At 50.0% G+C, this 70,180-nt stretch overlaps 2 protein-coding genes across 4 annotated transcripts in view; one reads left to right on the top strand and one right to left on the bottom strand.

Moving 5' to 3' along the window:
- Positions 1 to 16,781: 16,781 nt before the first annotated feature.
- Positions 16,782 to 47,515, top strand: CHST13 (carbohydrate sulfotransferase 13). The gene is made up of 3 exons (XM_086619080.1): positions 16,782 to 16,875; positions 43,494 to 43,576; positions 46,664 to 47,515. Exons 1-3 carry the CDS (start codon positions 16,782 to 16,784, stop codon positions 47,507 to 47,509), a joined length of 1,023 nt encoding a protein of 340 aa, XP_086475206.1. The 3' UTR covers positions 47,510 to 47,515.
- Positions 47,516 to 57,007: 9,492 nt separating this feature from the next.
- Positions 57,008 to 70,180, bottom strand: part of SLC41A3 (solute carrier family 41 member 3) — a 24,122-nt gene continuing 10,949 nt past the window's right edge. For 2 of the 3 annotated variants that reach the window (XM_009987357.2, XM_009987359.2), the window contains exons 3-10: positions 69,341 to 69,412; positions 68,401 to 68,545; positions 66,137 to 66,283; positions 63,345 to 63,489; positions 62,557 to 62,636; positions 60,578 to 60,712; positions 59,626 to 59,774; positions 57,008 to 57,193 (exon numbers count right to left, since the gene is read on the bottom strand). In XM_009987357.2, the coding sequence (XP_009985659.1) occupies positions 57,008 to 57,193; positions 59,626 to 59,774; positions 60,578 to 60,712; positions 62,557 to 62,636; positions 63,345 to 63,489; positions 66,137 to 66,283; positions 68,401 to 68,545; positions 69,341 to 69,412 (1,059 nt within the window). Of the gene's footprint in view, positions 57,194 to 59,625; positions 59,775 to 60,577; positions 60,713 to 62,556; positions 62,637 to 63,344; positions 63,490 to 65,401; positions 65,405 to 66,136; positions 66,284 to 68,400; positions 68,546 to 69,340; positions 69,413 to 70,180 lie in introns of all 3 variants that reach the window. The other variant, XM_009987358.2, reaches the window with a different exon arrangement.

Below are 70,180 nucleotides of genomic sequence, written 5' to 3'. Positions count from 1 at the left end.
TCATCAGTGTCCCATATGCCAGACAGGGGCCAAGCAGCGTTAGCATGTGGTTGTGCTGGGCAGACATGCCCTGTCCAGATGTTGGCACCCTTCCACGCCGAGAGAGCCTGGAATGGAGAGCAGGGAGTTGACTCCCACCCCTGCGTTCGTGCACGGAGGGCTCCGATCACTCACGCAGCCCAATGGCTTCTGGCCCAGAGCCGGCTCGCATCCGGACAGCTTAAAACTCTGCCCGAGGAACTTATATCCATCTGCACCCGTGGCCTGTTACTGCTCAGGGTGCAGTTTGAGGTTAAAGCTAAAACAATCCTTTTTCTAGGAACAGTGCCCTGGGCAAGGCCTGTCTGATCCAGAAGATTTGATGTTCTCAAGAAAAAAAACCCAAAACAACAACAAACAACCAACTTTCTTTACTTCAAAGCCAGGACTTTCCCCCACTTATAGGGGTGATAACAAAAAGGTCCTGTGATCTGACATGGTCTATCCTAGCCCGAAGGCTGTGCAATAGCCCGCTCTGTCAGTGAACTCCTTGTAACAAGTCCAGAGAGTGGGGGGGGGAACCAGCCAAAAAGCGAAATGCCAACAGAAAGTGTAGGGTCAGCTTGAATAACGGATATACTTGAGAATACCACGGTCTGCCTGTAAGGATCGCTCAAGATGAAATGGAGGATCTGTGCATCAAATTGGTCTCTGCCAGGGAGCAGGGAGGAGATGACTGAAACAAGGACAGTGCACACTTCCTAAGATTCAGAAGAGCATTGTGAAACAAATACTAGAAATGTTTAAGTTGTGTAAATGTTCAGTTGGGTCAAAAGCCAATGGAAAGCACTCTACAAGAGCCAGACCCGTCCATCCGACGTGGCTGGCAGTCAGCAGGCTTTGTAATCAGCAGATTAATGACCTTCAGAGAAACGTCCCCCTACTGACAATTTACGGCCGGCACATGTTACGCAGGACATTTAGGGGAATTCGTTATAGCCACGGCACTGATGAGGGGACGGCTGGGAGAGGCTTCCGGCAGAGCGGCACTGCTCGGGGGGTAAACGCTTTTCCCTCCAAGGGGTGGGTGCTTGGCCATAGCTGCCTTACACCTCTTTGGATGCTTTTTTATTTTAAATTTCTTTCAGCCTGGGTTTGTAATTCTTCAGGGTAACTAGTTTGCTTTTTTTTCTTCTAGGACTCAGTAATTGCTTGGCTCCTTTCCAGCTGATGCTCCCTGTGCACAAAGAGGGAAGTGTGCTCTTCTGTGTTAGGGCTTTCATATATATTCCTTCCCTTAAATGAAATGAAGAGAGGGTTTGTCTGCTCTCTGTTTTGGAGAGGTGGCAGGGGAGGAGCTTATAAAGCTCACGAGGTTCAAGGGTGAATTTAGAGAAAATTACAGGCACACGCAGGGGATGTTTTTGGGAGTATGTGGTGCTTTTGTGGATCTGAGCAGACTTGGCAGCTTAGTGTGGCATCAGTAGAGCTGCCGGGAACTCCATCCCTCCGGACGCACACTGGCGCCCTGTGGGAGAGGCTCCCGCTGTTCACGGGCAGCTGGGGGGATCGGAGAACGCGCTCTGCTCTTGGCTGCTCTTTAAAGAGCAGCACAACCTCTCTGCAGATAGAGGTTGTCTTTGTACTAGAAGTGGCATTATTCCCTATGTCCGTCAGCAATGTCCTGAGCAGGTTTGCACATAAACACCCTGATATAATAGCCTGAGCTTGATCTGCATGGGACCCGGTCTCCTGCTGCAGTGGGCATCCTTGGGAAAGTGCAGCTTTTGGGGTTAAGGCATTCTCGGCGTGGGAAGAAAGCTGGGTGCATCTCTGCAAAATGCTCCTGCTCTCATGGTGGAAGTGTGCTCCCCAGGAAGAATGCCTCATTTTTCTGAAATTCAGCCAGTTTCTCTGCAACATTTCATTTCTAATGTCCAAATGCATATCCAGGCAGGCTGGCCGGTGTGCTACAATAGGGAATGAAACCACCGTGAGAGCAGGTTTGGATTGAATTGTACACATGCACAAGGGAGAATCTACTAAAATGATAAAAACCCAGGCTGTATACCCATGCTCATGTTTTGCTGCACTGATACTATTTCCTGGGGCAAGTTGAAGTAAAGTGACAGATTTACCCTTTACTCTGGAAGTGAACTCAAAGTGAACTTACTCTCTGAGATATGTAAGTAGAAGAACTTGAATGGAACAAAAAAAATTGGATTAGTAGTTAAAGATATCTTGCAGGAAATAAGCTGGCAGGAGTCTAGCTGATTTAACATTAACACCCAGAAGGCAAAAGAGGTTGTAAGTTAACCATGAGAGATCATTAACTTCCATCTCCTTTCACCTATGGAAAATTATTTTCTTATCATTCTTCTGTTTTCTGGCCTCTTTGAACGTAACCAAATGTAACTCAGCTTTTCCATTCATTGAAACCTTTTAATCCTGCCTGTGAATAAAACACTTCATACCATAGTGTGGCGCTTCATAGTAAATTAAATTAACTCTTCTGTATACTCCTGAGCTGTGAGAGACTCTCAATAAATAAAATAAATTGGCAAATAAAGAGAACTTAGTAGAAGGCTGAATGTTTTCCATTCACCTCAGAGACATAGAGATCAGTGTTACCTTCACATGCCTGTGTAGGTGTCTGCTTAGGTTCAGCCAGATGCTTGACTTCTCTGCAACTCTTTTTCTCTCCTTTTCCTTCAGAGCAAAACCTGCTGTTTTCTGAAAACATCCTGGAGACAGCAAATGCATCTTGCCTGGCTGCTGCAGGCAGTCCCGCATCCTTTCCCATCCATGCATTGTGCTCCAGGTGGACTTCTCACACTTTCCAGGAAATTTTGCAGGTCAGTAAAACAGACAGAAAAACCCTCCATGTCCATGATACTCACATGGGATGGGTTTTCAGCACAAGCCAAGAGCAGGCTGCTTTTGATGGCAGTGTGCAAGCTTGCAGCACAGGGGTTTCCCCATGGGTTTCATTTTGGAGGAATCCTCTGTCACAACACAGGGTGCTTTTTGGAGTGTGTGTTTGAAACCATTTGTTTTCCTGCTACAAATGACCACTGCTGCCCTAGCAGGGTTCAGGACAGGCAGGGATCACCTGCCCGCACCAACGTCCTCAAAAAAGTGGTATCTGCTCACTCTGAGAGACTGACCTTCAGGACAGGGCACACGGCTCTGCTGCACCACTAGACTTCCAGGGAAGTGGGAGAGGGAGACTGGTTTGATGATGAACCTGAATGTCCCACAGAGAAGGTTCTCTAGATGAGGATTAGGAGGAAGCACAGATTAGCATTTTAGAGTAAACTGCTAGGAATCAAGTAAACCTCGATCCTCTGTTTTGCTCTGCCACTGACTCATTCTTCCATCACGGGCAAATCACTTCACCTTGATGCAAGGATGAGTGAGAACATGCCTCCAGGAGAAAAGCCTGCCTCACGTCTTGCTAGTAATGGCTCTGTTTACTTTCTACTTTGTCCATGTTCAGCTGCTGTGGAGTTATGGCTTTCATGTTTGGAAGAGGATAGTGTGGATTAGAAGTCCATGTTACAAGAGCCAAATGTGCACCTGAGGGTTTAAAATGGTAGTGAATGTGTAAATGATTAAAGAGTGAGTTGAGTGGAAAGGAACCTGTGGCTACTGGTAGGGCACAGAGCTCCATGTTCTCACCTCATCAGCACACAGAAGGTTTATGGGGCTCTTGCAAAGCTTTCAAGATTTGTTGTACACTTGGCTGCGTACTTTTTGCCATGAAGAGCCATAAATGAGAGCCATCATGTTCCCCATGGCATTAACTTGTCTGGCAACATAGCCTTTTCTAAATCAAGCATTTTTATAGTGGCATCACTAAAACCCTTTTGGAGCTTGCCATGACACATTGCGTACCCCCTTTCCAAAGCAGAAGTGTGGGGGAAACTGCTGACACTCCTGGGCCAGTGGGCTTTCCCCCTGCCTGTGCTGAACGCATGAGCAGAGCTCTGCATCCACAGCTGCTTCCCTTTTGGTGTTACATAGGACTCGTGCAGTATGGTGAACTGGGAGCAGAGCTTGTCAGTGAGCGTGGCTTTGGGGGACTGCTGTTACTCTGATGAAATGCTTGGGAGGACTCTCTTTTGCACATCTTTTTGATATGCTTGAATACAAGTCTGATCCCAAAGGGTACCGCCCTGCAAACTTCCATCCCCGTGAGTCTTCAGGGTTCTTCATGTTTGAAGTCACTTTGACAACTCACCTGTCTTGCTTAGGCAACAGCTATAGTATTCCCCTAGAAGCTGGTTGAAGAATTTAAATTCAAAACCCAAGATGCTGTCATTATACTAATCTCTCTTTACGCAACTGTCAATCCAACTTGTAGGCTGGCGCACCCACTGTGTTCTCCTTCTGCGCTCCACTGCTTTCCATCATCTCCTACACAGCTCTGCCAACATCTTTATACAAACTATACCCACGCCTTCATCCTCAAGCTTCTAATGCAGGGAAGCCACAGTACCAGTCTACCGACCCAGTGGTGTCCCCTGATGTTTCCACTCCTGGCCTCTGTGTTGCAACGGGTAATAAAAATGCTGCTCATTTCATCTTTATTAGGCTTTTCAAAAAGACTTGGAAAATGAGATGCTGTCTATCTGGGGGGGTCTCAAAATTCATAGGCTTAGTTAACCGCATGGATTAGAAACTACCTGGAGGGCTTTTTTTTTGATCTGAGAAAATTTAAATTCAGCAACCAGTGTTCCCTCTGCAAGAGAGGGTGAAATTACACCTCTCAACTCCAAGAAGAAAGCTGCTTTCCCTGACTTCCTTACAATGCTTTAGGTGTTAGTGATTAGCAGTTATCAACCTTCATTTCAGTCTTTGTCGTTGCAATACTAGATTTTGTGCATACGGTAGGTGATGCGAGTACACCACCTGTTGTTAAAATAGACTGGCACTTCCAGCAAAAATAATTCATTTCAGCTGCTTACAGTTTCACCAAACTGCAGCTATTTGCGTTGAAACTTCCCAATCAGAGAGTGTCTGCTTCATGCTGATTAATTTGCTTTAAATTTCAGCAAAAAAGTTTCAGCTATTCTATGACCAAGATCAAGGAGAAGTGTTATTGAATGTTGTTCTTACTGCTTACTGGGTAATGGTAGAGGTTTTTCTCCTTTTTGTAAAAGAAATTCTACCACCCACATGTGTTTGGACCTGAAACTTGTCATGTCTTGGATGTGCTTTCTGGTGTCAGGCAGGGCTGTCCTGACAGCCAGTATGAAACAAATGGTAAAATCACAGCCTGTTGTGTTGCCTCCTGTTACAGTCTGTCTCCTGGATAACTAGCTTTCCCTGCTCCTTTCCTCTCTCCCACCATCCAAGCCGAGTAACTCGCTGCTGTCCCCTCTCTCCCTCTCTCCACCAAACCCATGTGGGGTCTCATTTCCCCATCCCCTCTGTGTGGCAGGGCTGAATCCTTGCAAACATGTCCTTGGCTCCTGAACTGGGGGATAGTGATACAAGAGCATCTCATCATGTAGTCAGATGTACCTCTTTGCCCTCCCTGATGTCAGCAAATGGGCTGATTTTTGCTGACTGTATGAGTCTGGACACTCACATTTTGAACGTTTCCCAGTGGCTGCAACCCCTGTGGAGTCAGCCACCAAAACTGGGAGACGACATTGCCTTTCCCACTTTCTCAATATCTTCCCTGGCTGCCAGGTTCATTCCTGTCTTGGAGTACCATTCTGGCACCTGCCTCTACCCAGGGGTGTGCAGAGGTTCTGGGAACCCAGATAATTCAGATGGTGATTTGGTACTAGCTCCTGTACTGTCAGAAATGGCACCTTCTGCATCTGGAGAGGATTTGGACACTGATCTCCTGGGAAATGCTCGTGCTAAGTGGGTTTCTTCAGATTGATGATTGATTTTGCAGCCAATATTCTTGATGGCAGGTGGGTGAAATGGCTTTTCAGATAAGGAGAAAAACAGATCTCTGAAGCTAGGTAAGGAAAGATTCCCCCTCCTCTATTTCGCAGTTAATGTGATTTAAAGTTGGCAAAAAAGGCTTGATAGAGGAGAACAGAGGTATTCACATCTGTCACTGCAACTAAAGGGGCTTTCTCTGAGTGCAGCCCGGAAAGTCAGGTGCATTTGCTTTCGCTGCTGTTGGATCTTTCACCAAAGTACTGTTTTTAAAGCATTTGGTTCCCCAGCAGGATTTCCTGCTCTGGTTTCCATGAGATTAATTGTTTCAAAAGCTGGAGTGGATGGAAAGTTTTGTTGGCTATGTCTACAAAGAAATAACACCACTTCTCAGTGCAGGAAAAGCTGATACTTTCAGCACTACCATGTGTTCCTGCACAGTCTAATATTTCACTCAGCTGCTACATATTCTTACTTTATTCAGCCTTTATTTAACACATTAAGGAAGCACATGAAGTGGTTACATGTTGCTATTGATCGATACCTTTTCCTTGATAACCTTCTTGCAGTAATTTTTTAAGTTTCACTGTCACATTCACAAACGTCAACATGCAGTTGCAGCTCAGGCTTCTTTGAAGTCAGGGCAGGTATTTGAGACACTGTTCAAAATGAGGAGACGGTGCTTTTTGTCATTCATTGTCGTTCCTCGCCTTGGCCACAAAGGGTGGGATTTAGGATTAGGTTTCTCTTTACCGTTCACTTGTCCTGACTGATTGCAGAATACATTTTAGAGACTTCAGCTGAGGATGGTTTTCTTTTCTTGGCTTCTGCACAGTCCAATTAAGATTTCATTGGAAAATGTTAACTAGTAAAATATATCCCTTCTTCAGCGAAAGCTGTAGCAACCACATAACTATAAATTCCTGTGTAGTCAAACAGTGGCTCACGAGATCCATGGAGTCAAGCCCACTTTGTCAAGCTTTGGAAATCTTGAGAGGAGGTCCTGGAAAGCCAGCCTGCCTTGACTGCACGCTTGGCTGGTTTAGCACCGTGAATCTCTGCTGGGTTCTGCAGGAACCGTTTGGCTGGCTACAAACCAACCACCAGAGGGAATATAGCTAAGAGAGCAGAATAGGTGAGGACAGTAAAGCCATATATACTGCACTGCAGCGTGGATGAGAATTAACTGTCAGAATAACACAGCTTTATTACATTTTTTCCCCAATTCCTAATCTTTTCCTTGCATGGAGCCAGAGTTTATATTCTGGGCCAGCCATATTTCTAGATAATGTATACTCATGGTTCTTTCTCTTTGATTATCTTACTGCTCAGTTACAGCTGCTTTGCTGGGCAGCAGAAAGCTTTTCCATGTAGTCTGTGGATATCATTAAAATGATGACATTAAAAAGCGACATGAGCTGGATGCTTTCAGCCCAGAGGGATTTGATACCCCTTCAGCACAGGGCTGTTGCACAGCACCAGTCACTGGATCTCACCAGCTTCGCAGTGCAAAGGGGAGCTCTGAACAGAGGTCCTCAGCCTCCACACCCTACGCAAGCCTGGATGAGGGCCATGTCACAGTTCTGGGCTGATGTGTATTTCCTTCAGAGCGTGTCCTTCTCTGACACCCCTGCACTTTGAGCAGCACTTTTTTATTTCCTCATTAGTTATTAGGTATTCCTAGTCTTGCTTTGATAAAACCAGGAGGCTGGGGGTGGCTTTACTCCTCCATCTCATGTTTGGGAGAACCCTCTGGAGGACTCAGTACTGAATTGTTTGTCAGGGGCATTTCAGGGCATAAGCCACAGAGAGCCTGACTGAGGCACTTTGTTCAAGCTCCTCTACTCCGTCACCTTCAGGACACCAAATGGAAGGAAAACAGAGCAAGCTTCAGTGCAGTTCTCATCGCTTCAGGTTTTAAATGCTGCAACATACGCCTGAGCTATCTTGTACTGTGTCCAGCTGGTGTTTTCTGAACATGCCCCCATCGAAAGAGATAATCATGTTTTGTTCAAATTCACTTCTGAAGTTCGAAAACCAATTTCTTTCTAAGACTTCCCAGTTCACTGAACTGAACTTCTGCACAGTAGCATATTCAGTTTCTGCTGTAACCTGCTACTGCTGCTTTTAGCTGTAGCTTTAACCGCAGGAATAACAGCCAAAAAAAAAACCACACACCACTATTTCCTTCATTTTTTTTTCTAGTTTGTGTTTTTTTTTCAATGACACTGGCTGCACTGTTAGTTGGAAAGAAGGTTTGGGGAAGGCATATGACTGTGCTTTCTTCCTCAGATGAGAGAGGCATTTGAATTCTCTCTGGCTTTACTGAAATCACAGTATCGCTGAGAACATCTGTAGAAAAGAATTAGCTTTTTCTCTTCCCCCTCCTCACTGACAGCAAACTCCAGAGAAGGTCAGGCTCATGGGTGTTTCTGTGGATTATTTTAGCTACTCTGAAAAAGGTAGAACCCATCTCATTGCAACCAGCTGGAAATACAGCAACTGCTTAAAAAGTACAGGAGTTAGCTGCCAGCAATATATAGATTTGGTAGCAGTCAGGCTGTTCTTTAAGATTTTCAGCAGTGCTAACGTTACAAGCCAAGTGCTCTGAGAGGAAGTCTGGCCATGCCCTGAGCAGTGCAGAGCATGGGTAACTCAGCCAGCCAGACTACCTGCGCTTAAACAGGAGATCACCTTGTAGGTCATACTGGTACCTCCTCCAGGGTCACCCATGGCAGGGCAACAGGCATATTCTCACTGGGCTGCAACTAAAAGCATTTGGAAACTAAGGCTGGGACTCACAGGCTTAAGTTTCTGGGAGCAGATGGTGCCAAAACTCATCATCATCACTCCATGGTTAACATCTGCAAGAAGAGGCTAAGGCACTACCTGCAAACTTTCAATCTAAGAGTTGTCTGGGCTGCAGTCTGCAGGCCTGCTTGGGCTGTTTCTCCTGAACGAATTGTGGCAGTCATGGGAGCTCCAGCTGCAAATCCAGTGCTCTGTCCCCTTCTGTGTACGATGGACTGTGTAAACACAGGACCAAAGTCCTTGTTTGAAAGATTTTTTTATAAAAGAGAGGAGCCAGCCAGCTGGGCTTTCTCTGCAGTGGCTCAGAGACTTGGAATGTGCTTTCTCCACTCCATACTAAGCTGATTTGGTAACTTTCCATGACTAAACTTCTTGCAAAAGACACCTCTGGATACAGTTTCTGGAGGAGGCAGACACCATGCCTCCTAGATATGCCTCCTAGACGTTACGGGTAGGTGGCTGTCTGATTTTAGCAGCGTTGGAGTTTACTAATGCAGACATAATTCAATTAGGGCACCCAGAGGATTGGAGAAAAGCCTTTATTATTTTTAGTCTAAATAAAAATAGTATCTCAGGCTTCCTAGAATAGTGAAAACACAGACTGTCATGGGCAATTGCTGGACAAGGAATATTTATATGCCTGTTTAGCCAGGGTTTCCATGAAATAGAAGCTGTTTAGATTGGATTTGACCAGCCCTGTCATGTCTAGGCATATGCAATTAGTTCTCTATGCTTAAAATTGCAGTAATAAACCTGGGTTTGACTTTGTGGCAGCATGTGCAGGGTACAGCCTCACAAATGTTATTTAGATGAGGATGATTTTAATCATACCCCCTTCAGTAAACAAGAAACTCTGTTTTTAGTCATGAGGGAATGTTTCAGCAGTGCTAAAGGGATTTACGAACCTAAAGACTCATCTAAACACAGTCAGTAAGGGCAATACCTAAGTCACACAGGTTTCTTTCAAAACATTCCTCTATTTGTTGTCTTCTTTCATTCTCCTCTTCCTCCAGGGCCAGGCTGCTTCATTACAGGGAGTCTCAGCAATGTCAGTATTTCTGGATGGTCTGGTTATGCAGTCAGGATATGGGGTGCTGAGGGGAGAAGGGACAGACCTGCCCAAGCTTCCCTGATGCGAGAGGGACAAGAATATGCAGGACCTCTGTCCCTGCCTGTAACACAAACTTTTAAGAAGAAAGGGAAGTTTCTCAGCATGCTTGTTCTGTGGTTGAGGTGACCTTTATAGCACTGCTCTGACCACCGATGGCAATTTATGTTGTTATTTACAGGCTGGGTATTTTTTTTCCTTCCCTTTGTATTTGGACCCTCTTCAGATGGATGTGTGCATAATAGCAGCAAAGTGAACGCTGGAGGGATGAGAGCCCTCTCCAGCATGCAATGCCCTGCCAGGCTGAGGAGCTGCTTCGTTTGGCCGTGAGCACTTCTCGCCACAGCACATCCCCTCGCTCCACTCCAGGGACAAATCTGCCTTTGCTGAGACCTCGGGAGTTGGAGAATGATACGCCCCAGACGGCAATCTTGTGCTCATTGCTGCTGTGCGAAGAAAGGGAACTTTCCAGACGAGGTACTTAAATCAGGGTGTCTCTCTCTCGTGCTCTGCCTTGGCTGCTGGCTGGTTGGATATAGAAGATCACAAGACCAGATCATTTCGTCCTGAGGTTCTGGTCATGAACAAGTCAACGTAAATAGATCAAAGTCCAGGAAACAAGACTTTTCACAGAAATTTCTGAGCAGTCTTTGCTATCTGCTCCAGGCTTGTCTGTGCTATTGAGTCACACACTTCCAAGCAAATAAAACCCAGCTTAGAATAATCTGGTTTATACCTTTTGTGAAGGTATAAAAGCACACTGTTAACAAATTTCTTTCTATCAAATGTATGTATAGATTTCCTGGACGTGGTCCCTCGGGTGGGATAAAAATGAATACAGTCTCTGAGCAAATGCTTACAGCAGCCAAAGATCTGGCCTTTTCATTCCAGGCTTCAAACTGACAATTCTGGGCTTGCAAACACATCAGCAGAGGAGCCGTGCCTGTGTGGGCAAACATTCCCTCCCTCTTAGTTATCACCAGCTTCAGCCAAATGGTTTAAAGAGCACAGTGCTCAAATTGCCCTGAAATATGGGGAGATCGCCTGATGGCACCTCCTAGCCCCTGTTTCCCCATTTTGTGAATCTTTTGAATGCAAACTGTGCCCAGGCTCCAAGGAGAGAATTTCTTGTTCTGACATGCTGGGACCATGGTAGCAAGGTCAGCACATGGTGCTGGTCTTGTGCCCATCTCACCTGCCACTGCTGGAGAGGTCCAATAGAACCTGAATGCAGACAGAGGCTTAACAGATCAAGGACTGCAAGCACTGGCCTCCCAAATACCCGAGCAAGGTCATGACAAATTAGTGTGAGGTTTGGTATTACCCAGTAATGCAGATTCTCCACTGTGTTCCCCCCTAGTCGTAGATGGTAGGAAACCAAGATGCAGGTTAGTTTATCCTGTTCTACAAGAGCTTCAGGGGACCAGGTAATAAAACTCAACTCATTCGGTCTTGATGCTTTGCAAAGTATTTGAGAGTTGGCCACTACGCCAAATAAACCTAATTAAATATAAATGCCTGGTACAAAAGGCAAACATGGTCCCTGGTTGCCACTGCTGAATAAAATGGTTGATGGGAGTTTCCATTATACCAGTGGCATTTCCAGCAGATGCAAGCATTGCAGGCAGAGTAGTCCTCGGAGCCTGTAATTTGGTTTGCTCCCACCACCACTGGTGCTTTTAAAAGAAAACAGAAGCTGCTTTTTCTTTTTTCCCTTTTTTTTTTTTTAACTGTGGCAGCAAGAAAGGTAAATGAATGATTTCTTGAAATGTATTTTGACAGAAGCCAGTGTTTCAGAAGGAGAAGTGAGAGCCCAGTTTTTAGTTTCTCGGTCTCTAGAGGGATTTCCCAGGAGATCAGGAGATAATTGCAAAAGGATCTCTGGGAAGCGATTAGCATTTTGTTTGGGAACAGAAAGGTCTGCAAGCTATGGAATTAGCCATGCTGCAATATTAACTACTCAGGACCAGATGCTATTTGCACTATCCTGACTCTTAGTACTTTTATCCTGACATGATATATGAACCTGCTTAACTTTAGGCAGTGTATGGTGTCATACCCACCAAATCAGTGGGATTCCCCAGGGTGTGGAGTGTCTTCGGGATTGGCTGCTTACTCCCTGCCCTATCCTGCTGAGACCAAGGAGATTTCTTAAAGCATCAATGCTACTTTGTATGAACAAATGGCAAAATCTGGCCTTAGATTTAAAGATCCACCAAGTGTCCTGTTCTATTATATGTACTTTTAATTCTCTGGTTACCTCCCAGAGGTATTTAATGTAAATTCTACCTTTTATCTGGGCTGTTTCTCTTACATATAAAGCCTGCAAACATTTATTCCAGCACTTAATGGTGAAAAGTCCACTCCAGTGTGATTCTCTGCTGCTTTGAACTACGGCTGTTGTAAATCTGTGCAAAGTGGGCATAAACACTAGTGTTTTGATGAAGTAATATTTAAAAACCCACATTCTGCAGGTGAAAAGGACTACAGGAGATGGTGGAAAACCCATGTCCTGCTTGAGAAAGCAAGTATTCCAGCTTGGTGATATTAGCAGAATTGACCTTTCCTGGTTAATACAAAAATGTGACAGAACCAGGTGCCTTGCTTGTCTTTCAGACCAAAATGTATTTGATCCCAGTTATGACAAGGATGGTTCAGATAATGTAGTAGGAAAACCTTTTGAAGATTTGTAGAGCTAGAAGGGATTGCGTAGCAAGACCACAGGGTGTCCATCTCTGGGAAACTTTCAGAACAAGCTGCACCTACATCTGCTCGAGTAGGAGATGAGCTGGGGCTTTGCGATGTCCCTCCCTGCTCACACATTACAGTGATGCCATAAAACTTAAACCAAAGCATTATCAGGACACACTGGGCCTCGTAGACATCCTGGAGGCAGGGTGATGTCTAATGCAGTGCTTAGAAAACAGAGAGGAAGTTACTCACAGTCATTTCTGTAAGTAGCTCCTCAGAAGTTGGTTTCTGAAGCCTGTACTGCATCAGCGTGAGTCCCTACATATCTGCCCAAGATTCCTAGTTTCTTAAATCTGGGGGCTCCGGCAGCAAACTGTGCACTGGTGCCTGGCCACCAGCAGATGGAGGTCTCATCAGCATGAGGCCAGGGTAAACTATTTCGGTGGCATTCGGGCTCCAGAATTAAGTAACTGGGTGCAAAAGCAAAAAATCCCCTAGAAAGGCTCCTTTTCACAGCATCTGGAAAACCAGGTCTTGGGGAGAAGTTCAACAGATTCCTCGGTTTCCAGCTGAAACTAGCTGATGTTTAATTTCTATTCAACATGGTCATCAGACCAAAGCTTGGGGTTAATCTCACTCAGTGGCACCAAGGTCCTGGGAAACAGCAAGGCATTTGTGAGAAACCTGCTGAGAGGACAGTAACGAGCACTGCTAATGAGCAGGGAGGGAATCAAGCGTGCACTTCACCAAAGGCACAGCATCTTTCCGCAAGCAAAAAGCACTCCCTCCTCTGCTACAAGTCAGATGCAGTTCCAGGCCTCGGCAGTAGCAAATAATTTTCCTCCACAGTGTTATTAGTGCCTTTTGATGGTTATTCTTGGTTATCAATATGGCCTTTACAGTCATAAATAGCTCTAGCCATGGTCTGAACCCCATGGTGTGAGGCACCGTGCAGACAGGGAGCAGGGTGGCCCTTCCAAGGGGAGTTCACAGCCTGGCAGGGAAGGAGCCATTGCTGGTCTCTAGCAAATACTCCTTTCTCAATTCTTCCAATTAACCTGGCAAAGTGGCAGAATAAGAGACCCAGGCTCAGTGCTCGCCCACGGAAAACTGCCACACTCATTTCATATGTGCTGCTGAGTTGTATTTTCATGTGTGCTTCATGCCTCAGTTATTCTCCAGTCACCAGTGGGGCTAGGGGAGGGAGAGAGGGGGCTTCCCCTACGCAGATACCCTTAGAATTAGATTCGGGATAATAATTTGAGAGTCTGAGAGCTTGAGCTTAATCCTCTGCCCTTTTACACTTCTTGGGTGACCTCTCTTCTCAGGTAAGGACTGCATTATGGTCTGGAGTTTGTTCTTTTCTGTATGGCAGGGCTGGAGGAGAAGCGGGGGGATGGTATGAGACATCAGCACGTGGGACTAGGGAGGTTTCTCAGACACACAGCAACAGGAAACAGGAAAGCCCTGACCTCCCAGCAGCTGGTGTCATTGCCACCCAACAGCTTTTGCCCTGATGTACCTCTTTGCCCTTTAAAATACATTTGTCTTTCTATAAAGGGTGTTTTAGCATTGGAGCCGATCATATTTGCAGCTGAGCCAAAGAAGGAATCCCGTAAAATCTTCACGGCAAGTTTGCTGATGACACCAAGCTGTGTGGTGTGGTCAACATGCTGGAGCACTTCTCCTATGAAGACAGACTGAAAGAGTTGGGGTTGTTTGGCCTGGCGAAGAGAAGGCTCTGGGGAGACCTGCTAGCAGCCTTCCAGTACCTAAAGGGGGCCTACAAGAAAGCTGGAGAGGGACTTCTTACAAGTGATAGGACAAGGGTTAATGGCTTTAGACTGAAAGAGAGAAGATTTGGATTAGATAGAAGGAAGAAATCCTTCACTCCGAGGTTGGTGAGGCAGTAGAACAGGTTGCGAAGAGGAGTTGTGGATGCCCCATCCTTGGAAGTGTTCAAAGCCAGGTTGGATGAGGCTTTGAGCAACCTGATGTAGTGGAAGGTATCCATGCCCACGGCAGGGCAGTTGGAACAAGATGATCTTTAAGGTCCCTTCCAACCCAAACCATTCTGATTCTATGATTCCCCTTCTAGCCCTGCAGATCTGAAGAGCACGTTCACCTCAGACTGTTGGAAGACCAGCCTTGCATATCTGATGTGATCACAGATGGCCCTGGCCCTGCCCTCTGGGTATGAAACACAGACAGCAGTCAGCAGGACTCAACAGGTCAGTGTCTGAGTTTCAACTGGGATGTTTTGTTGTATTTTCTTTCAAAGGGATGTCCAACTGTGGGTGAAGTTTGTTCACTTGGCACTGTTTTTATTTCTTTTGCTGAACCCAGGGATGTTGGGCTAACGGGATGATTATTTTCCTTAGCTCCTCTGCAAGCCTTGGTGCAGATTTTCCAGTGTTTCTGTACTGAGAGATGCAAATAGTGAAAAACTGACCTACTGTCTAAGTACACCTTCCAGCTCCCGAAAAGCTACTGGAAGGGGGCTCCCACTGCACGCGCTGGATATGCCTCCAGTCCCTGAACCTCACTTTGTTCCCCTGAGAGGTTCAAGGACAGCAGAGCCAGACATCCCTTTTGCTGCAGTGGACACCAAGAGAACCGCCCTGGTCTCCTCTAATGCTGACAAAACCCCTATGTCTTTATTCCCCTCTGTGGTTGTTGGAAGCCTCTTCAGAAAGGAAAAATAAAGGGAGGTCTTGCTTTATAGTGCATCCCCAGTAGAAGGGTAATGCCTGTAAGCAGATACCAAAATGTATTCACACACATCGGTCCCTCCCCCCCACCTGGACTCATCCAATCCCTTTGTCCCTGGCATCTCTTGGCCCATCTTTGTATGTAAGGCAAATCCCAGCTCTATGCACACTTGCCAAGGTGGCCAAAATTGCTGCACCTCTTGCAACAAAGCAGCTGCAGAGCCATTGCCAGCCAGCAGCCAGCAGCTCTCCCCGAGCACTGTTTGCCTCGTTCCACGGTGGCAGGGCTTACAGTCCCTCCCCGCACACATCCCGCAGGTGCAGGGCCCCGGAGCTGAGCTTCTCCCCACCTGGTTACTGCAGACACTGGTGTGTCCTTGCAAGGAGGTGTAAGTGTATTAGGGTCACTGCTGTGGTCTCATTTCTATTGCCCCTCTCTAGAGGGACTTTAAAGAGCTGTGTAATTCCATGAGGATAGCTCAGCTGGGCCTGCAAGGCACTGCTTGGGTTCTTATTTCATTCCAGCTTCCTTCACTGCAATGAATTCCTTCTCCTGGTTTACTGTGCCCTAAGTGAGGGCAGAATGAAGCCCAGCGTGTGCACACACCCAGGCTTTCTTTGTCATTCTCCGCAATGCCTCCTTGAGTGGTCCTCTTTTTCTTAAAGCTAAGTATTTCGGGGATGAAGAGAGAAGCAGTGATTGACTGTTGTCAGTGGGAATCCAGCTCTCAGAGTGACTTTCTAATTTGGCAAGTGGCCTTTGAGTAGATCTTGCGTGTTCTACAGCGGTGGGTCAACAGCATTACTGCTATTTCAAAACTGGGGCAATAGAAGCTCAGAGCTTGTTTTGCCTGCAATTACAGAGCCTGGAGGGTAGAGGACATGTTAAGAGAGCTTTGTGCTCTTGCTTTCCAAAAACATGCAAGAGATTTAGTGGAAAATTATGTTCTCTTTCTATAGAACTTTGTTGCTTGAGTTAAAATCAGTCAGAAGCATTAGTGCTCTAAGTCCGCAGGGCCAGAGGGTTAGTGGAAAAAAAAAAAAAAAAAAGAGGTACATTTTAAGGCCAGGAAACTTTGCGATGCTTACGAAGTACTGAACGTGCTGAGAAGAGTCACTAGGAAACTCCCGAGCCCCGCCAGCACATCAGTAACTCTGTGCTGCCCTGCGAGGAGTTTTAAAGCCGTCACGGAGTTTGGTGGGGAAGCGCGTGCTCCCGAGCGCTGGCAGGGAGCGGGCGCGGCACCGGGCGAGGAAACCCCCCCCCGGCACCGGCTCCCCGTCCTGCTCCCACCGCCGCTCGGCGCGGCTGGATGGGGCGAGCCGCTCCACGGCCGCCGGGCGCCGAGCGCCAGCCCTGGCGCCGCGGGGCACTCGGGGGGCCGAGTTCCCCTTCCCGCGGCTGAGCCGCTCCGGTGTCACTTCCTGCCGGCGGCGGGGCGAGGCGAGGCGGCCGCGGCCGCGGAGCGGAGCGGGGCGGGGCGCGGAGCGGCGCCCGGGGCGGCGCGGGGCCGGCGGGCGCTCGGCGGGCCCTGGCCGCGGGGCGCTGCGCCGCCGCCGCCGAGCCGCGGCGGAGGATGCGGCGGAGCCGGGCGCCGCGGCTGGCGCTGGCCGCCTGCCTCGGGTCGGTCCTGCTGGTCGTCTTCTACTTCCAGAGCAGCCTCAACCCAGGTGGGTCCGCCGCGCCGCGGCCAGGGGCGCCTGCACGCCCGGCGGGACCCCCGGCGGGCCCGGGCGGCCCGCGGGGCGGACCGCGGGGCCGGGGTGCGGAGCGGGATGCGGGCATCGCGGTCAGCCCCGTGCCGGCTCCTGAAATCCCGTCGCTGTCGCTGAGAGCCGGAGTGGTCCAGCGGGGCCGTCCCGCGGGGGAGTTTAAGTTCGGGTCAGCCGGTGAACTCGCCCGGAGGTTGCACGTTTCTCGGCTGAGACCGCTGAACTTCGCTGTCGTGTTTGCTCGCGGCGTGTGACCGGCTGAGCGTCAGGGCGCTGCTGTTGTGCAGCGAGGTTCGTGTTTCAGATCTAAAGCAAGCTGCTTTTGGGTGACCGTCCCGTCCGGAGTCCCTGCCCGCCGTGGAAGCGGGGCATGAAATTGTGTCCAACTTCGTGCAGTCCCTCTGAGGCTGTGCTGGGTTGGGGCAGACAGAGGAGCTGCTCTGCTCCACGAGTGCCTGTTTCACAGCCAGGGTCACTAAAAGTCCTGGGGAATCTGCTTGGATTGCTCAAGGGACCTCTTTAGTGTGTGCTCTTAGAAATATCTTCCACATTGGGAAACAGTTCAGTAATAAAAGAACTGAAATATAAACAGTTTTGTGCTGGAGGGGTTATTTATTTCCCTGCCTGCTTTCTGCTCTTTTGGGGAAATTAGCTCCTCTTTCCTAAGAGACATTACTGGGTAATTCCTGTAGTTTTAACAATGTACTAATGTTTTCTGATTGCAGCAGCAATCCATCAATGGGGCCTTTAAAGTTATATCTTAAAATTCAGAAGACTGATTTGACTGAAATGTTAGTGGATTTTTATCAGTGTGGACTAAATGAAATGCGATTTTCCTTTTATAGGGGCTGCTCCATCACTTTAATGTGTTTTTTCCTAAAAATAAAAAAAGGCTTGACTTGTTGGCTGAGTAAGATTGAAGAGGAGTTAGGTTTCAGCAACCATTTGTTATTTCTAGAAGAGCACGTGAAGTTGGTCAAAGAATCTCATAATCCCAGAAGACCACAATCAGTATTGTATTCCTTATTAACTTTTTTTTTAAAAAGAAACAATATATGCATCTTATTTTAGTATTGGGACTGTTCAGTAAAAGGTGCAGCACTGAATCGGCTCTCATCTCCGGGGCTCTTAACAGAGAGAGGATTGCTTTTTACATTGGATTCACTTTCTAGTATTTGTCTGGAAAATGTGGCCCTTTTCAGGACTCTGGTTTTCAAAAGGAGACTTCTGCGTGTCTGAGTCAGCAAGAACTTTCCGTGCTTGCTTGACTTTAATCCCTTGCATGATCTCAACATAGTTTCACACAGAGTTCTTGTCAGGTCAGAGCAAACCAGGTGACGGTAATGGTGATGGCATCTCACGAGGGGTTTGGGGGATTTCAGGTCTGGAACGCTCCCTGGGGAGGTGCTGGCCAGGTGAAATGGGGAAATGCAACACCCTTAAAGGGTGCAGATCTGTTGCCTTCATATGGGGCTGGTGTGATTTTTTTGAAAGGTCTTGTAGATGGTGATAGGTCTAGGGTCAGGATCCTGACCTGGTGGAAAACAGCGGTGTTTGTAATTCAGTGGAAGCTCATTTGCGAGGGTGAGCACCCTCTGCAGATTTGACCCTTCAGGTTCACAAAAGAGGTGAATTAAATTGATATTCGTGTTCTCTAAAATTTGGTGATTTTCTGGCCATAGAGTTGTCTCTCTGGGTCCAGCCTTCATTTTTGTGCCATTTCTTTCCCTTTCAGTTTACAGTTTTTCCTTTCATCTTCAGTTCTGTGGAAAAACTCAGGCTAGCAGAGGAAAGGTCATTACCAAATACAGAAAAGCAGCAAGCTAAACATTGCTGCTTTTTTTTTTTTTTTTTTATCCCAAGGGAAAGCAAAGTGAGGCCAATTACTGGAATTTTAGAAGTTACGAGTTACAATAATAGGTAAACAATCTGCAGACAAAAATGTCATCTTTAAAGTGATGATTGCCTTGAGGTTATTTGGCGGTCTAGTTGTCTGGTGTCATTTAGTTTCTATATAATAATGAAGAAAAATGCTAGAAAAAGCAGCCATGCTATGAGTTTCCTGTGGAGCAGTCAGATCTTTTTCTCCATGTGTAGCAGGATTCAGCAGGTCGCCTCTCCTGGGCTACTCACGGTCCAGGCCGTGTAATGTGCTGAATGAATCCTCACGAACAGCACATAGAGATCAAACCATCGTGTGACCAGGACAAGGAATACAACATGGGAAGACTTTAAGTTTGAGAGTGCTGAGGGCTCACTCATCTCGGAGAGCAGGAATTAACTCCTCTGTTTGCATTTCCCACTTTTCACTCCATCCAGGCAGTCGTGCACTGGAGCAGTTTGCACCGAACTCCGTGGCTGTGCTGAAATAAGGCTTTTCTTATTCCGCCCGAGGAACACCCACGCACCAGCCTGTGCCGAAATAACTCTGCTCCTGAATGCCGCTGAGTTGGTTATTCTGGTGCTGGGCTGAATTCGTTTGCGCCGAAGTCGGCGGCAGGATCCCCTGTTGTACCTCCTGAAGGGAGCAGGGGGCTCGGGATGTTTGCCAGCCTCGCTGGTGATCAGGAGAGGTGACAAGTCTCAGTGCTCCCCAGGGTTTGAGCATGCGTTGACTTCATATCCCCAACAGCTTTGCTTTGGCTTTCCTTGCCTCTGGCTGCACCAGTGAGCGGCCACGGGGGCTGTAGTCCTTGTCCCTGGCCGTGGGGTGCAGCTGCAGCACATGGACTGTCCCCTGCTCACTTGGGGACAGTGATGACCTGCCTGTCCTGTTGGCCTTCACCTGTGTCACTCCAGACTCAGAGGTGTCCAGGGTCAGAATATCTGCATGGCAGGAAGGTATTAAAGTGGTGCTGAGCACACTGGCAGGTGGAGTTTGCAAAGACTGCTGCAGTGGGTAGTTACGGGGCGTGGCTGGAGCAGACATCTTTCAGCATCTCCAGGCCCTCCTGCATCTGAACTGGTGGTGTGGGCAGGTGCGCTCAGCTCCTGGGCAAACCTCACGCCATCTCAGCTTGGTGCTGGGAGTGACGCCGTCCATCAGGAGGACTTGGCTGTACTGGTGTCAACCCACAGCCATCCAGGAGGTCCTGCTTGCCCTCGGCATGATTGTCATCCATCTTCTGAGGTGCCCTTCCTCTACTGTCTCCTCCAGGGATGGCATGTGGTTAGTGGTGGCTATGCTGACTTCTGCACATCATACGTTTTCTGCGTAGAGAAGGTGGAAATAAGCAGTGGGGCTCTCAGACCGTTGTTTCATTTAACTCTGGTTGTAGCATGTCTAGACTGGCACAGCGGTAAATGGTGGAGGCTGCTGATCCGTGTCTACAGCAAAGCCTTGGTCACTGCTGTTCTCAGGGGAATGACGCTGATTTTACCAACAGTGGGGGAGCTGAGGGTGACTAGTGCAGATGTGGGGGTGGAGAGAAGGGAGAACATCTGACAGAGGCAGAGGGAGGTGAGTGGCAGGTGGTAAGGCCCTGCGTTCATCCGCATCTGCCGTTTCTGCAGACCTGAATTAAAAGTGTTGTGGGACCACCCCAATGGTAGGTCTTTTGGGGAAACCGTGAGTAGGCAAATTGTGCTGACATCCAGAGAGCTGGTGGTTTCCATGCTGTCAGTGAGGGAACAGAGGGATGTGTTCACGAACTTGCGGTCTCCGAAGCAGTTCATATCAGCGCCTCTGTCCCAAAAGAACGTATTTCCTAATGAGAGGCAATTGGGTGCTATACGAAGCGTTTTACATAACCTTCCTCCTCTCAAGGCTTCCTCCTCTCAAGGCTTCCGCCTCTGACCAGTGTTATTTGAGAAAAAGTCCCCTTGCAGTCCAGGGGACAATCCCAGAAGTGTTTGGAGGAAGAGGCACCTTTGGGAGCCTGCGGGAGGGTGAGATCATTTTGTCTGATCCCAAGAGACCCTTGCATCAGAGTGGGGCTGTTCAGTTCTTTCCCCATCCTTCCTGTATCAAGTCCAGTGATTTGGGCGTGCTGGAGGTGACCGAGGGGGACAAAAGCAGACCTTGCACCGAGGCAGCCAGCGGGACGGGGAGTGCTCAGCTTCCTGTTGTTTTGAGATTGTTCCAGCACTGAATCACCTTCTCCTATAAGAAAGAAGGAAAAACCCTCCATCTCAAAATGCAGCCTGATTTCTGTTCTGGTTCTGTCTGACTGCAGCATCCAGCTGTTGCTTCTTACGTCTCTTCAGCAGCACTTGCTTAATGCTGGCTTCTGCACTCTCCATGTTCTTTCATGACCTGCTATCAACATGAGTTGTTGGACTTCCATGGGGCTTTGTGGCTTAGACATACTCAGCCTTCAATCTTGGGTCTTTCACAACGAGAGATACCAGGGTCATACGAGCAACAAGGTTGTGATACCACTCCAGAAAGGTTTGTGAGCGGGGAAGCAGCAAGGTCCCTTTCTCCATCCTTATCTGCTGTTGCACCAAGAAGTTGGATCTCCTCTGGTCACTGACAGAGCAAAGCCCCCTGCAGCCACTCCTGGAGTGGAGGTACCATTTCACCAACCCAAAGGAGGGTGGGCAGCAATGCCAGAAGCCACACCACCAGCGTGCAGCACATATCACATGCAGGAAACTGTGCCTCATCATTCTGGTGTGGTTAGCAGCCCTCTGATATGCCATGGTGAGAATGGAAGATACCCATTGCCGCCACTCTCTGCCAGCTTTGGGATGGTTTCTGTTGCCCAGCCCAGCATCTCTCAGCACCAGCAGGTCCTGGAGAAGCTCTTACTTCTGATCTTTGCAAACCTGGCCTTTCGAGTTTTCTGAGCTACGCATCCAAAGTCAGCGGTTGCTCTTGTGAACTGTCAGTCAGCTCGGACCTTGTGCTTAAAGATTTTTCCCTTTGGGGGGATAAATTGTTATAGAGTGATAGAGATTATAGAACTTATAAGTGATTTGAGTGAGGTCCCACAGAGCACTACTCACTGAACCTACAACTGCACCTAGACCGAGCCTGAACGGAGCTACTTACGCACTTAGATATTAGCAGACCTTTACAAACCAGGAATATTTTTTTTCCAGAACAGGAAAGAGCCTATTTTAGACCTCAGTTCCTCCCCATTGTTTAAAGGTATTTTCAGACTGAAATTTAGGCACTGCCTTGGGACATGAGCGTGGTTCGGCCAGCAAAGGCTTTCTGAGACTGGGTCATGTTTGCAGCTGGCTGACACATGTCCTCAGCCTTCCAGATAGCGAGGGCTGCGCTGCCTCTGCCCCGGCCAACGAGCGCGGGCAGGGGCGTGAAATCTAAGATGCCCTCTGAGTTGGTGTTGGTTTTTTGGTTTTGTTTTGTTTGCTTTTGTCGCGGGGCAGTTTTGCCTGGCTCACATTCCCAGTCTTGGCGCTGTGAAGCCCGGGGTGCAGCTGCTGCCCTTTGAGGAGCCAGTGCTGCAAGTAGAATGATGTTTGTCAGCCGAGGCATTGGGCAGCTTGGGCTGGAAGGCCCTCAGGCCACCTTTGAAGAAGACGTGAAATGTCATAGCCGTGACCCGTCGTGGTAGAACAATCTGCCCGGTCCAGTGCTGAGAGCAGGGCAGTAATGAACCCCATCTTCTCCCGGGGCCAGGCTTTTCATGAGGAATGCTTTCTCTAGTCCTTCTTGGCTTTCTACGGTTTCCTGAGGATCTCTAATACGTGCGAGAGGTTTGGGAGGGGGAAGGAGAGGGCTCAGCGTGCCAGGAGTTAACTCTGTGCCTGCGGGAGAGATTTGTGTCTTGGTGGCTCTGCCGGGTGGATCCAGCCTTCGCTGGCCCTGCATCCCGCTGGCACCCCAGCCCCCCTGTTTCTCTCTAGCAGCACGTTGCACCTGCACTTTCTGCCTTGTCCCCACTCCCAAAACCCCAACACCCCTATTTATCCTGCAGAAAAAGGATAAATTTATTTATCCACAAAAACATCTTCTGGGAGCAGCAGGACTTTGCCTGTGTTGGTGCAGGTGATTATCAGTGGTCTGGGAGACGAGCGCTCACGTGGTGGCCAGGGCACTCCTGGGGATGCTGGAGTTTGTTCCGTGCTGGTTTATCTTTCTTGGTCCTTGCTTCCCGCAAGCATCTGAATGGAGGGCATGACAAACCCTCCATCTTAATCCCAGTGCAAACACAGCTGTGCTTCCCAGGACTCACTATCAGAAGCCAAGAATCTACAAAGGCATTAGGTGCTGAACTCCCATCACTCCCCCTTGGAGCGGAGTACCCAAAAAAGAGCTTAACTCCCCTAAATACCTCTGCGGGGCCAAGAGGGGGATGTTTCACATCGAAGCTTTGAGACACAGCTGAGCAAATACCCAAAACTTTCCTTGTTAAAAGGCAGTTAAAGGCTGTTAGTGGTCTGAGAGGGAGGGAACATCTCACAGAGGAGCTCTGGTGGCCTGGAAGTCCTGGGATGAAGGTCACCATGCCTAGGTCCTGCCTTCACTGCACAGCTTGCACTGATGTTGAGAATGGAGACAAATGGAGCTGCCCTAAGAGCTGGGAGTAGTTTTTTTCCCCCAGTAAAATCATCCATGAGTGGAGGGAAGGCCTGGTGTCAGTGGAGAGTTGCACCCCATATTCCCAGCCTCTGCTGTCCAGGTCACACCAGTCTGCTTTCTCCCATACATGTACCTGCATCTGCGGAGCTTTCACTGCTGTAAACTGGGACACCCTGCCTCTGTCTCTCCTGTCTAGATCTGCAGCTTTGGGACAGGTCTATGTTCAGCTGCAAGCCCTCTGCGATTTCTCCACTATTTTACATGGATCTTTTAATTTTTCCCTTCTTCAAACACAACTGTCCCTTTGGCAGTAAATCCTTCCAGCAGGTCCGGGTAATCGGAGATGTTCCTAAATGCACCCTACGCACACTGCTGCCCCGTGCGGATATCCTCCTTCCCTGGTGCTCATCTCCAGATGCCCAGGATCGTTTCTTCATTGCTGACTGCCAGTCCAGTTTTAACTCTGCTGCAGGTTTGAAGTAATTCCAGTAAATTATCCAGTAAAATCAGTTGTAGAGCTCTGATAAATAGGGATCAACCCCCAAACATCTTTTCTGCAGCCAGGACTTTTCTCTGTTCTCCTTTTCCCAATTGCCTGTGGCTTGCATTGGGAAGCCAAAATCTCAGTCTAAGTCAAAGCCCTACATGGGCAATGTGGGAAGAAACAGTTTCTCTGTGTCCCCAGGAGCTGGGTGGCCACTGCTCGCATGGACAAACTCGTCTTTCTGCATGTCCTTCCCAGCGTGGGAGGCAGCACTGAGACACATGGTTTGGTTTTGTTTCTCTTACAGTTTAAATGAACTGGGGAGCAAAGCTGATGTTACGTGTTGGAAGGAGAGCGTGATGCTCGGAGAGAGCACGCAGCATGCACGAGAACAGGGAAGGGAAGGGGAGCCAAAGGACACGGTGTGAGAAGTGGCTTTGTGCTACTCGGGTCCCGTGCACAAGTGGTGCCTGACGTTCCCTGATGCCAACCGCACCACAAGCCTTGTGCTGCCAGCAGACGCGGTGCACGGGCTGGTCAGCAAACAAGGCTGCAGCAGCACCAGTCAGGCACTGGGACATCTACAGACTTCACAGGGGGCAGCACGGTTGTTTTCAGGAGCCTCTTCCCTTCTGCATGGAGCCGAACAAGCCAAGGAGACCTCATAGCCAGATAAATAATATCCTCAGCTGTCACCCCACCATGTAGCAGCTGCCACATTTCTGCTCCCCTCTCGCCAGGCTGAACCCAGCAGAGTACAGCACGGCCCTGGAGCATGCTTTCAGCCTGAGCCCTGCAGACAGGACAGCAATTGCGGAAAGCAAACACGCCGCGCTGCCCTGTGCACACACTCCCTGCGGTCTGTCGGCAAATAGGTCTCAACGTCGGTGCCCGGCATCGCCCTGGGCAGCTGCCTGAGAAATGCCCTTTCGGTATGAAAAGTTGGTGCGAGCATGCTGCGCGGGATCCGGACCCCAGCTGTGCCGTCGGAGAGCCATCTCGGAGCCGGTGCTGTCCCGCTGACCCACCCAGCCTGGCAGGACCTGCGGATGTGGCGACATCTTTATGCCGCCTTGCCAGGGGACAGGTTGGCAGGTTGGTGTGAGGGAAGCTAATTCTTTCCAATGCTATCGAGCAGGTTTTCGTTTTTCTCAGGCACTTTGCAGCAGCTCTTACTGGGGTGGTTGAGGAGAATGTGCTTTGTGAAGCTCCCTGCCCTGTAACCCTTTCCAGCTCTGACCTTTTGAAGGCTCAAAGGCAAAGATCTGCCTGAATTTTCTTTCTAGATAGACCAGATCTGTACCTCAGAGAAGGAATTCAAAATCTGTTCAACTTGCACAAATCCATTCCTTTCAGCTTGCTGGGATGGCGCTGAGCAGGTTCAGCTTCAGGGCACGGATGTGTCCAGCCTTGAGCCAGCCTGTGGGGAATTCCTGCAGCCTGGCAGAGGAACAGGCTGGCAGCCTGCCTGCACCTCTTGTCCCTATAGTGCCCCTGAGCTCTTAATATTTGGATGAGCTTTGATTAGATAAACAGTCATAAATTTATGGGCAGGCAGACTGATGGGAATTTGGCTGGGAAGAGCTGGGGGTTGGTCTTTGCTGGGAGAAGAAAGCAGTATTTCTCCCCGCTGGTTAGTACTGAGCAGCTCTGTCACCCTTGGCTTTAGCAGCTACATCTGCATCCAGGGTGGCTTATCACCATCTACCCATGCAGGAAAGCCTGGCCACATAACCCACATTCTTGACAGCTCTATGGTGAGATGAAAATTACCATTTGGTGTTAAAAATGGTTGAGAACCTGGTTTTGAGGGTGTGAGGGCATGTGGATTCAGTGTCTGCCTACTTTTGCTGCCCTGTCGCACACGCCACCCCCGTGCAGTCTCCAGTCCTTCCCTGCACAGCGGCGGAAGCTTCCTGACCTGCAGCTGGGCTCTCCAGCCACCGGCCGTTCCCAGCCCTGTGGACAGCCCAGCCTGGCTCCCTCAAGCCCTTTTTGCCTCCCTCTCTGTTAGTCCTGCTTCCCCTCCGCCTTCTTAATGGTTCTCTTTGATGTGTTGGAGCAGTGAAAGACAAACACGTTCAGGGTTCCCAGCAGTGCTGCTCTGCCCGATCGCCGTCACCAAGCCCTCGTGGTGGTGTGTCACATCGTGAAGCTGTTTCCTCAGCTGGGAGGGGCTGCAAACCACACTGCCCCGGATCTGAGCCCATGCTCGGATGAGTCTGTTAGGTGGCTGCGTAAACAAACTGTGACTGAGCGCAGGTGCCGAGACCTGTTGTGCTGAAGAAGCACTCGATGCTGATGAGACTCAGATTTTTCATAACGGGACTTAATTTTCATAGACTCCCTCAGAGCATTATCCAGCTCGACTTGAAGCTGCTTTCTCCCCAGATAGTCTTTTTGGATGGTGGCACTGTCTCTGCAGTGGCTCCAGTGGCAGATCACCAAGCCTATAGCCTGGGCACGGTAGATGGGTAGGTGCTGGCAACTCTACCCATGGTACGTGTGCATGGAGATGTGCCCTTGAGTGTTTGGACCTTCACACCAGTGCGTGTCATGGTCCATGGTCCCTTCCCGTCACCTTGTCACCTGTGGTATGGATGGACGCTGAGGCCACGAGTCCTGGCCTCTTGTCACAACAGTGCTCACAGCTTATTCTTCAGTTTGTAAATGCTGCTTGATTAATAGCCCTCCATCTCCTGGCTGCTCTCCCAGCCCTTCTGGGGAGTGAGCAGCAGTGGGTTGGGGCCATCCCTTGGAGCGGTGTCCCCAGGAACACTGTTCTCCCTGTGGATTTGCAGCCTCACCACTAACATGAACCATGATCCAAACCTGCTCTCTGGCCAGACGTTTCTTCACTGACCTTGCAGGAAGATGGGTGATGTTGACATGAGGTTCAAAGGTGGTGTTTGTTTGGAGCCACCAGCTGTGGGTGTCTCTGGGACTGGTTCCCCGCTTCCAGAGGGTTTTCTTCAAGGCAGAGACCTGAGCAATTATATAGACTAACTGGAGGTCAGAAGCTCCTCAGCAGTTCCCCATCCCTGTTGTCTACTGTGATGACCTGTGAGCATTGCCCACCGCCCCTGGCTGCGGGGAGCGTCCCTGCCCGGTCCTGTTTTTCCATGGTACGGGAAGGCGGCGAGTTCAGTCCTGCACACATCTGCAGAGCCGGGCTGTTCCTTTTGGCAAGGATGCAGGGGTAGCATATTCACAGCTGGGTCTTTTCCAAGTTTACTCCTGGCAGTATCGAAGGGATTGATTTCCCTTTAGCTTACTGGGATCAGCAGACGCAGGCACGCTGAGGCTGAAACAAAGCTGACTTGACGCTGGTGGAGTTTTGCTCCAGTTGCCCATGAGCAGCCGCTGCTGGGTGGGTGCAGATGCAACTGTGCTGGTTCCCTTCTTCCTGAGATCGCCATTAGACCTTGCTCATGCCCTGTAAAAAGGAAAGTGTTGCCTTCAGAGCACTTGCTGCTGACAGCCATTCGCAGGGCTTGACCAGCAACAGGGAGATAAATCCAGCAACCATTCAGACTAGCTGCTACCAGTGCTGCTGGATCTGTTGTGTCTCAGTGCTGGAGTGACACTGGAGGTGTTTGTATCCTCTGTTAAACATGCTGGCTGGGGAGACAGGGCTCTTTGGTGGCCTCAGGCAATGCCCACTACTAAATGCAGAAGTAGGCGCAAGGAGCTATGTGGTGAGAAGTTACGTGCTGGAGATGGTTCTCCCTAGTCTGCAGCAGGCTGTAGTTACCTCCTCTCCTCCTCTGCAAGCTCACACATCTCTTCAACACATTGTAAATCCTCTTTCTGTGTATCTCGTGGCAGTGAGTCTCACAGGTTAACAACTTGTCACTTAGATGGGCCAGACACAGACCCTCAGCTACCTCTGCTGAGAGCAGAGGGCCAAGAGCCATGGCGAAAGCTGGGGAGGGAGTGGTGTGTGCAAGGTGGTGCGTTCAGAAGGGTTTGCTGAGTGTGTATTTTTCTAAGATCTGCTTGTTGGGGCTTTTATCAATTCCAGATGTGTAGAGCTGTCAAAATAGCTTGAAATGTATTCAGCAGGCAAGTTTTTGAGCCATTCAACGTTAGAGAGACTTCATTTTTTTCATGTGCAGGTAGCCTGTGTGCAGAAGGCACAAACAGCATCTGCCTGAACCAGACCTGACTGCAGGCAGGCTTTGAGCAAGTCCAGCCTGGTACCCCAGCACCCTGGCCTGCCGTGGCCTCAGCAGCAGAGCAGAAGGCAGCAGGCTGGTGCAGATGGGCTCTTGGCTTGGTAGATCCATGCAGCTGTCCGAGCCCGAGAGCTTTCTGCATCTGTGGCTTGCCTGAGCCTGCCCTGGCGATGGGAGCCCGCAGGGGTATGGGCACCAGCACTGTGTGTGACGTGCAGGGCAGAGGTGGGTCTCTGGTGCAGCCGTGCCAGCTGAAAATCAGCCCCTGTGCATCCCGGCAGGGATCTCTGCCTTGGCACTGCCAGCACAAGCCCTTCTGCTGCAATTCCTGTCGAGCAGCAGACTGGAAAGGAGGAGTTTATTGACAAGGAATGGAAATGCTGGCAGTTCAGGCTTGCATTATATATGCAAGCAGCCAGCTGGGGCCAGGAGAGTGACAGGCGTAATGGGGAAAAGAAATTGCTCTTGGAAAGCTTCTAGCTTGGCTTGTAGGAGAAATTAACCATTTGAAACCAGGAGGTTACATGGTACTTATGCACAGAGTTGTTATTTGCTTACATAGGCTGTGTTCCTGCTGGATACTGTTAATTTTCTGTTTCCTATAAAGATCTCAATCGCAATCGTTATGACAGCAGAGAGCTAGGCACGTTGCCCCAGTGAAATACATCACCCCCCTCAAATGCCTGTGATCCTTCTATTAAACCTTCCTGACATCTGCCTCAGGCTGGTACCTGGTGACCAGAGCCTCCTGCCACCGAGGGGACATGCGGGTTTAGGTGGAACCAGTGAATGGGACAGAGTGTCCAGCCAGCTGCCGTTGGCTCTGGTCCTGCTCTGATCCCCAGAGATGATGCCGTGGCATTTGGCAGATTTCTTGAAGCAGCTGGATTCTTTCTTTCTTTCCCTCTCTGCGTGATATATTGTGAGCTAATCCTATAGCTGTCACCTTTTTCCATCACTTGATTAGAGTTTCCCTAGCTGATCCTTGAGTCAAACTGACTAAATCAGAATAAGAAAGCCTTCATTGAAGAACAGAGCCTGAGCCATCCTCATCTCTGTGGAGAAGGGAGCCACAGAGCCAAGGGCCAGCTGTGCCAGCCCCTGTGCCTGGGTACGGCTGCTGACAGTGATGGTCCAAGAGGGGCCATCAGTGAGAAATGAAGAAAAATTGCCTTCAGAAACATAAAGGAAAAGTAGGCTGTGTGAGAAAGCAGGAGTCGAGAGAGAAAAGAGCTTTCATGAGGCTTTACAGAAAACAAGGAGCTTCCGTATGTGATTTTAATATCTTCCTAATGGCAATGGCAATAACTGCTTCCTAAGTAAACCTCCCAGGATCTTGAGCATCAAGAGTAATGCTCCAGTGGTTTTTAAAGCATCTCCAGCAGCCAGATCTCTGAATCACAGTCCCTGCGCTGGCTTGGGTACGGCCAGCACTCCATAAACAGGAGTTATCTGGCTGAAGCCCGGACAGACCAGGGATTTCAGATTTCAGGAGTCTCTTCCAGGCAGTTGTTAAAGATCGAGCAGTTGCCTATTGGGGGGTGGCGAGGGAATGGAAAAAAATAAAGTTAGATAATTATTCTCCTGCCCGGTGTGCGTGACACGCACTAGAAATCTGCAGTAGTGCTGGATGTTCAGGCCCAATCTCACGTCAGGAGTTTAACATTCTTTTTGTAGCAGCTTGAAAAAATGCATCAGCCTGACGATCCCCCTCCAACCTCCCGGCCGCCTTCGTGGTTGCCGCCCGAGCAGCGGCAGACGGAGCTGGCTGCGGACGCGGGAACGCGCAACCACCTCTGGCTCTGGTGTTGGCCGCGGACTGCTGAGTTTGCACTGCGGGGGCGAAGCGCCGTGGCCAAGTTTGCCGTCCTGGTGCGAGAAGCGGAATGCAGGCACGTGGATCCGGTGTCTTGGTGTCTCCGGTGATGGGTGAGAGGTGCGGCGGCCCGCAAGGACGGGTCCCTCAGCAGGGTGCAGGCAGCGGAGGCTGCCCGTGCCTTCCAGTTCCTGCTGAATCCATAAGAGGATTAATAGAAACAGATAGTGGAGATGGCACTGTCAGCTGTGTTTCTTCGGCATGTGTTCAGCAGAGACCCCTCCTTTTTAAGTGCTTGTGGTTGGAAAGGGGATCAGGTCAGCTGCGGGGCTGTGGCCGCTCTCGCCGGCTGTTCAGGAGGGGTCTGCTGTCGTTCCTTGGCACAGTGGTGTTGCCTCCTGTACAAAAGTTGCCACAGCGTTTAGGAGGCTGGGCTGAGGCATTTTCCGATGAAAGTCAATGTGTCTGTGTTCAGCTGGCTCCGGATGGAGAAACCTGAAGTCTGGTGGCACTCGGTGCCAGTGGCACTTTGTGCTGGGGGCCAAGTGCCCTGTATCTGCTGTCTGTGGTTTTATTGCATCTAGTGTGAGCTGTTGAGCACAGAAACGTTTGTGGGTAGGTGACAGTTGGGGCACCGCAACCCCGCACCGAGGGAGCGGGCAGCATCCGGATGCTGTTTGCCAGCAGGCTGGAAACGCGTGAGCGCACTTAATACACTCAGGGCTCCTGGACCATCCTTGTGCCCTCAGACCTCTGTGCGTGGGAGCCCCGCGCTGCGAGTAATTTGCGCTTTGCGGCTGTTGTAAGCGCCCCGATATCAGACAGAGAGGTGACGCGGCTCTGCTGCCGCTCCGTCCCCCGGCACCGCCTGCCAGAGGCACTCCTGGGTGCAGGCGACTGCGTACAGACATCAGGGATCTCACGCACAGGTGGAGGCAGGTGCGCTGGGATTTTTGGTCCCGCTTCCATTCCCTGAGGCCGTGCGTTTCCACCCCCAGATGTTCACCACAACCACTGCTGCTTCTGGCAGGCTCGCTGGTTCCCTGTCTGGCTGGAACGAGCGCAGGACGTGTACTCACCCCTCTGCATGGCTCTTCCCATCCATCGCTTTCCATAGAGAACAGCTTAGGACCTTCGTCCACACCCTGAACTAACATTTCCTGGAAGCATCACACCTCCTTGTCCCTCTTTCACTGATGGACTGCTGCCTGCCAGCCGGCACAGCACATCCCGAGAAAAGCAAATGATTTTTCCTGTTACAGGCAGGGCGGTCCGTCGAATTATCCCATGTAAAACAGTGACTCATTGTCCCCTCTTAGAGTATGTTTCTTGGCTAGAGGGAGACTGTCATTAGTGCCAGGGAGCCTGGCTGCCATTGTGCCACATCCAGTTGTGCCACACAACCCTGGGACTCTGGAGAAGCTGGAAGGTGGTGATTGCTGCAAAGAAGGGTGTTTTAGGGAATTACACCTCCTTTCATCTCCTTTCCAGAGGAAGTCATCTTGGGCATTGGGGACAGCCCATGCACCCCTTGTAACAGTGCGGTCAGGGGATCCCCAATAACTTCGACTCTCTGTATGTGTAGGAACTGTGTGGTTTGAGGATGGAAATGCTGCAGAAGGGTTTGTCCCAGGGATAGCAGCAGTGGAGTGTGCACATTTGGTGGAAGGAGGTTGGGAAATGCTCCTTTCCCTCTTGTCTAGGAGGTTTATACAGCTGGGCCTCCTCAGAATGAGAAGTGTCACCACTGCCTGTGGTACCTCTTCTGAGGAACGTGGGAAGAGGTGCTGGGGGTGCCTCACCAGCAGAGACGTGGGCTTAAAATGAGTGCTAGGGATGGGATGCCCCATCACCCTTCAAGAGCTATCTGTGACGGCTGCTTGGAGTCAGCCGTAAGTAGCTTCCCAGAAAGCCAAAAGAGTCATTTGGGGATAAAGGGGAGATTTCCAGGGGAGGAGGGTCTGTGTGATAGAGGCTGGTAGGACCCCTTCGTCGGCTCCATGGGGATGGGACATGTTTTAGCCAAGTAGTGGAGAAGAGGAAGAGAGTGGACCATTGTGCAGCCTTCATCTCTCCTCTGCATCCTGCCCTTATCTAGCCCTGAAATGGTATTTTATGATGGTGGATGTAACATCACTTCCAGGTGACCCTGGTGCCCGTGATGCTGCAAAACCACCTTCTCCCACATGCAAATGTGTGTGAGTTCATCCGTCCGAGCTGATGGGAGAGGATATTTGTCTCTCACTGCTGCAGGTTGTGGTGCCTGTCATACATGGGCTGTTCTCTGTGTAAACCTCCCCGTGTGCACGTCCCGTCTTGCCCCGCTCAGGTTTGCCTCCGAGCTGCTTTTATTTGTGGTTTTTCCCTTAGCTTTGTGGGTAACCTCCTCGCAACACATCTCTGTTTAGCTCTCTGCAATTCCTAAGTGGTGGGAGGTGAGGGGAGCGGAGGAGTTAATTATTTGGTTTGGCTGTTTCAGAAGGGCTAGGGGGGATGGTAGAAAATGCATAGTGGTGGAAATAAAGCCTGAGCTAAGCTTTCAAGCATCCCCGTGCTGCTGGGACGCGGTTCTGTCTGATCCAGCCAAGTTCAAGTCACTTGGTTGGTTTAATTTCTGCTGAACGAAACGGTCTTAAAGTCGGGACCAGCTCAACCACCAACTGGAGCGTTCCCCCTTCCCGTGGGGAGCAGTCCCAGAGGCTGGGCTGCTGGTACCGGCGTGGCTCTGGGCAGAATCCTGTACTTGGCTGATTCAGCAGGACCTCTGAACAAGGGTGTGTTGCACCACCTGAGCCAAAACTTCTTCCAGTGATCTGTTGCTCAGCCCCAAATTGAGCAGGTACATGTTTTCCAGCCCACCATGTCGTGCGGGTGCTGTTGAGCCTATACAAACTCACAGCAGCAGTGTTGTAACGGTTAGAGAAATTAACTGTCCTTTGTTAAGCTCTCTGATGAACAAGCAGATGACCTCTAAACTCAAGTGTGTTTTACTCCCCATCCCTGTGAGAACAGACATATTTTGGTTCTCCGTGCTCCTGAGCGGGGGGTGACACCAGTGGCAGCTGCCAAGCTGCTGCAATGCTCCTTGTGAGAGATGGCACGTGGCTGGAGATGGGGCTTTGCCGTGGGGGATAACCGGGCTGACAACATCCAGGTGGTGACTGTGCTTGAAAATAAAGTTGTATGGCCCAAAACGAAGCTATCTGGAGGCAGTTTCTGAGCCTAAGAGTTAAGATGCAGTGCTGGTAAGAGAAGACGCTTTTCCACTGGTTTCAGAGGGACAGTTGAGCTTCCAGGTCCCATGCCAGTGCCTGAGGGTTGTGGCTCAGCTGGTGACATGGAGAGATGCCGTTAAATCATGTGGTGGTTTTCAGGGTACAGGGATGTTCTTGCCTGCTGACCTGTTCGAGGAAGCAGGGTCACAATGGTGACTGGTGCGCTGCAGTAGCCTGGATGGGTTATCTAGGAAGGACTTGCTCCAGGACCCTTGCAGGGGTACAACCAGCTACAGACCTTGGGCTCCCCTTGGAGATCCTGTTCCTAATGCTCCCATTGCCCTTCCCTCTAGGGAGGGGTGTACGGGGCATTAGTCGGGTCCCGGTGCAGACGGCGTGGGCACCCTGTGCAGTCCTTTCAGCTGTCCCTTGCTAGTCAGCTCAGCGGCATCCTGCCCCTTGGCTCTGCTCTACTGTCTGAAAACGCTCCGGAGCAAGCGAGGAGAAGGTCCTGCTGCTCCCCAGGATGCTCGGGGCTGTCATGCTGCTGCAGGCAATGGGAGGGGAGCTGGCAGGGGGAGGTCTGATGGAGAATGGAGGATTATTCCCTTTCCCTAAGGAGTGAGCCAAGACAGACGTCTCCGACAGACTCTACGCCGCCTCTACCTCAGCAGAGAGAAATGCAGAGCCAGGCAGCCTTCACCGAGGCTTGGCCGCAGAGCAGAGGGCAGGCTGGCAGCAGGAGGCTGCGTTATGTATTACCGGCTTGTTGGTCAGCAGGGGGAATATTGGAGGCGGACGGCAGTGGGTCTGCCTGTGACCATGCTGCACGGGGCTGCCTTAGGTGGCAACCTGTTGCCTGTGTCCACCTCACCTCCTGCACAGGAGTCACTAGCTGCTCACCTGCTGATGGGAGCGGGCGGTCACCTGTGTCTGTTCTGAGCTTCTGCAAGAGGACGTTGTCACGAGGCAGAACAGATGAACAAGCCATAACTGGGGAGAAAAACGGCATGCAAAGAGAAGCAAAGGTGGAAAGGGCCACAGGGGTATTTCCTGACCTCTGGAGGATGTGGGTCTGGAACAAGAAACGTAGGTTTGTATTGTAAATATAAGAGCTATGGAGTTTTCCGAGTTGATGCGAGCTCCCCTCCATCACTCCTCCAGCTCACCACTCACTGGCACAGCCCCAGGATAATCAGGAGAGGTCAAATACAGCATTTGCTCCGAAGGGATCTGTTGTCTGCCACCTGGAAGCTGTGCGAGGTGGGCTCGGCTGGGACTATCACAGGTCCGTAACTGAGCTCTCCCCTTGTCTGTAATGTGACTGCTTGGGGAGCAGTGCTGTGCATGGGAGAGGCCTGGGGGAGGATCAGAAAACATCTCTTCTGGTGTTCTCTGTAGGGTTGGTTACTTTTTGCCATTGCTTGTGCCCGTCCGAATATGACTGTTCACCTTGAAATGCCCTGTCTCCCCAAAATAGTTAGTCCTGTACGTGCTCTGCAGCCAAGTGTACCTGTCAGAATGGGGCATGGATGCTGCCCGCTACCTCTGAGCGTGCCCAAGGAGCACAATCTCCTACCATCGGAGCGTAAACGAAGTGCTGAGATACCCATCAGCTGTCTGGGGGACAAACCTCAGCTCTGGGGATGTAGGAAAAAACTTGGCCTGCTACCTGGTGTGAGAGCTCCTTTCAAATCTGCTCAGCCATGGTGGCTCCCAGACAAGTCTGAGATTCCTTGGGCATCCCCTGGTTCTCTCGCCGACCCCCTGCATGCTCAGAAGGGCAGTGCTGGGGGCCGAATACAGAACAAGCACTTGCTTGAGGTCTTTGTATGTTGTTGTGATGTTATCGTTTCACTTTTGGGGGCAGAACAGCACCTGTCTTGTCCTGCAGATTGAGGGATCGATGTTCTTCGCTGTGACCGATGCTCTTGGCTCTCCCGCAGCAGGAGGTACCGCTCCCGCGTTTGCACCGCCGCTCTCCTGTGTGGCCTCAGCCAGGTCTTGCCTTTGCCATCCGCCCCACATTTCCCACACTGTGGCCTCAAGTCCTGCATCCCACATCCAAAGTACTTGGGATGTTCCCTTTTCCCTTGCGAGCTGCGGGAATACATGTTTTCCCAGTGGTGCCACAAGACGGTGAGAGGCAGAGTCCCACCTAACCCATTGGAGGTAGCTACTGGCCTGACACAGCAGCGTGACCGGGACAAGGGCTGCTCTCTGTTTGCCATCTTTAAGAACAGCAGATGCTGTTCTTAACAGCTGCCAGCGGAGCGGACGGCGAGGTGCTGCAGGGCCGTGCCAAGGGGACACATCTTGCTGCGTGCTGGCGTTGGCTTTGCCTCATCATGCAGCCTCATGCAGCAGCAGTGTCCCTCCCTCTCCTCCCCACATCACCATTGCACGTGGAGGTTCTTCAGCCTCGGCAGAGAAGCTGCTGGAGCAGATTTGAGGTTTTTGGGGTGATCCGGTGAGCCACCGAGCTGGTTCTGGGTGCAAACACCAGGCTGACGCCCAGCCGGTTACACCTCCTGCTTCTCGCTTCACTTGCAGCTCCCCAGCAGAGGCGGTTGTGTCTGAATGCACAAGGCTGAAGGATGCATTTAAGCAAATCAAGCATGTGGCTCAGTTAGATTTCTCTCCCTTTCTTCTCTAGCATTTTAATTCAGCTTGTGTTGTCTATATCCCTGGCTTCTTAGATGCAGTAAAAATGAGCAGTCGCAGGACTCTAAGCAGATTGGATTGCCTCTTTGCTGAGGCCAAAAATTTGCATTCTCAAATCAAAACCTTCCAGTATGAATAAAAATAGGAATGGGTTTTGGATTTAATTCCAGAGGTACTCCCTTAGCTCTGAAGATGTGTGAACGCCAGAATTGCCACAGTTTTACACAGCTGAATGCAGCATGCAAGAAAGCAGACAGTCACTTATTTGGTCATCTTCTCCATCAAAGAGAGGTCACTACCTTTGGCAGTGTTAAGTCAGTGGGTCTGGAGTTTGCTGTGGGATTTTGGTGTTTGGGTTCCCACATTACCCTTGTTTTGAACAGTGCCTATCTGTCTGCTTAGGTAGAAATGAAGCAAATGTGTTCTCCACCAGTAGAAGCCCAAGCATGAAAGCCAGAGCTTCTTAGAATTAAAACTGCTTCCTTGAGGCCAGCACTGTTCAGCGTAATAGCTCTGAGCCTTCCAGGCAGGGCTGCTCTTCACGTGGACCACTGGCCACTGCCCAGGGGTTTGACTGCCGCTTCCACGTGTGATTTCTTGGCCTCTGTGCCCTGGACCATCCTCAGACAGTCGAAGTGTCCAGCTGCCAACCAGGCTGTGTGTCCCAGGCTTTGCTATCAAACCAGGAGGGAAAACTGAGCTCAGACTGCAGAAACTGTCTGGATCTATCGCTGCTGCTGTCAAGCTCTCTTTTCTTTTTTTTCTCTCTCTCTTATTTTTTTTCCCCTCTTGGATGTTAAAATTGAAAATTGGACAGATTCAGCAGGCAGTGGCAGCAGCTAGGGCTTGGCTTTGAACAACGCAGTCTCAATATCCTCTCTTAAATTAGATGAGAGGATCCTTCTCCGTGTCTCTCGGGTGCAGTTATTTTAATAGCGAGGAGCCTGTCTTCACGACGCGGGGCTGCGTTTCTACAGTCAGGGACGAGTGAGCCATCACTGCCAGGACCAAAGCACTCGCTCATCGCCCATGACAGGTGCTGGAGAAGAGTCAAAACCAGCAAAGTCTGGAAAAGCTCATTGCTATGCCCACAAAGAGATCCAGGTCCTAATTCTTGGCTCTTCCAATGACTGACTTTAAGCAAGTGCTGATCCCGTTACACTATAGAGCTCCAGGTGGTGTTTCCTCGTTTGATAAAAAGGGGTAATATTGCTCTTATTTGTTTCCCACCATGAACTCTTCTTTATCCTATAAATACAGTTCAGCTGTGCATGTGCCATGCGTGCCAGGCTGTTGATTCGTATCACCAGTACCTTTCCTACATTCAAATCCAGGATCCATCACAAATCCATCACAGATGTGATGGATTTGCACACTGTCCCCTCAAGTTCAGAGCCTTTTTTTGTCTGAGAGCGAGCGTCTCCGAGATGGGGAGAGGAACTGACCTGAGAGCTGGGTCTTCCTACAGTACAAACAAGCACCATCCCACTCACCCACTGGGACTCGCGGGCTGTAATTAACGCTCAGACTGATCATTTCGGGTGGCCAGGCACCACAATTATATTCCTCTTTTTTTTAGGTTTTGCACAGACACAACAGGAAGCAAAGCTGGGGCTGTGGGACAGCAGCAGGAGACAGCGGTGGGGTCAGGATTAGCTCCTTCGGGCTTCTTGGGCACAGACTCACATGCAAGCACGTGTGCTGTCTCTTCAATTCACTTGACTGGAGATCACCGAATCTCCAGGTTTTAACCCTTTCAGCGTTTCATATTGAAGACCACAAGTGGAGCTTTTGGCTCCTTGCAGCCCCAGGGTCCAGCCTGGAAAATGCCTGAAAGCTCTATCTTCCAGCCCAAAAATAAGTTGGGATTTCTCTTGCTGCATCTCTGCCAGACTCCCACTGATCTGGGGTTTCCAAACCTCTTCCTATCTGGCACCTGAGCAAGCGGGCATGAAGATGTCCTGCACGTGAAACGCCTCCCGTCCCTCTCTGCTGGCCCATTCCCGGGGAACAATCACATCGTGGCTCAGCTCATACACGCATCCAGCCCTTGCCACCTCCCACGGGCAGCAAGTTCTGGGGTCGCCCGGTTGCCTCGCAGTCCTTCTCAGCAGCCCTGGATGTGCCTTGTAGTCCCAGGAGAGCAGAGCTGTCAGTGCTGCAGGTGAAGGTCGCCAATGCTATGGATAATAGGATTCATGCTTTTTTTGCTGCTATGGCAAATACCTCACCTGATGTGTTTCAGGAATTCATTTGCCTTTTTTATGACTGTTGCAGTGGCAGCTGATAGCCCAGAACTAATGCATCTGGGACTTCCTGCCACTTCCAGCAGCAAAGTAGCTGAAACCACTGAAATCCAACATTGTGAAATTAAATTCTGTTGAATTTCTACTCCCCTGGTCCAGGACGAAGCTTTAGTTTCTCTGGTTGGTGTTTCAGTCTCTCACTGCCATGGCAGCCTTTCTCAGTGCTTTGTCTGTCATCAGTATCTTTTTATTTTTCTGTCAACTTATTCCCAAACTGTTGATCCCAAAGCCAATCTTGGAGATACTTTACTTGAAATCTCCCTTCTGCCCAGCATTTCCCATTTAAACACCACCTGCTTTCCCGTTGCTTATGTCCCTTACAGTTAACCTTTTAAACTTCCTCTTCCCTGTCTGAAGTACTTCTTTCTTGTGGCATGTCACGTCTCGTGTTATGTGTATCTGGGTGAAGATCTACCACATATGCTTGGTCCACAGAAATGGTTTATTTTATAGACAGGTCAGGCTGCATGGGTATACGCTGTGCTTAGTAAATGCCGTGTTGATTTTATTCGCCTATCCTGCTGCACCCACGTCTTTTAATTGTTTTCTTTCCTTCAGACTGTTTTCTAAAGCCATGGTAATGCTGATGTCAGCCTAGCAGGCTTGTTGCTGCCTGAATCCTGTGTCCTAGCCAAGCTCCTCAATGCAGGCGCTGGATTTGCTGTTGTGGTTGCAGAGAACCTCCCTCCATAATTAAGAGTTTCTGCAGCCAAGCCAGCAAATTCTTTCACTGGTGCTTCCAGAAGCCTGAGATGGGCATGATCCAGTCTCTCCCTCACCTCACACATGTCTGGCTGTCTTCACAATCAACTAGTACACTTATATATTCACAGCTTTAAAACCCATTCCCTTTTCCAAAGAGAGCTGGCAGGTCATTGAAGCCCCAGATCCTGCTGCGGTATTGATGTCTCAGCGCTGCAGGAGAATAGCTTCAGTTTTGATGGGACAGCACTAAAATCTGGGCTGTGGAAAGAAAAGAGGGAGGGAGTGCGTTGCCTTAAAAAGCCCTGAAGGAAAGACTGAAAACACAGGAGGCTCCAAAATGTACCTGAGCTACCTTTCAAGCTCATCTCAGTCAGTGATTTCTGGTCAATGTGACTGCCTTAGCATGGGTTTTCAGTCCCTTGCTCTGCATCACTCCTCTTCCCTTGCCTCATGCTTTGAAGATGCAAAGGACAAACGTGACATTTCCTTCTGCCTGTCTTAGTGAAAAACATTTTGGATTTGGATCATGGACATAAACTGTCTTGATAGTTGTTATCCAAGTGGCAATGCCGCGGTTGCCAAGGGTTGATGTTTTCTCCCCATTAGAAACTTGATATTCCTTGGCTAAGTGATATCCCTGCTTTCGGATGCAATTGTGGCGATGCTAAATTTCCAAGGATTACCATTGCATGTGGTGGAATCTGGGAACCTCAGTAACAAGCTATAAAGTCAGGAAGAAAGCCAGGATGTGAAGATCTTGGCAGCTCCTCCATGATGGAAGACCCTGCTGTACTCAGGGCTGTGGTGCCAAAATGCAGCACAAACCATTAATTTAGTATGATGATACTCCCTCCTCAATGGTGTCATATATTTCAGTATTCCTTGGTCTTCCCAAACTTCTTGGAGTCCCAGGAGCATCTGAGGAATGGCTAAGCCAACGGTACAGGGAATGGGGTGATTGACTCACGCTCACCATGAACAAGTGGAAGAAGATGGATGTGTAAATGCCATTGCCCATCTGCCGCCTTCCTCCCTTCTCCTCCTCACAGTCCAGGCTGCATCCCAGATCTGATGGAAAAAACAGGCACAGATCAAGACTCGAGCCTTTCCACAGCTCTCCGTGCACGTTTGCTTTTTCTCTCCAGCTGTGCAGCTCAGCCAGCTGTGGAACTCCTTGAGTTTGACCTTCCTAAGGTGGGCCATTGCCTGCTTGGGGTAGGTGGTGAAGGTGAGGACAGGATGGAGACAGGAATTTGGAAACAGGATGGGGAGAGACCCCAGGATAGGAGCACACTATGGAATTCCATGATGAGGTGGTTGAGATGGAGAGGTTTTGTGTTCAAATGATGGCTGAGCTGTGTTCATAGAGCTGCACGATGAAGAACTGGGGTCTGGCAACGGCAGAGGAGTGGGAGGGGAGCGCATCAGCAGAGATATTGCAGGTGCTGGGGCTGATGGATGGCGAATGGGGGACGGCCACAGCTTGAGGTCATGGGGTAGAGCTGTGTTAGGTGGCAACCTGTTCTGGAGGGGGCTGGACTCTGCTAAATCACCGTCTACGGCTCCGACTGACTCAGGCAGGACGCAGCAGCCCTGCCATGCCGGCTGCTCTGGTGTGGCTCTGCTCAGTGATCCAAGATGCTTTAGGGATGCTTTGGGCACTGGCGGCCAGGACTTGTCTCCACCTGAGCACACGCTGCGGCCACAGGCATTTGCAGCTGCTCTGACCCCAGCCCTGCAAGGGCGGCTGCTTTGGTCCTGGGGGACACACGGATCAGCTGCTGCCCTTCGCATCCCATGGTGTCGGCACGGCGCTGCGCTGAGCTACACATGGTTGCAGCCACTGCATCTCCCCATCTGCTGCAGAGTTTAACGCTGTCTTCAGAAGGCATCCTCACGGCTCGGCCAGGAGCCCGTTTGCTTTTCTCCTCGGGACGCTGTGTGTAGCGCAAGCAGACGGTTTCCGAGGGGGGAGACTTCCTGTGGTTGGAGCCTTCTCAAACGCTGCCGTCGGGCCAGACGTTTGCTCTGAAGGGTTTGGCGAGAGCCCCGGGCTGGGGATGGCGTCGTGGCTTTGGAGAGCAAAAGCTGTGGAGATGCAGAGTGTGGGGTGCTGGCGGCGTCCCCCTGCCAGCTCAGCGCATCCAGGCTCCTCCGACCGCACGGGAGCAGCCTGGCAGCTTTTTTCCTTTACTTTTTTTTTTTGCATCTTTTTTTTTCTGGAACGCTGTGCAGCATGAGCAGAACAGGGCTCCTAGGGGGTTTGTTGCTATCCGGAGAAGATGGCTTGTTCTCTGCCAGATCTTGCGCTGGGGAGAGGCTGGAGGAAATCCATTTTGCAACGTCTCTGCTGGGGCTGTTGGCGAGAGTCCTGTGAGGTGCAGCAGCCCCGGCCAGGCTTGTTCCCTGCCTCAGCAGCACCAAAAGGCGCAGCCCAGAGCGGTCAGAACACAGATCTGACCTGCCCGACCTCCGCTCACTCCCTGCTTTACTGCAGATTTGCTCTTTGTTCACCCTAAAGAGCCTCCCACCAAGCCAGCTCGCTCCTCCGGGCCATGACCTGACCCTGCACCAGGCGCTGAAGTCTTCCCCTGGGAACACATCTCCACATGCCCATGCACATGGCCAGAACAAGCAATTTGCATTTCTAGCAGCTTCGGGTCAGCCTGAACCACCCGGCCTTCGCTTATGTCCCTCGTAAGAAAGGTTCTGGTTGATGCACGTGTTAAAACAAACGCCTCCACGTTGCTTTTACTAAATATAGGACGAGTGTCCGCTGCGGCGCGGGGTGGGGACAGCCCACAGCGGGGTCACGCTCTTAAATCAAACAGGAGTTTATCAGCCCCAGCCAGGAAAGGGACTGGAGTTTAATGCTCTCTGCTCGCAGATTCGAGCTGCAGCGAGTCGAGTTTTCAAGGTCGATCTAATTCCCTGTCATTTGCAGACAGCTGAGCCTGGAAATGGGAAACAGGACTCCTCTAGGACGAGCATCTCAGCCCAGCACTGTGTACGTTGGCCCTTCCGCTTATCTCTCATTAGCACAGATGCCATTTCAGCCTCCTGTGGGGTAACTGATACAGGGGATTGAGGAAGAAACTGAACCTCCTCGTTGAGTCACATCTTGATCAGGCCAGTGCTGCAGGAAGTCTCATTTCCCACGAACGTGCAAGCGTATGTGCACTGCTGATGAAATCTTGTGAGGTCAGGCAGTCATTTCCCCCTAATTACAGCTCCAGGAATGAATAATGTTTAGCTTAGACCCTGGTGACTTTGTGCTTTGGAGCCATTTTCATTTAAGCAAAATATAAGCACATGAAAACGAAGATGGGATTTGGATTTTTCCTTCTGATTGTTGTGGTTAAAAAGGTGCCATCTGGGGCTCGTGTAACAAATTTGTTTGATGATGGGCAGTGAATGGAAAGATCTGGAGCCCGAAATTGTTGTGCAAAAGCCTCTATGTTAGAAACTTTCATGTTGTCACAAACGGTTTGAGAGAGATGCTTTTCCCTCCATCACATACATCCCTCTGAGATGTTAGATGGTCCCTGTAGGACCAGGAACTTGGAGGACTGGAAGAACCTCCTAGACCATGATCTCCTGAATGATGTGTCCTATCATCCCCTTCAGAAGAAATATCTTCTTCCATTTGAAAACTCACAGAGTGATTTCTTCCATGGAAGCCAACACCAGGGCTGCACAACCTGACGGTTAGAAACCTTCTCCTCATATGAGAATTGTTGCGGCATCCTCTGCCAGTGGAGAGGGTCAGATACAAGAAGCAGAGGGTAGGTGAGAGGTGGGACATCTGCTCAGCAGTGTTACTCCAAGTGAGAGCCTGCGCCCCTGTCGTGGCTGGCTCCATGTATTAGGTTCGGGATATCCATGTGGTTCTGCCAACACTGTGCTGGAAGCAGATCCCTGGGGCTGAGAGATGGCAGCTGAGGTAGATGCTTCATAGCCTGGAAAGTGGTTGCATCTCTACGTAATTTAGGAGCATCTGTTGCTGACTGGGTGTCCGGCACCGCATTCCTGGCTGGCCAGATCCAGCCTCGGTTTTGGTGATGCAGCAAGTAATCCTCCAACATCAAACCAGTCAATCTGTGTGGCAGGGAAGGGGTGAGGACTGCTTGGGTGGCTTCTTCAGCTTCAAAAGCTTGAGGAGATGTTGCTATTTAGAAGAGGGAAAAAAAGGAAATAAAATAGCAAATAAGAACTTAAAATGACTTATCACAGTCAGACGAAGCATCTAACCAATTTGTCCGTTAATGACCATGTCTCTGAGCCTGGAAATGCAAACTCCGAGCCCGTGGGTGTTGGTTCTGCCCCTTATCTCTGCAGAGGACAGATGCCATCTCACCCCTTGTGGGGCCACAGCAATGCTGGTTGGGGTCCTGTCACCTCCTGGGTCATTCTCTTGCCAATGCAGCCTGCGCACTGGCATTTCCCAAATGCACATGGAAATTGTAACAAGCGGTTGTCTTTATTTATGGTCTTTTACTTGTTTAAAGGTTAGGTTGGGACCTTTTGAACCCTAACTGCAGGTTTTGTTCAAAAAATAAGGGGGAGGGACAAGAATTGCTTGAGCATCTCCTCCCAGAACCAAAGGGATTTGTCTCTTCATAAGGGACGTTGCCTCATCCTGACTCAGGCATCTCCAGAGGGGGTGAGAGAAGCAGCACCCCCAACCCCTCTGATTTTTCTCACTCCTTTTCCAGCCACAGAAAATGGGATTGTGAGATCCACCTGGCAAGGGAAGGCTGGTCGCAGCCCACTCCAGGCTCTGTACGAGAATGACCAGGTAAGGGGACAGGGAGAGGGAGATGGGAGGTGAAGAGGGAGTGGGGCACTGGGGGTTGACCCCCTTCTTCCACCCTTCTGGTGTGCAGGGCCCCGTGCTGTCTCTAACCAGCCCCAAGGTCCCCTGAGCCTGAACCTCTGGCCATGTCCAGAAGAAAAAACCACACCACTTTGGGGAGTAATTTTTGATTAAAAAAATGCTATGGCCCTTGCTGGTACTTGGGCAAATGGTTTCATTACCGGTGGGCTGAGCCATAGCTAGGCAAACTCAGGAGATTTCGCCATCAGAGGATTTCAAAGCCGACTGTGGGCCATCATAGCAGGGCAAGTGCATGATTGCTGCACTTCCTGAGCTAATAATCGATAGATGCTTCTATGTTGGGTGCTATAGATGTACACACGCATATGTGTATGCATGTATAGATAAAGCTAGACCCAGCCATGAGGGGTTTATAATCCTGGGACATCTCAGTCCTCTCCATGACGCTGGGCTGTGCCAGCTTCACCTTCTGAGAAAGGGGCAGCTGGGCACAGACTGGGCAGGCAAACGCTCCCCTCCAGGTGGGCTCAGCAGGTCCCTCCCTACACCAGGGTCTGCTGCAAGACAAGCCATGGTCACACCAGTGACCCAGCATTGGGAAGATGTCCTGCTTGCCCTTAGCAGCTGAATAGGAAGCTTGGGGCTTTGTGGTTGAAGCTGCAAAAGGTGTGTTTGTTTCCTTCTCCCGCGTTCCCCCTCGCATGGGCAGTTTTCTCCCCATGAAGCCAGACTTGTCTTTGCAGAGGGATCCTCATCCACAACTTCCCTGCAAGAAGTCCTGCAGGAAACCACCCTCCAGCTGGTGCAATGGGCTGGGCCATGGCCATGTGCCCCAGCCACCGACTGTGCCCTGCATCTCCCCACGTCCACAGGGCAGTCATCTACCTCAGCTCCCAAGAAGCAGAGGGCAATGCTGGTGGTCCTTGCAGATGGCTGCCATCCCCACTGCCCATTGGCAGTGCCCACTGCAGCCGAGCCAGATCTCCTTTCCATATGTGACGCCTTGTGTTACTGTCTAGGTTGACGCTTTAATGTCTGTAAGCAGCCGAATAACATTTGCTCTGGGAAAAATGGCAGATGCGAGCTTCCTTGGCCACGATGCCAGCAAATCCTAATGCTGCTGGAATGTTATTTCCTTAAAAGTGATACTTAATTTCTCTGGCTTTTAAATAAAAGGAAATGAAGGGAGTAATTTTGCTGTGAAATAACTGCAAGACGTGCACTTATTCCAGTGAGTGGCTGTTGAGAAGTAGTCACATTTATTTGTTGCCATGCCTGCAGACAGTGTGTCTGTCTGTCTCTCTGGTCCAATAGTTTTGAATTATGCAAGTGCAGGGAAAAACACCTGAAAAAAAAAATCACATTATTAAAATTCCTCTTTCTTTTTGAGCACTTGCAAAAAAGGTTTACCAATTGTAAAAGGTGATGGGGAGCCTCCAAAGAAATTCCTGCTGAAAGGTTTGGCTGTGTTGCAAGGAGGTGTACCATGAGAATGCCTCTTCACCTATGAGTATCACCTCCCTAGATGCTGTATCTTCTTCGTATCTAAGTAGCCAACAATGTCAAAGTCATCTCTTGGTGGCAGTTAGAGTCTGTTGACCTGCATTTCCTAATCCAAGTATCTTCCCTTGTCATCTCCCTCTTGGAAAGAGCAAGGATGGGATGCTTTCTCCAGCCCCTGTCTCAGGTTACTGCCCATGCAGGTTCCTGGAGAAAGTAGTCACTAAGGTGACCTGGAGAAGGTTATTTCTTTAGTAGAAATGAGATCCAAAAGGGTCTGAGTGTGGTTCATCCTTTGCAGGAGGAGCTTTTTGCCCAGATGTTAGTGCCTCTCTGAAGGTGATGGGTCTGCTGGATCATCCATGGGATGAGCAGTTTGTCTCAGGATCCCAGCTCCTGGCAGGAGCTTCACAAAGCCCCATCTCCACAATGCTGCCTCTCCCAGGTGCTAGTACCTCCCAAAACCCCTTATGGTCCCCCAGGGAAAGGTGAGGGTGCACCTGAAGCTTGGCAAGGGGTGTCCTTTAGCATGCATAAGCAGTGACAGCTGTCAGCAGCAAGGATGTAGGGACCAAGGAGGTGGCCCTTGCCTTGCATCTTGAGGTTGCTGCCTCTCTACAGGCTGCAGAGACATTTGCCGTGGCACTCTGATGCCAGCGGGACTGTCTTCACAACCCCTTCTTGCGACATGGGGGTCATTGCATTGCAGTAGAGCAACAGCTGCGCAGGGTCGGAGCCACGGTGGGCTGGCAAACGAGCTGCGGAGCCGTTAGCGGTCACGGCCAGGACCAGGCTGGTGGCGGTTCCCAGCAATGACCTCGGGGCTGAACGCAAAACCTCCCAACTCTCATGAACAAAACCAGGAGTGAGTGGGCAGGAGGAGGAGGGGACCTTCCCCTTCTGAGTTCCTGGAAATAATTGCCTTCCCCAGATGTTTTAATGACATTTTGGGATTTCTGATGAAAACCATGACAGGAAAGGTCATGTCCCCAAATCTAGGGGAGGGAGTTTCAGCTGGGGCAGGGGTCGGGGGGCTCTGGGTTCCTGGGAAGCCAGTGCAGTGGCTGCCAGGCCTAAATGCAAAGATCAAAAAGGGTAAAGAAAAAGGACCGTATCCCGGTGGGGAGGTGTGCAGGGCCTGTGCCAGCAAAGGGGCTGAGGTGTTTGCTCCTGGAGGGGTCGGTCCACACACGCCCCCCGGGCTGCTGTAAGAGAGAGCGTTAGCCCAGTGGGCGTGTGGGTGCTGTAACAAATGTTGGGTTGTTGGCCCTCTCTGCACTGCCTGTGCTCCCCTCACCCCCTTTGACTTGTCTTCTCAGCCGGCTCCTCGTCATCCTCCTGTCTTTTGCCCCCCAGCAGGTCTAAGGATTAAATGCACCAAAGCAAGTTGTGTTCAAAGCCAGCGCTGCCCCCAAAAATCTCACATGGGTGACTGCCAAACCCAGGAAAGGGGAGGGGACAGGGACAGCTGTGGGCCAAGCGTTGTGCGTAGGCCACGATCAGCTTGGGCAAGCTAGTGACCATCTTTATTTTTTTCCCTCTCCCCAGTTTGAGCAGTCATCATTGCAGGCAGTTCACCAGCAGAGACGGGAGCTGTTGAGTAATGTCTGCAACCGTTACACCCGCAAGCGACGTCTCCTGCGGCCGGATGACTTGCGGCACTTGGTGGTGGATGACACGCATGGGCTGCTCTACTGCTACGTGCCCAAAGTGGCCTGCACTAACTGGAAGCGGGTGATGATGGTCCTGACAGGGCAAGGCAAGTACCGGGACCCACTGGAAATCCCCGCCAATGAGGCCCACATCTCATCCAACCTGCGCACCCTCTCCGAGTACAGCATCCCCGAGATCAACCACCGCCTGCGCAGCTACCTCAAGTTCCTCTTCGTGCGGGAGCCCTTTGAGCGCCTCGTCTCCGCGTACCGCAACAAGTTCACCCGCAGCTACAACACAGCCTTCCACAAGCGTTACGGGACCAAGATCATCCGGCGACACCGACAGGAGCCCAGCGACAAGGCCCTGGAGCGCGGGGACGATGTGCGCTTTGAGGAGTTCGTCTACTACCTGCTGGATCCACGGACGCAGCGGGAGGAGCCCTTCAATGAGCACTGGGAGCGGGTGCACTCGCTCTGCCACCCCTGCATCGTCCACTATGATGTGGTGGGCAAATATGAGACCTTGGCCGAAGACGCCAACTACATCCTCCAGCTGGTTGGGGCTGACACAAGCGTCAAGTTCCCATCTTCATCCAAGACCACCAGGACAACGGATGACATGACGGCCCAGTTCTTCCAGGACATTAGCCCCTTCTACCAAAGGAGACTCTTTAATTTATACAAAATGGACTACTTGCTCTTCAATTACTCCATTCCCTCATACCTCCGCATCCGATGAGAGAGGGGCTGGGGGGAGAGGCGAAGGAGAGCTGGGTAACTCTCATCTTGCCATAATTCCTCTCCTCCCACCCTGTGCTCATCTCTTGGTTGACTTCTCTCCCATGCCCTCTCCGTTATGGTCTGCTCCGCATCCTGATGCCTTGTTCATGCATGGTCTGGAAGGAGGACACCTCTCAATACACTGGGGCTGGAGCTTTTGCTTCCCTTTCCCTCCCACCCATCAACATCTACAGGGGATGGTGGTGGGACCAGACACTGGTGGGTAGGAGGGCTTGCCCTGGCTGAGGACTTTTTTTTAACTAAGAGACTCCTCTGTAGATCAAGGGCAGGATCCCTTCAGGTCTGTCCCCCCCCTTGCTGGGCTGTTTGGGAAGGGATGTGGCATCTCGGGGGGCAGGATGGAGCATGTCAGAGACTTGCATAGAACCAGAAATAAAGCAATAATTTAATATAAGTTTTTCCTTTCATTTAAAATTGCTCCCACCTTTTCTTTTCGCCTTGTTCTCCTCCTTCCTCCTCCAGCTTCCCACACCGTCCCCCGTTGACGGGGAAGGCAGTGGTGTGCTATTGTGACCACAGGTTTCTCCCTGACAAAGCCTGGAGGGCTTTTTAGATCCTCTCCTTCCACATGCTCTTGGTAGAGACACGGTGCTCTCTCCTGAACTGCAGTGCCGGAGCCGTCAGTGCCTGTGTGCGTGTCTCTGGATTTCTGGTCAAATTGAGCAAATCCAGACCCCACACCTCCTGTTTTTTAAGAGCAGGTGATAACTGGTTTGCAAAGCCATATGTACAGCAAAGGTGCAGGTGTCTGCTCAGATGAAATCATGTCCTCCACAGTGTCCTGCCCACGGCCCCGCTGGCAGGACCCAGCTGGCAGTGCCGGCTCCTTGTTCCCTGCCACCATGTGCTGCTCCCATGTGTGGCTGCTGCCTCCCACATGGGGTGGCCACATGGCACCAGGGGACAGAGAAAGTGCTGGGCCATGTTTGTTTGGGTTGTAAAGTTCTTTGGGGAGCACTATGCTGGGATGTGGGAGATCACTATGGTATGGATAAGGTGATGCTGGACTAGGAAGGCCAGAGAAGGGGGGGGGGGGGGGGGGGGGGGGGGGGGGAGGTGTGTGCACATGCATGTGTGTATGCGTCTGTGTATGTGTGTGTAAGAAAAAAATCGAGAATAATAATGAGGACAGGGACACCTAGAGGAAAATTGCCCTTTGGCTGGTTGGCTTTGGACAATTCATTCCTTGAAGGAGAAATGGGGAAGAAGGGGCAAAACACAAAAGAAAACGACAAACCAGTCCTAGGATTTTTAAATTAAAACCAGTTGAAGGAGCTGTGTTTCTTTAAAACCATGTTTCAGTCTTTTCTGTCTGGCTTTGGGTCGGTGGCTGCCTTTGTAAATAAACGGAATTTGCTGTAGAGTGTTTCTGCTGGCTCGGCTGTGAACACTTGACTTATTAGTGCAATACAATGGGAGGTTTTATAAAACCCCAGTGCTCTCAGGCTCTTTTAAAAAATAATGTTTTCATCTAACAACTTCAGACTGTCATACCTTAACCTTTTTCCTCTCTGCTGCTGATGGGCACCTACGTGCTGACGCTCCGTCCTTGGTTACTCCATTTGGAGATGGGGTTTAGCAAAGCAATGAGAAAGAAAAGTAAATAAAATCGCTGGTGATCCTGGCAGACTGATTCTCCCAGTCTGGACGGGAGATTTCGCAGAAATGGCCTTTCTCATGCTATGTTAGTATCTCCCCGTCTAGCTGAAACTCAAAAGCACAAAACCAGATTGTATGATGCAACAAATTTCATCTACAGCATTCAGGCTTGGAGTGCATTCCTCCTGCTTTCTCAGGAGTCTCACGTTCCCTGCTTAGCACTGCCTCTGCTTGGAAAAAGCATTGTTCAACTCACCACAAGCTCTTTTCATCGCTTTTGGTCATGAATCATAATTTGGGGTCAGATTCAGAGTCATAAGGGACGGATTTTTGGATGGATTTCTTTTTTCTTTCTTTTCCTAAATACTGGTTCCTGCAGGTAGCTCTTAAAAGCTGATGGCACAGTGAGTGGCAAGGACAGATGACACAGACTCTCTCCCCGTTGTGCTCTCTGTGGGTGTTTAGGCAATATCTGGCTGGTTGGGAGCCCCTTTGGGTCTTTGGAGTGAAAGCAAGGGAACAGCACGCTCTGGGCTTTGTCTTTTAGCCAGCTGGTTTCTAAACTTACCTGCAATGGTGGCGATTCGGAGATGGTCCTGGTTGTCACAGCTGTTTGATCGTCAGCCTGTCCCCCACCATCCCCACCAGACCTGACCCAGTGCCCCAACAGCAGCAAAGCCACGGGGATACGGAGCGAACGCAGCCCTCCAGCCTCAGCCAGGGTCTGCCAGGGGCAGTACCCTGCTGAGATTTGGTCTGTAACAGGGCATCTTTTCGGTCACGTAGGACCTTTGGAAATACCCACCTTTGGGCTTTTTCTAAAAAAAAAAAAATAAAAAATCCCAACAACCAACAGCCACAATCATAGGTCGTACCCCTGGCTTTCCCCCTGCCTAAATACCGCCTTCCGAAGCAAAATCTGCCCATGCAAACAGAAAATGGCCACTGTGTATTTCTGAAAGGAACTGCCTTCATCCCGGGCTGGAGCTTTCCAGGTCTGGAAACGCTTTGTCCGTGCCACAGCCGAGCAGCAGGAGCCGGGGCCAGGGGGCTGCGGGGCCGCCCCCGGCGCTGGGCAGCCCCGGCCCGACCCTTCCGCGCCGCGCACCGAAAACCGGGGCAGGACTGCAGCAAAACGGAGTTACGAGGACACCGTGTGACCAGTGATCCCAACTACAAGCGTTTGAATTTCCTGTAAGCCTTTGGGTGATGGGAACCATTTCTCTGAGAGGCTCCGAGTTGTTTATTTAGGTTTTTTTTTTTTTTCAACTGTTCCACTGTATCCCTTTTTTCCTGCCAGACGAGAAAATATCCAGGTTATCTAGGCCGCCTCTAAAGTGTAATGTGATTTGGTTTTCTCCTCTACTTGGGACTGGGAACGTGGTGGCGCCTGATGTGCTACGAGGGCTTGAAACACAAGGAGATTCCTGGAGGGAGGACGGAGCAGGGTGTTGTCGTGTCAGCCCCTCGGCCCTGCCTGAGCACCCTGCTGGGGAGCATCTCCAGAAGGAAGATGGTGGTCGGGTGATGAAGGGTACAAATGCACTGCTAGGATCCCAAACGGGACCAAAACGCAGCCCTGCAGGATGTGTCCGTCTCTGTGGCGATGGGGCTTTGGTGTGGCTGGCCAGTGGGACCTCACACCGTGCACTGTGCTGCGTTTTGGCCAGGATTTGATGATGAGCGGAGGTGAAGACCCCTCTCGGGCAGCCCTGTAACCAACGAGCTGAAGACAGAACCAACTATCCCACCAGGAATGAGCTCAGCTGCTGTCACCTGGAGAAAGAGCGAAGGGATAACCCCAAGGGTAGCAGGGACATTTCAACCTGTGCATGGACTTCTTTTAGTACCCTTAAATACAAGCCTTACGCTGCCAAAAAAACTACAATTTGTTATTTCTGCAGGGAAATGAACCTTCCCTGCATGGCTGGTGCCCAGGGGTAAGTGTGGCCATTACCCCCATGGCCCCACACTGAACTCCTGCACTCGGGGAGTGCCAGGAGCAGCTGGGCTGAGGGATGAGGGGATGTCCCATGGCAAAGCTGGAGATGCTGGTGGCTGCCAAAGCAGCCAGGTGAGAGCACTGAGGTACACTAAGTGCACTAGCCCTGCCAAAAGGAGCAGAGGCACCCAAGCAATCATGGCTGCAATTAGATGCCTGCCCTGTAACCAAGCAGCTCACCTGCTGGGCTGTGTGGGACCTGCCGGCTGGGCCTGCAGCACCATTTTCTGCCCAGACTGGAGTCCTCAGTGGCACTTTGCCAGCGATGGGCTAGGACAGGAGAACTGGCATGACTGAGGGAGTGCCACCCCAGCCAACACTGCCAAGGTCACCCTGGCTCAGCAATGGGAGCCCAAAGACAAATGGAAAAATCCAAGTTAGACATGACGATTGCACACGGCTCAGCCTCAGGCAAGGAATAACCTTGCAAACTCTATTTAAAACTCTCCCTTCTCCAACCCCCCCCATCAAGTGCCTGTGAAAAATAAGTAATTAAAGAAACAAAACATGGCTGTTGCCATATGAAGAAGCATTCAGACTTCTGAGTTGTCTTCTGTCACACAGCCGCCACGGGGTGAGTGCACCGCAGGCACGCTCAGCGAGGGGCTCGGGGGGCGAGCGCCCACCCTGCCAGGCTGGCCCTGGCCTGGGGTTCGCTGCGAGGCATGGGAGCTGCTGGGGAGCTGCCACGGCACCAGAGATGCAAAAAGCAAGTAAGAACAGCCTGACTTTGATATGTCCATGTGTGCCTGCATATACAATGTAAATAATGATTCTATTATAATGTATAATAGAATTATTGCAAATAACTGAAATATTTACAGGTGATGATACATACGCTATACGTAATATGTATATGTGTATAAAGTATGTATTACAAGGATAATTAAACAGCATTTATGATTATACTTACATAGTATATGTTGAGCGATTATATTTGTATACGATTGTAATACTTGATAGCCGTTTGGTTTACGTATGTCTACACATGCGTGTGTGTACAACGTCATAGTTATTATCTAAACACACACATACCTCTTCCTGCAATGCTGAGCGCTGTCACAGTCCAACGTGGCGCAGCAGCTAATGGCAGGCCGGCCTCTTCCTCCGAGTGCCGCTAACAGCTCTGCCTGCTCCAGCCTTCGGAGTGCGGCAGGCACTTTGCCTGTGCTGTGGGTGCCTCATGCTATGGAGAGCCACTGGCCCTGGCCCTGTGGCCCATGTGAAGATGTCCAGTTTCTCCTTCCAGTGGAACAAAACTGGAGGTTCAGTGATAGGGAGGTTTCCTTCCAGAGCTTGCTGTGCACCACAGATTGGGTTGTTTACCAGCTGAAGGATTAAATAGACTTCTGTTGAAGGGAAAAAAATATGTAAGTGTTTTCAAGTATGTCTTGGAAGCGGTGTCGTGCTTGAAGGAGGCTTTTCAGACTTCCTTGTGCTTGCTGGCTGGCACTTCACTTCCCTGGTAAGAGTGTTGCATCTTGCATAAAGTAGAGTTTCTGGAAAAATACTGTATTAGGATGGAGGCAGTGAGTGGAAGCTGGGGAGAGGGGAGGAAAATAAATGCTTTGACCACCCCTGAAAACAAATCCCTCCTCCCAACTCTCTTTATGGCTGGTGACAGCCTCTTCTTTGCTTGCAAAGAGAAATGCTTCTGCAATCAGCAACAAGGGAGCCCATGACCCACCTCCCTCCCCCATGCGGCTGGGATCTCCACGAGGACCCAGCAGCCACCCCAACACCCAAAGATGCCAGCCTTGCGACAGTGCAGAGCAGGCATCCATCCCCTCCCAAACTCCCATGCCCTTCCTCACCCCCCATCCCACAACATTGACATTAACCTGAGATTTAGTTTACTGGGGGACAACTAGTAGCTGATCTCAGGACTGAGCCTAAACCTCGCTGCTAATACGGTGTGAAGGAAAAACAAGGGAGATTTAAAAAAAAAATTTTTACATTTTTTCACTTCCTCCTACTACAACCTGGATCAGCTGGCTGATGGGGCTTGGAGGATCCAAATCCAAAGCAGGATCTTCCAGCTGCACAGGGCTTGGAAGATCCAGCCCAAAGCAGGTTTTTAAAAAAATTTATTTCAACTTTATTCAAAACCAGCCAGTCTCATTCTTCTGCCGACACTCTACATTTGCTTTATTCCCCCCTAGAGATTAAAACAAAGTAAACCTTTGACTGGGGTCTTGTAGCATTTGATGGGCTTCTCCGTCCAGGTCAAGTGCTGAGCCCAAATGGGCAGGTCAGCAGCCAAGGACTAAAGAGCAGCAAGAAAGGAGCATCTCCTCTCCCACCTCCTCCCTTTTAAGGAAGCTGCTTATTTGAGAGCTGTGAGAAATAAATACAAATAAGAGTCACTATCAGCTCAAACGGAGGTGCTGGTGACTGTGGCGAGGTAGCTACAACCCAGTGAAAAGCTGGGCACAGTAATGACACAGCCACAGCAGCAGCAGAGAAGCCAGGCCCACCACTGGCAGGGACTTTCCTGCTGGGTTAGATTAAAGACAGAAATCACTATGAAACGTCCACACCCCGTCTGAGCTCTGCTACCCGCACAGGTTTGCTCTGACGCCATGTGAATTTTGTGCAGGAAGAAGGGAGGAAAGCAACCCCCTGCCCAAACCTCCTCCCCAACAAAACCACTCCAATACAACACCGCAGGGAACATAAAACCAGGTACAGGTTGCTGTGATGTACTGACAGCTCTTAGAAGCTGAGGATGCCGCAGGTATTTAACACCAAATCTCTGCTTTTAAGGGGAAGGAAGGGGAACGATGCCTGGACACCTCAGTGGCTTCTCTCCCTGCCGGGCTGGGGACTGTGCCTGGTGCCACCGAGGCAGCAGGTGCCAGGGGCAGGGAGCCATGCTGCCCGCACACTGCTGCCCGCTCACTGGAAGGGCTGGGGGCGATTTCTTGGAGGAGCAGGTTCAGATGGAGTTACAGGGATGATGATCCAAGTCGTTACATATAACCTTTGTCAGCAAGGGCCCTTTCTCATTTGCACAGGGAAAGAAAGAAAAGGAGGAAAGAGAAAGAGTAAACAGGCTGAGCAGCCAAATAACTAGCCTTTTGCTGCCCTTACAGAAAGAAAAGGAAAAAAATCCCCTTTTATTGAAACCATTTCCTTTGGTTATATCATTTCTCTTGAGGCTGGAAGCAATTTTCAGTCTTAAGTGCATTCCCTGCACTAAGTGCACGGGCACAAGGCTGACGCTTGGCTGCCCACCAAGGGGTACCCCAGGGAGCAGCACGTCTCGCTGTGCCCTTTTAGTCTCACCACATCAGCTCGTAGCCCCGACGCCTCCTGCCAGGGGAGAACACCCAAGTCCAGTGTGGGCAAGGTGCAGCATAGGTCACTCTGGCCCAGCTGGGTCCCACAAGTAGGACACAGATGGCATCCATTATGTGTTCCCATCCGTGTCCTCTGTCAACAGTGACAACCAGAACAAGTAGAGCTCTGCCCAGAAATCCCCCAATGAAAGGACACACCAGTGCCAGGGCTTTGTTGCAATCCCATGGAGAGGAGCAGCTGTGTGTTGGGCACTGGGAATTGATGCTGGAGGAGGGTGACTGTGGTTCCTTGTAGTCTGTATCAGCCATGGGCTCCAGTCTGGGGCTTTTGGGGGACTGGAGGAAGCAGGGGCAAATCTGTGCTATTAAAAGAAAGTGTTTCATGTGTCTGGGACCCTGCAGAGGGCTGAGGTGTCCTCAGCAGCTTGGCCTTAGGATCAGCCTTGCTTTAGGACCAGCCTTACCTGATTCACACCAGCCACAGAAGCATTGAGGTCCAGACATGACCTCTCCAAGGCAGTGGGGACATGCAGCAAGGAGAAAAGACGATGTTGAGGTAGGAGCAGTTATGTACCAGGACTGTTCAAGCTAGTGCCAACCTGGAGCTGATAAAGGTTTACAAAACAAAACGCTAAGCTCAAGCTATTAAAATCTATATGTATGTATCTCCTAATGCAGCCCCCTCAAACCGGGACTGGCAATCGTTGCTTGCTCTGCTTTCCCCACAAGCCCTCCCAGCTGCTGCTGCTGCAATTATCACACGTGGGTGCTGGGGGCCGACGGTGGTGCAGCCGAGCAGAGCTAAAAGCACACAGGCTGCAGCCAGAGATAAAGCAGCGAGGCCCAGGATGGGGAGTGTGTGCGCCTCGGATGCTGAAATCTCCCCCACCGTGCAGCTGATGTGCACGTCCTTCTCCAGCTCAGCCAGCATGGGGCAATTTATCCTTCATAACAAAAAAAGAAGAGGAGGTTTGGGGAGGGGGAGGTGACAGCTTAATTTTTTTCAGGGAGTGCTTTTCCCCATGCCTGGTAGTTCACAGCTAAGGAGCTTTTGCTGTTTGGGACCTTCGGCCATGTGTTGATCCCGTGCAGGGGCCTCAGCTTTGCAGCAGCTCTGGGAGATTGGAGCAGCACCGGGAACAAAGACACATCCAAGGCCAGTAGGCACCCAACACAGCTCAAATGTAAGTGTTTAAGAGCTGGCAGGTCCTTGGAACAAGGCATCTGTCTGTCAGCAGGCTGGGGGTCTTGACCTCCGCCTTTCCCTCCTCCAACACATACAAAGGCAGATTATTATTAAAGTTGAGGCCTAGTGGCATTTTTCAAAGATCTGATCCATGTCCTCAACTCCTGACCTTTGGGCATCTTATTATCTGGAGGACCCTACTGCTTCTTTGACTTCAGTAGGAATTGGCTGCTTTCGGCCCCACAAGCCTCCCTGACGTGTTCCTGGTAGCACAAGACAGCCACCCTGGCATGAGGACCTAAGGGGTCATTCGCCAAACCCTCGTGCCAAACCCTCACAACACGGTCCCTATGCACACACGCAGCCCAGACTTGTCGCAGAGCGACTGTTAATGAGTGGATGGTGATTGTGGGAGGGGGAATGGGCTTAATTCTAACCTGAAACATGTGGGCTGCAAAAGGCTGCTCTTGGTTAGGAAACACTGATTTTCCTGAAGCCCTATTAAAATTGTGTTGTCCCACCTTGAATGGACGAGGAAGCAGCAAGCCAGAGTTCTATCTGACAAGTTTGAACTAGAAACTGGCAGAGCTGTGGCAAGAAAAAACAACCCTCAAATCCACAGCATAACTTTTTTTTTTAACCACTTTATTTGCGTGTGTGTTTCTATAAACGTTTTATCTACTGGACATTTCATAAACCGTAAAAACAAATCTTCCTACCCCCAAAGTGCAATCAATCCAGCTTGTCAGTCAGACAACAATGACGCTGCCAGGGCAGGTAGGTGGTATCCCTAGATAACCTCCCGCGGGGCGCGAGCCAGTGAGGAGCTCACATCAGACCTCGAGCATCTGAGCGATGGAGAGGAGACGAGACCTGGTTACTCTACTCCTCCAGGGATGCGATAGGAGAGGAAAGGGGGGGGAATAAAGAATTTCCTTTGATGGAAAGTCAGAGTTTGATGGACACATCCACTTGCAGGATCGGATGCAGTGACCTCGGCAGGCTTTGGCGCAGCCTCACAGGCTGTGTCGGTGCCAGGGAAACCCATCAAAACGCTCATTCATTGCAAATGGCCCAAATGCTCCTCACCACCTTGTTTGCTGGGCGCAGGGGTGAGCAGCAGGTGCTGCTTAAAACCATCTGGCTCACTTGCGAGGGCGCAAGTCTGTGGATTCCTCGGGGCAGGTGAGCCCAGCTGTAAGGCACGACGGGGAGGAGAGGCAGGGTGTTGGGGGCAGCGGGGGATGCCCAATCCAGCCGGGTGACCCGGTGCTCATCGCCAAATATTCCATTGTCCCAGAGGAAATCACCGTTTCGCACGAGTGATGTGGAGCAGCACACGGTCTCTCAGTTCCCCAGGTTCATGTCTGCACCGTGGACAAGCCAAACCAGGTGGAAACAGACAGCCAGGAATCCGGTGCCCAGGAGGTCCCCCAGGGCAGTGAGGTAGGGGATGGAGAAATTGTCCGGATCCAGCGCCTTCCTCCACATCAGGCGCACGATTAGGTCGGCTACGTAGAGCAGGATTCCCACCTGAGGAGAGGCAAGACAGGCCCTGCTGTGAGGCAGCAAGAAGGTAATGCAACAGCCTCCCTCAGCCCACAGCCAAAACAATGTGGCCACAGCCAAGGTCTCAGAGCTAACAGGGATTGCCGAGAGTTAACACCTTCCCCAGAGAAATGCTGTTTCTTTGCAGGATGGAGTCGCTGCTGGGATGGGTGTAGCTGGCTCATGCTCTTGGGCACTGCATTGCCTGGCATTGCCCATAGTGCCACAGCCAGTGCTGCCAGCCACAAGTGTGAGAACCACACTTGAACTGCTCACCAGCATCACGTGGCCCAAAATGGGAGTCTGGCCACACCAAAAGCATCTCCCAAAAGTACGGTTCCCGCTTCCCATGCCATTAATGGGAGTGCTCCCATCCACTGCACCACAAACAGGGCTGCTGCCAATATGCAGGCAGTCCCAAAGGCTGAGTTTGTAGCCAGATTTTTCCTCTCCATCCTTCTCTTTTCCATTAGAAATTCAGATTGCGTCTACTTTGTTTTTCCTAAAAGTCTCAGTGGACAACTGGAGTTCGAGGCAGTTTTTACATCAAAGTTATCCCAAGCAGCACTGACATGTTAAAAAAAGAAAATAATTCCTTTTTTTTTCATCTCAACAGTTTTAAAATCTTTGTTGTGATTTCTTTTAATTCCTATTTCATTCCTGATTCTGATAAACAGATGGAGGAAAAAAAATACTTCAGTTAAAGATTAAAGACTCTCTAGTTAATTGAATTAAGAAGGAGAGAGAGCTTGTACCCCACATCTGTGGCCCCTCCATGGGAGACCGCAGCACAACAGGAACCAAAGCCAGAGGCGGCATTTCTAGAGGTGAAAACTGCAAGCTGTGGGGGGGAGAGGGAGGAGGAGAGATGGGGAAGCAAATTAAATGACAGAATCACAGAAACTAAAGCTGGATGGAAACTCAAGAGTTTTACATAGACCATTCCTCTGCCTCAATACAAGACAAAATAAGCCCACATCTTTCCTGATGTTTGTTTAACCTATGCTAAACAACCTTCAAAGATGGAGATGCCACACTCTAAGCAATCAGGCCCATGGCTTTTTTTTTCCTGTTCTTATTTTTCCCAAGGTCGAACATAAATCTGCCCTTTTCCATTTGAAACCCATGATTTCATGTTTGATCCCTAGTGACCACAGAGAAAATGTTATTCTGTCCCTCCCTACAGAAACTTGGTATTTTAAAGGCCATTAACCAGATTTTTCTCAAACCTCTCTTCTTTGGACTAGCTAACCCCAGTCCATTCAATCATTCCTCTGAGGTCATGTTTTCTAGGCCTCTGATCTTTCCTTCGGGCTTCCTCCATCTGACCCAAACTTCCCCCTCTCTTTCTCTCTGTCTTTCTTTCTAAAGCATAATGGAGGGGAAGGAAAAGCCAGGCTGAGTGTATTCTCCTCTGCTGGCCTCCATGAGGATCTTTTGGGGTCAGTGGCGTTGCTGGGATTCTGCTTTTTACGCTGTCAATTATTCTGCGTATTTTCATGCTTGGCTTTGGTTGAGGAGTTACCCTCGATGCATAAAGAGAAGAATAAATATTTTCCTTTACAACTATGGCTGTGCTGCTGGGCTTAGGGTTGTGCAAAGGTTGAGAAAAACTGATTGTTTACACATGCAAGGAATTCACCCGCAGACACGAGACTGCTTGTAAGGCAAAGTGAGAAGTCAGCTACCTCACCCTGCAAATTAGATTTAAAAGGGCAAGTGAAGTCAGAGCAACAGCCCCATTCGTTTCTGCGTGAGATGACAAAGTTTACGGGGCAGGCGAAACAGCGAAAGGGAACAAGCAGAACAAATTGGATGAACTGCCCGTTGCCTACCCAGAGCTTTTACTTTTGAAGATGAACTTCTAAGCCTGGGTTTTTCCTTTGATTTTGACCCATATGGCCCTGCCCAGAGGGTTCCCTAGGTCTTCAGCATGATACACAAACCTGGGTTCCCAAATGAGTGGGGAAAGCTGCTGGTTGGGGTTCACAGACTCTCAACTGCCCCTTGCTGAGATGACCAGTGGCAGTCTAGAAATACCTGGGGCTTAGAGACTCAAGGAGTGACCAGGGTGAAACAAGGTACCACCTACAGCAAGAGGTACCTCCTTGCTAAGTGCGTCTCTGCACACTTACTGCAGCTCCGCGGATGATGGTAACTTATTCCTCACCTCATGTCTGATCCCTCACTCTCCCTTAAGGGCAGTTTTGCTCATAGGAGAAACCAGACTCTGGCAATTTGGGTGAAGTATTACTGGACCCACAGAAGGTATATGATGCTTGGCAGGAAGCACACCTGAAATGACTGGAAATGCGGGCCACTGTTGGAAGTTTTACTGTGACTCCTGTTTAGCCTGGAGACTGCTTTGTTTTCATGGTACCCGAGAAGTTGCTTTTGGATGAGAGTTTGGAGTTTACCTGCAGCAAAGCAGCAGTCAAATAGAACATCACAAAGGTGAAGGACAGAGACGTGTGGCCTCCCTGCAGCAGATGGATGGTGTAGAGGAACACAAGGTGCCCTGGGATAACCAGGAGGAACAGCACTCGGGCTGACTTGGAATTCACCTCTGCAGAGGACAGAGACAGAAACAGTGATGACAGCAGCTGCAGACGGTGCAGGAAGGACAGGACACAGCTGAATATTTTCAGGCACAGGCTTGGGGCTGTCCCCACCCACCAACCACATTGCTAACGCCTTTTCCAGATCATACAGCAATCTGGAGCATCTGCAGTATCAGCCCAGCAGCTTTGTCTAGCACTGAAACTATATGCCAAAGGCGTGCTCCATGCTGATCCACTCCACTTCTTCCAAACACTCCTCTCAGCTGCTCTCTTCCTCCCACTGCTTCTGCTCTGCTCTGCCTTGCTGCAACCCACTTTCCCAGTTTTTAGTTTGTTTTAGCAGTAACTCCCAACTCACTAGGGAAAATCAAGAGGAACCTGCAATCTAAAAAGACAACAGACCCAAATCCAGTTTTGCTGATGCTTAGGTTTATCCACTGCTGAAGATGAAGGAATTGCTGATTTTCAGCAAGGTTATGCTCTATTCACCCCTGTCCACAGGTGATGGCTCTAGGCTGGCTATGGTTAAAATTACTTTCTATTAGATCAAATTTTTCTTCAATTACTTTCTTTAGTGCTCCCTGAAGGCCAGTTTCTTTGCAAGCCAGTGAGCAAGTATGCCACAAGCTGTTTTTCAAGCTGCCCACTGCAAAGATGCTTCCTCTCCGACCTGAAGTATCTTCCTTGTAAGGGAGAAAGGGAGTTCTGCCTTTGAAACCCACCTAGTCCTTCGCCAACCAGGCTTGACAAAGGAGCTATTCTGTGATGACAGGCCTTGAGACATGGACACCTAGGGTTCAAGGTCTACCTGATGAGAAGAATGTGGTGCATGGGTTGGGCCAATTCTGCCTCATCTTGTATGGCAAAACTCCAGGCATGCTCCAGAAGTGCAGGAATGTGGAAATACGGCTGGCCTGGATGGCGACCAGGTTCCCTCCAACACCTATGAGGACAAAACACAGTAAGCCTGTAAAACCACCTTGACTGCTGCAGGAAACATCAGTCTAAAACCCAGCCCAAGGTGAGTTGATCTGCATTCACTCACAAGCTCACTGAGAGCAGCAATGAGAGAAAGAGAAAACCTGATCCCACGTGTCACGGTGATGCTGCACTGTTCACTCGGCAGGAACATCTCTCAAAAATCAGGAGGGCTCCAGTGATCATTTTCTTACTGCTTTATTGGAAGCATTTCCCCTTGCTTCCCAGCACCGGCTGTAAATGCCACTGGCCTCTGAAGATGATGTAATTGTACCTGGTTTGACGCAGTTTGCGAGCAACATCTGGGGAAAGCAGCACAGGCAATGGCAGATGCTGCTTATGGCCACTTCTTGGATTTACTCACCCAGAGAGTCATTATTGTTTAAAAGACAACAAACATCACAGAGAGTGGTTATATGTCTGTCTGAAGGCATCTAACACACTTTTTAAAAGAGAAGGAATCTAACACACTTGTTAAATGAGGAGGAATCATATAAGAATGAATCAGAGCCTAAATATGCTAGGTAATTAAAAGGCAATTAATTCCTTCCAGACTGATTAATTCTAGCTAACACGAAAAAGCAGTTACATTTTCTAGCAGAAAATAGAAGAATGATGATCTATGGAGCAAACCTCCACCACCCTGAGTATCTGCAGGGTAGAAATGCCACAGAAAAGATAACAGTAAGCCAGATCCTACAGGCTTCTCATGTTTTCCCTTCCTTGAAGGAGGAAATGCTCCATCATTAAATGTGAGATTTGCCAGAGCAGAATCAAAGTGAAATTACTAAGAGTCGCTCAACACAGCTCAAGACGGGAGCTTTCTGAATCGCGCACTGCCACGCTTCGCAGGCCTCCTCCGCACATGCGAAGCCAAGAGTTACCTGTGCAAAGACACGGAGCACTGCGTAACTCTGCCACCAGCTCTGCCAAACAGGTCGCCCGCCCCCACAGAGAGACGTCTGGGTCAATCATTGTTCAACTAAATTGCTGTTGACGTATTTTCCTAATCAGGCTCTTTGGCTAACCATGCTGGAAAGAGTTTGTCAGCAAGGTGGCTGTCTTTATGCAGATCCAGTCAGGTGGTAGCTGGGTGACACCTTCTGACACTGCAAGAGGACACCACGCTTTGAGGGTGGCAGGAGGCCAAGTGTGCCCTAGGAACGTGGGTTTCCCCTGGAATGGGCCTGGCCTGCAAGAACATTACAATAGCAGACAAATAACCCAGTGGGTCCTCAGCGCTGCCAGGATGCCCAGCAGTTTGTGCTGGCGTGTGTGTATAAAAGTACTGCAAGGCTTCAAACAAATACAAATATACACACAAAAGATGTTGAGATATATATATTAAAATCTCTCTATATAATATAAGATCTTTTCTTAATGTATACACATATATAATCTTAACATATTAATCTTTATCAACAGTCTGTATAGAGGATGATTACACAGCTCAAATTGCTGAGTGGAGAGAGACAGGGAAAATGGATTTATTGTGACATCCTTAGCAGGTTTGATGTTACGAAATAAAAGTGTCACCGTAGCTATCAGAGACAACTATCAGATGCTGTTAACCTTTCCCACAGCTCTGCCAGTATTTTTCAGCTCTGCCTGCTCTTTTGCTCCAGAGACGCTTAAAGATATATGTAAGTAGGGATGTAATGGGGACCATTAGCTTCACTTCCACTCATGATGGGCGCAGAGACTTGAACACAGACCTCTGCGCAGGGGCAACAGTGGATACCATAACCCTTGGGGAGGAGGGGGAGGTATAAATAAAAGCATGCCTATCACTCCCCCTGCCCAACTTACCATTAATCACAGGTGTGAAAACTGCCATGCCTTCAAAATTTGGGTCAGTTACAGTTTTGTCCAAGATGAGCCCACCAATGCTGTTGAAAAAGGACAGGCAATGAGGGTGGATCAATCTCTCTTCTGAGGGCAATTCCTACGCTGCGAAAATAGCACACTGAGATGAGTTGCTGCTTCTGCTCCATTGCCAGGGCTGGACTATTCCCCGTTTACTCCTTTTACAGCTCAGTTTTCACCAATAGACAGACTTACAGTTTTTGTTAATAGCGTAATGAGATCAGGAAGACCTCCTCGCCCACCCTTGAGCAAAACTGATAGTAGCCAGGGAAGCTTTATCATTCCCCCAAAAAGTTTTGCTACACTTCTGCATTGGTCTTAGCACTTTTTTTAAATTCTGCCCCAGATCTCAGCTGGGTTTGAAAGACGTAGTACAGGTGGAATGAACTACCTGTCTCTACATTCACTAGTCTTCTGTCTTTAGAGCTAGGTAAAAATGAGCTTGAAGTCTGAGTATTTGTGATGGTCATCATCTCCCTTTTTGGTTTCCTGGCTTGCACCTACATGGTGCATGGATGTGCAAGTGCGACTTAAAATGGTAACTTGCTTTTTCCAGTCATTTGGGGGCTCCTTATCTTCTATCTCACAACCCGCTGGAGGGCCATGGAGGGCTCAGAAGCACTGGAACAACACCCTTCTGCTGTCCTTTCCAGTTTCACTTTTCTTTCTAAATGAGCATGGGGTCTCTCTGCAGCGTGCATATGCATATGGGCTCATGTTCCTCAGTTTACCTGCTGATGCTCATTGCAACAATGACCGGCTGCCATCCAGATTTCAGGACTTCAGCAAGGGAAGGACTCTGCTTGGCAATAGCAACCCAGAGAGGAATCATGACAATGAAGACAGCGCAGATCAGTGGAGAAAGGTATTTCATATCTGGAGAGGAAAAGAAATCTTGAATTAAATGCCCTTGGCTTCATAGGTTGCCAAAATCATATTGCATAAAGTCTGGAAGAAAGGCAGCAGGGCTTTCTCTCACACTGAGTTACAATAGCAGAAAAATCACATGAACCAAGATATTCTCCACACAACCACCTCACTCCACCACAGAAATCCATAATTAACCCCTGGAACTCACTGCTAGAGGATGTTATTTGAAAATCAGCAGGATTCAAAGCAAGTTATATTTGAAGATGAGCAAGTCTCCAATTCCATCTCCAACTAGGCAAGACAAAAAGTTACAGAATTTCAGGGTACAAATCGAACAGCAGGGCAAGGGGGGGAACTCCTGTGTGCAAGCACACTTAGGACAGACACCTCACGCCTTCACCTAAACAAGAAGTAATAGGTACTTTGGGTGACAAGCTAGCAGAATTGCTGAGCAGCTGGTCTGCTCTATAGGAACAAATGCTCTCTTGCACGTATAAGCCAGTTAAGATCCAGGGTTTCTTTCGTGCAAGCTTACATGTGTTTCCATTAGGTACTTTTTCCATTCCGTAGGGGCATAACCTTGAAGCGACCTTTAGAAGCAAAGAAATTAAAAAATAAGTAGATGTGCAGCACTAAAGGAAAATAAACATGACTCAGAAGCATAAGAAACACCTTCAAGCAATGGGGATGATGCCAATCCTTTTGATATAAAAATGCTTCTTCAACAAAGCTCTCCATCTGGTCTCTGTGTTGGGGCCAAAGCCAGCAGGCTGTAACGCAGATTTTGCAGGTAATCTGGGAGACGAGGCAGGCTCAAAGTGTGCATTTTTCGAAACAGCGCTGCCAGGCCCTCAGGCTACCTGGACGAGAGAGCACTGATGTGATGATATCTTCCATGAATCAAGGGCTCTTACACAAATAGGTGCACTCTTTATGTGTGGCTTTAGTCAGCACCGAAATACAACCACTTCTAGGGTGTAAATAGCTGCTGTTTTGTCAGTGCACTCTACTACTTGGACTCATTTAGGATAGATGGGTTGTATGACAGACTTAGCTGCTGTACCAGATCTCCTATCTCCACTCCTTGTTGCTTCGGGCAATTAATCCCTTCTTAAATAATGCAGACACAGAGCACTGGAGTCTATCAAACATTATCAAAGCCCACAGAAAGACTTCTGGTACGATGAATGGACTTCAGTCTCCAAATTCCAGTTCTGCCACATTCTTTCACATACAGTCCACAAGCAAGTCGCAACTTTTTGGCACAGCTGGCATCTCTGCTATGCAGGACTGGGAAGTTCCAGAGTTGATTTTTAAAAAATTGAAAATCTTCATTGGCGAAAGGGTATTCCGCAGAAGGAGATGGTGCTGCGTCAGATGGCACGTAGTACTTCAAACTTTACAGACTCACCAGTATTTTTGAGGGATACATTTTGGTAGAACCCAGAAGTTATCACAGCATGACCTGTCCCTTACTACACACTGAGGAGGGAAATGGATTTATTTAACCACCATCAGCAGTGCTTTCCTTCTCCCTGCTTCACTTCATGGTCCCAATGACTAAGTGTCTGTGCACTGAGTATTTTCCATCTCAAGAGGCTATTTAAGCTACTCTGAAAACATCACAAATGCTCTGTGGTCACAACCATAGAGGTTATCATGTTTTTGTGCCATGTGCTTCCTGGGAGATGTTATCAGAGGCACAGTGATTGAAAGACAAACTCGCTTTACAGAGGCAGGTGTGATGGCGTCATGGAAAAAGCCTATTAAAAAAATGCACCTCTGAAGCTCAAGGAGGACTGGACAGAAGCGATTTGTGGGCCTCTGCCTGCAATGTGTGCTCCTTCCCTCCCTCACTCGCTGGCATATGGAATGAGTTACGCAAACTGGGAACAGCTGCCTCGCTGCTTCTGCTCACGGTCTGAAGCAACAGTCCGGGTTTCAAATGGTACTGAGTTTGCTGGATGTTTTTATTTTCCTGTCTCTATTCTAGGTTAGGCTCACAGTAAACAGCCTAGCACAGGCTCATGGTAAATAGCCTAGCACTTTACAAGCAACAGTCAGGCATATATCACCAAGTTGCAACATGTTTTGAACTTTTCAGTGTCAACAGGTGCCCCAGTCTTTGCCAAGCAGCAGCACAGCTAACCCCATAGCCACAACTCATACTCAGAGTCCTGTGAGCAAAAAACAATGCAGCACTGCCTGCCTCTCTCCCTCCCAGATGATAATATCTTGCTCATCCACAACTCGCCACATGAGAAGATACGAGAAGATTTTACAAATGCCAAAACCTTTAAATAGCTTTGTGAGGAAGGACCTGTTATTACCCATGCACAGAAAGTAGTTATGCTTGGCTAGCAACAGACACAGGAACAGAGTCAGTGTCACATATGTCAACCTTCTGTTCCAACGCTATGCAATACACACGTTGGTCATTTCTTTGACAAATCCCAGTCGTGTTTCTTAGGCTCTGCCTTCTAATTTGCTACTAAAAGGGAGCCTGGAAAAAGCCTCTTTGGTCCTTTTTCAACCCCAGTGGCATGACAGCCTCTGTTCTGAGACATCCCAGAAATGGGTAAGCACCCTGCAATAATTTCACAAGGATTCATCCCTCCCTTGCTGAGCTGTAAATCTCTGCTGAACACTGTACCTATGTATTTGAAGAGCGTACTGCTGATTCCTGCCAGCAGGGAAAGGGTTATCAAGTCTCCAAGGCTTGCTGCTATGGGTGTGGCGACATTGTCTGGATTGATCCCAACTTTCCTTGCTCCGATGATCACGCCAATCATCACCAGACCTAGAAAAGACACAGAGCAGGCATCATAATGCATCCTGCTGTGTTTCACCCCAGAGTTGCTGTTCCAGTTCCCAGAGGGACACGAGGTCTGGGAAAAGCAAGAAGCAGATTACCCGTAGTGGTACCACGCAGCTGGAGATTGGACATCCCCAGGAATTTGTCCTCTTGCTTTCACTAACCTGAAGGGCATGACTCTGCCCTTATGAACTGCACCAAAGGCCCAGAGGCACACAAGCTAACTCAAGGGATCAAAGGAGATACCAGCAGGCAGCCCAAACGTAGCAGCTCCCCTCTTGAGCAGCTAATCTTTGCTGCCTTGAAGCAGGACCAGGCACAAAGCATGCTCATAGATAAGCACACAGCAGGCATGCCACAGCCTCCTGGTGCCATCCTCTGCTCTGGATTCCACAGCACAAAGATATTTTCCATATTAGACCAAAATTTCTCTAAGTTTGAACCACCAAGGAGCAACGAGCTTCCTTACAGTAGTCTGAATTAGCCTTTCGTCCCAGCTATCAGACTGACCCCTCATGTCCCAGAGTCTTTGGAGCTGCTTTCCTTTGCACTGGGTGGATGTTGATGCTGTGAGAAGATCCAGAGTGAAGGGGTTATGAAGGTGGCCCACATTGCCTCTCGTCCTCTGAGCTGCACCTGGAAAATTCAGCTGCTTTTCAGCATTGTTGAGGAGGAGGGAAGTTTTGCTTCCAAGGTAAGTTAATGAGCACAAATTCCAGATCTTGATGAACAAGCGGGAATCCCTCAGCCATCAGATCTCTCACAGGCCTGTGGAAGAGCCACCGAGAATAAACCCTGCCTGGCCACCCTCCACTGCTGTGTGACTGGCAAGGGCAGCCTTAAGCCAAGAAACATGACATCTCTTCAACGTCCTTCCGTGGCTGACAGGATGCACCAAAGGAAGTCAGAGGAACAGTGCTTCCCTCCAGCTCACCACCTCTCTGTGCCTGTTGGCACAGGCCCACCAAAGCTGAGCGTGCACAGAAGCATTAGCTCTCCGCTAAGAAATGCCACGTGTGCACCTTCCCTGATACAGAAACACATGTTCACACAACATGGCATTCTCCACAAAAGCTCTCTTGGACACCCACACTCCCCTCCCCACAGCACAGTTCACACTGCTTCCCCCTCCCTGGTCATAAAAATAGCAGCTTCCCATCGTGCTCACCCACAGACAGGTCGCCTGTGACCATGTCCAGGGAAGAAACTATTGGTGGCTGAAAGCCTCTGATGGTACGGCAGCAAAGCCTCTCTGTATCACACCGAGCGGAGAGACTGAAGGGAAGAGTTTAATGAAAGCTGGGCTGCTGGTTTTCTCTTGTAACAACTGCCTCATCCCATGTTTTTCATCAAAGGCATCTACAATAACCCTTTGACTCCAGCTTCAGGATATGCACTTGCTCTGACTTGTCCCTTTCATTTATAAAACTTGCTGTATCCAACTCTGCCAGCTCTCTCTATTCCGGGTGTCATGCTGCCCTCGTATGGCAGATCTACAAACTGATCATCTCCAGGCGACCCAGAGCAGCTCCTACCCGTCGCCCACCCCATCACGACTCCCTTGCGAGGGGAACAGGCAGGGGAGCTGACTGTCTGGATCAGAGCTCTCAGCAGGCAAGCCACAGGGCTGGCCACAATCCTCTGCAGGGTACTGGGTAACCCGAGCCCGTCTTGAGCGTGGTCTGGAGTTGTCTGCTAACAGGCTCTCAATACCCTGCTTTGTACACGGCATTAGCTCACTCTCTCCAAGGAAAGGGCCAGTGTAAATGGCTACTGCATCACCCAAAACATAAGGAGAAAGTGTGAGCACGTGTGTGTACACCCATGTATAGCATGTGGCATTTTTTGTGTTGTCAGGTGAAGTGGGGCATTTTGATTGCTGCTGTGGATGCCACTAGCCCAGTGAAGAACAGATCCTCATAGATGAGAAGCAAGGGCAGGATGCAGAGGGGGTGAAAGCAGCAGGTATAGGACTAATACTCCCAGCATCCCTCCTCCCTGTGCCAGACCAAAGGGATGTCAGCTGGGCCTCCCTGGCGGAGGGACAGAATTTTCCGCAGCCGAGTGTTGCGTGTTTCATCTGAGGAACCAAAACGACTCACCAAGAGAAAGTGCAGCTATGAAGGCTGTGGTCACGCTGCTGGCACACAGCACGGCAGCCTGACTCAGCTCCACAGAGCCCTTGGAGATAGCTCCCAGGATCACAGCAGCAACAGCAGCCAGAAGTCCCACCACGGTGGCCTGGACCTGAGGGTTGAAACACAGACGGTGAGAAATCATCTGCATCTGCTCCCAGGCAGTGCTGGCTCCATGCGACTGTGGCACTGCCACACAGCTAGAAGGGCAAAGCCTTGCAAAGATGCTGATTGCTTACGTATTTAAGCATCATCCCTGTAAGGCTCCACTATATTAAAAAAAATCCTGACGAAGTTTGGAGAAAAACTCTGGAGGCCTGCAGAGGGCAGATAACATTTCAGCAAAGGACACAGAGTTCACCAGCAAAGGAAGTGCCCTGGTCAACACAGAAATGGGCTCCCCATCAACGCAGCACTCCTAGCAAGCTGAAAGCTGTGGAAGGTGATAAGGGAGAGCACTCAGACACATGTTGCAAGCCCTGTGGCCTTGCCATGTGCAACCTCTAGGCTGATTGCTGGATTTCAACAAGTGGAAAGAGCTACAAGAGGCACATTTCCCCCATCTCTCCCCTCCTGCCCAGGGCTGATTCTCAAACACTGCCAGTAAAGGACAGGCTTTATCTAGGGGCTGTTGTGAAACAGGGATTGTGCTGCAGGTCCCCCTGCAAAAGGAGGGCTTTTCATTATTTCAGCTTGTCCATGAATGTCTAGATGTGTTTTGCAGCTAAGCTGCAAGCTCTGGGGCCACACAGAGCTTTGTTGGAGGTTAAGTCCCGGGCTCTGCTTGTCTCTGTTGAGAATACCTGCCCCAAATCAACAGCTCTGGATCCAGGACTGCTGGGAACAGACGCTGTCAGGCTGTGCATTGCAAAAGAGCCTTTCTCCTCCCCCAGCTGAAGTGACTCACCTGGATAAGGGCTAAATTGCAGGTGGCCATTTTCCATTGCTTCTGGGCATCATCCATCTGTCCCGTGTTAGCCTGGGAGCCAAGAGAGACACTCTGAAAACCTGTTCCTGTGGCACAGGCAGCTGCTGAAGGCAGTTTAGGGGCTGCTAAAGCCAGAGAGAAGCAAGCACAGGTTGGCATCTCCCAGCCTTCCCTGCACTTCCTTCTTGATACATCTCCATCATGCTCTAGCCCAGTGTCCCAGAGGCTCACATGGAGGAGCAGAGCCATTGCAGGGCACCCAGCTAAAGGTGGAGTGGGCACATCCACCACATCGCACACAGAATGAAAGCTGAACAACTTAAACCGTTTTTCCTCTTTCGTTCCCCCTAAGTTTCTCTGTTAAGCTCCAGTTTCTCCCAAGATGTGAAACACAAACAGCCCAAAGTAAACAGAACAGCTTAGGGAGATGGGAGAGATCAAATCCAGCAGCAGAAGCTACTGCAGGTCCCAAGAAGCCTCGGTATGCTCCTCCCAAGGTAGGATTGCTGGGAAGCCCTGGGTCTCTCAAGGATCAATACCCACAGAAAAGCAATCCAATACGGAGCTGACAACTGTGGAGCCCTGGCTTTGTCTCCTTGATGTGTCACAGGGCCCCAGATATCAGCAACTGGCCACCCAGGGATTAATTCACCTTCAAAGCACAAATGGAAATTCTCTGTTCCAGTTACAAAACAAGGGCAAACACATTATTTTAATGCTCACACCCCACTAGTTTCTACTTAGCAGAAAAGGGCATGTCTCACACACATGGTATGGTTATAGCAAAGCAGAATCTCCTGATGTCTCCTCCACACACAC

This window comes from Tauraco erythrolophus, chromosome 12 (assembly GCF_009769465.1).
Source record: "Tauraco erythrolophus isolate bTauEry1 chromosome 12, bTauEry1.pri, whole genome shotgun sequence".
NCBI lineage: Eukaryota > Metazoa > Chordata > Aves > Musophagiformes > Musophagidae > Tauraco > Tauraco erythrolophus.
The sequence above is the reverse complement of the archived record's forward strand: the minus strand, read 5'-3'. Positions and strand labels throughout refer to the sequence as shown.

Coding starts and splice junctions, on each gene's coding strand:
- CHST13 (XM_086619080.1), top strand. CDS start 16,782: ATGCGGCGGAGCCGGGCGCCGCGGCTGGCGCTGGCCGCCTGCCTCGGG. Junction 16,876..43,493: donor CCAGAGCAGCCTCAACCCAG/GTGGGTCCGCCG, acceptor CTCCTTTTCCAG/CCACAGAAAATGGGATTGTG. Junction 43,577..46,663: donor CTCTGTACGAGAATGACCAG/GTAAGGGGACAG, acceptor CCCTCTCCCCAG/TTTGAGCAGTCATCATTGCA.